This window comes from Trachypithecus francoisi, unplaced genomic scaffold (assembly GCF_009764315.1).
Source record: "Trachypithecus francoisi isolate TF-2019V2 unplaced genomic scaffold, Tfra_2.0 Lachesis_group15, whole genome shotgun sequence".
In the NCBI taxonomy this organism is placed as follows: Eukaryota; Metazoa; Chordata; class Mammalia; order Primates; family Cercopithecidae; genus Trachypithecus; species Trachypithecus francoisi.
In genome coordinates, this window is record NW_022681460.1 from 59,053,932 (window position 1) to 59,126,020 (window position 72,089).

At 37.6% G+C, this 72,089-nt stretch overlaps 1 long non-coding RNA gene across 1 annotated transcript; it reads left to right on the forward strand.

The window, feature by feature from the left end:
- Nucleotides 1-14,942: 14,942 nt before the first annotated feature.
- Nucleotides 14,943-28,469, forward strand: LOC117097247. The gene is made up of 3 exons (XR_004442876.1): nt 14,943-14,953; nt 15,593-15,596; nt 28,361-28,469. It is a non-coding gene; the product is annotated as an uncharacterized LOC117097247 (long non-coding RNA).
- The last annotated feature ends 43,620 nt before the right edge of the window (nt 28,470-72,089 follow it).

Genomic DNA, 72,089 nt, shown 5'->3' on the forward strand with positions numbered 1-72,089 from the left:
TCTATGTAGTTTATAGTTTTAATCTTTATATATGTAGATCTATGAGCTGCTTTAATTTTTACATAAGGTGTAAGGTTTAAAGTGAAGACCTACTGTTTTGCCTGCCAACTGCATACCAATTTTAATGTCAGACTTTTCAACTTAATTTATTGAAAAGACAATCATTCTCCATTGAAAAATCTTTGCACCTTTGTCAAAAATTAGCCATATTGGTGTGAGTCTATATCTAGACTATCCATTCTATTTCATTGATCTATGCGTCTATTTCTTTGCTAATATCCCACTTTCTTCTTTACTTAGCTTTATAGTAAAACTTTTTTATTTTTAATATTTATGGGTACATAGTAGGTATAGATATTTATGGGGTACACGAAATACTTTGATACAGGCATACAACATGTAATGATAACAACAGGGAAAATGGGATATCCATCACTTAAAGTATTTCTTGTTTCTTTGTGTTATAAACACTCCAATTATACTGTTTTAGTTATTTTTAAATGTATAATAAATTATTGTTTACTGTAGTCACTCTGTTGTGTTATCAAATACTAATCTTATTTATTCTATCTAAGTATATTTTTGTACCCATTAACTATCTGCACTTCCCTACTTCCTCCCTACTACTCTTCCCAGCTTGTGGTTACATTATTCTACTCTCTATCTCCATGAATTCTGTTACTTTAGTTTCCACAAATGAGTGAGAACATGCTAAGTTTTTCTGGCTTATTTCACTTAACATAACGTCCTCTGTTCCATCCATGTTGTTGCAAATGTTAGGATCTCATTCTTTTTTATGACTGAATAGTACTCTACTGTGTATATGTACCACATTTCCTTTATCCATTCATCTGTTGATGGACACTTGCTTCCAAATCTTGGCTATTGTGAACAGTGCTATAATAAACATGTGAGTGCAAATATCTCTTTGATATACTGATCTCCTTTCTTTTGGGTGTATAACTAGTGGTTGGATTGCTGGATCACATGGTAGCTCTATCTTTAGTTTTTTGAGGAACCTCCATACTGTTCTCCATAGTCGTTGTACTAATTTACATTCACACCAACAGTGGGTGAGGGTTTCCTTTTCTCCACATCCTCACCAAAATTTGTTATTGCCTGTCTTTTGGATATAAGCCATTTTAACTGGAATGAGATGATATCTCATTATACTGTTGGCTTGCATTTCTCTGATGAACAGTGATGTTGAGTACCTTTTCATATACCTGTTTGCAATTTGTATGTCTTCTTTTGAGAAATGTCTATTCCAATCATTTGCCCATTTTAAAAATCAGATTATTAGATTTTTTTCCTATTGTTTGAGCTCCTTATATATTTTAATTATTAATTGTTTGTCAGATGGATAGTTTGGAAATATTTTCTCCCATTTTGTGGTTTGTCTCTTCACTTTGTTGGTCATTGCCCTTGCTGTACAGAGGTTTCTTAACTTGATGTGATCCCATTTGTTCATTTTAGTTTTGGTTGTCTGTGCTTGTAGGGTATTATTTTAAAACTATCTGGAAAGACCAATGTCCTGGAGAACTTCTCTAATGTTTTCTTTTAATAGTTTCATAGTTTGAGGTCTTACATATAAGTCTCTAATGCATTTTGATTTGACTTTTATATGTAGAGAGAAATAGGGTTCTAGTTTTATTCTTCTGTATATGGATATTCAATTTTCCCAGCACCATTTATTGAAGAGACTGCCTTTTCCTTCATCTATGTTCTTGGCACCTTTATTGAAAATGATTTCATGGTAGATGTATGGATTTTTTTCTGGATTCTTTATTCTGTTCCATTGATCTATGTGGCTGTTTTTATGCCAGTGCCATGTTGTTTTGTTTATTAGAGCTCTATAGTATAATTTGAAGTCAGGTAATGTGATTTCTCCGGTTTTATTATTTTTACTCAGGATGAATTTTGCTATTCTGGGTATTTTGTGGTTCCATATAAATTTTATGATTATGTTTCCTATTTCTTTTAAGAATGTTATTGATATTTTAACAGGGATTGCATTGAATCCGTAGATTGTTTTGAATAGTGTGAACATTTTAACAATATTGATTTTTCCAATCCATGAACATGGAATATTTTTCTATTTTTTTGTGTGTCCTCTTCAATTTCTTGTATCAATGTTTTATAGTTTTGATTGCAGAGATCTTTAACTTGTTTGGTTAATTCCTGTTAATTTTATTTGTAGCTATTGTAAATAGAATTACTTTCTTGACTTCTCTTTCAGACTGTTTGCTGTCCACATTTAGAAATGTTACTGATTTTTGTATGTTGATTTTGTATCCTGCAATTTTACTAAATTTATTAGTTCTAATAGTTTTTTTGGTGTAGTCTAGGTTTTTCCAAATATAAGATCATATAATCTGCAAATAAGGATAGTTTGACTTCTTTCTTTCCAATTTGGATGCCCTTTATCTCTTTCTCTTGTCTGATTGCTCTACCTGGGACTTCCAGTATTGTGTTAAATAACAGTTGTGAAAGTAGGCATCTTGTTCTTTTCCAGATCTTAGAGGAAAGGCTTTCCGTTCCACCCCCTACCCCATTCAGTATGATACTAGCTGTAGGTCTGTCACATATGGTTTTTACTGTGTTAAAGTATGTTCCCTCTATTCCCAGTTTCTTTGAGGGCTTTTATCATGAAGCAATGTTGAATTTTATCAAATGCTTTTCAGCACCAATTGAAATGATCATATGGGTTTTGTCCTTCATTCTGTTGATATGATTTATCACAAATTAATTTGCATATGTTGAACTATCCTTGCATCCCTGTGATAAATCCCATTTGGTCATGATAAATGCTCTTTTAAAAATGTTGTTGAATTTTTTTTCTGTTGGGATGATCTGTCTAATGCTGAAAGTGGGGTGTTAACGTCTCTTGCTATTATTGTATTGGGATCTATCACTTCTCTTTACCTCTTATAATATTTGCTTTATATATCTAGGTGCTCCACTGTAGGGTGCATGTGTATTTACAAGTATGCCCTCTTGCTGAATTGACCACTTTAACATTATATAATGATTTTTTTGTCCCCTTTTATAGTTTTTGCCTTGAAATCTATTTTGTCAGATATAAGTATAGCTATTCTTGTTCTTGTTTTGGTTTCTGTTTGCATGGAATGTATTTTCCATCCCTTTATTTTCAGTCTATGTGTGTCTTTATAGATGAAGTGTATTTCTTGTAGGCAGCAGATCCTTGGTCATGTTTTTATAATCCATTCCACTACTCTGTGTCTTTTGATTGGATATTTTAGTCTATTTACATTCAATGTTATTATTGATAAGAACTTACTACTGCCATTTTAAAATTTGTTTTCTTGTTATTTTGTGATCTTCTCTTCCTTCTTTCCTTCTGTTCTGTCTTCCTTTTAGACAAGGTGATTTTCTCTAGTGGTATGTTTTAATTTCTTGTTTTTTATTTTTTCTGTATCTCTTGTAGGTTTTTTAATTTGCAGTTACCATGGGGCTTTCAAATAACATCTTTTAACCTATTATTTTACACTGATGAAAACTTAACACCAATTTCAAAAACCAACAAATTAACAAGCAAAGAGAAAACTAATAAAAACTACACTTTTAACTTTATACTCTCTGCTTTTTACCTTTTATTGTTTCTATTTATATCTCATTATATTGTCTATGTCTTGAAAAGTTGTAGTTATTATTTTTGATAGGTTCATCTTTTAGTCTTCCTACTCAAGATGTGAATAGTTAACACACCACAATGATGGTGTTATAATGTTCTGTGTTTGTCTGTGTACTTATTATTACCATTGAGTTTGTACCTTTAGATGATTTCTTATTTCTTATTAACATCATTTTCTTTCAGATTGAAGAAATACTTTCAGCATTTCTTATGGGACAGATCTGTTGTTGATGAAATCCCTCAGCTTTTGTTTATCTGGAAAAGTCTTTATTTCTATAGTAAATCTTAAAAGAGTAATCTGTTTCCAACTTCATTCACTTCTTTCAAAATTTCTTTGGCCACTCTAGTTCCTTCACTTTACACATGAACACATGAATTTATAATCATCTTTTCTATATTGCAAAAAAAAAGAAAAAAATCCTACTGGGATTTCGATTAAAAATGCATCAAATCTATAGCTCAATCTGTGAAGGATGAACATCTTTAATATGTTGAGTCTTCTAGTACATGCAAAAAGTATGTTGTTTCATTTATTTAGATATTTTCTGATTTATTTCATCAGCATTGTTTTCAGCATAGCAATCCTGTACATGTATTCTTAGATGTATACATCTTAGTATTCCATTTGTTTTGGAGCTATAGTAAAGTGTTGGCTTCCAGTTGTACATTGCTAGTTTATAGAAATACCGTCGATTTTTGTGTTGACCTTGCAGCCTGTGCCCTTGCTAAATTAACTTAGTTCTAGGACTTCTTATGCAGAAATTCCCATTTCTAGAGAGACAATCGTGTCTATGTATTGGGGCAGTTTTATTTATTGTTCTTCAGTCTGTGCCATTTCTTTCTTTTTCTTGCCTTATTGTACTAGCCAAGATTTAAGGTGCAATGTTGACTGGAAGCTGTGAGCATGTACATCCTTTCCTCATTCCTGACTTTAGTAGGAAAATACAGTAAGTCATCAGTAAGCATGATGTCAGCTGTGGATTTTTGGTAAATACTCATTAGCAGGCTGAAGAAATTCCCTTCTATTTCTGGTTTCTTGAGTCTTTTTTTGTTTTTGTTTTTTTAAATAATGAATGGATGTTGAATTTTCTCAAATGTTTTTTCCACGTCAGTTCATATATTCATAAGACTTTACTTCCTTGGCTACTAGTATAGTAAATAATATTGATTGATTTTCAAATATTGAACCACTCCTGCATTCCTGTGATGAACCCCAGTTAGTTGTGAGGTACAGTTTTTAAAAATATGACTACATTAACTTTGCTAAAATTTTGTTAATAATTTTTAAATCTTTGTCTATGAAGGATATTGGTTTGTAGATTTTTTTGTAGTGCCTGTGCCTGATTTGGTAACAGGATAGTGCTGTCATCATGAAATGTATTATTGAATATTTCTTCCTCTTCTATTTTCTTAAAAATAGTGCAGAATTGGTTTATTTATTTGTTAAATATTTATTAAATATTGTTAAGTAAGAATTAATCAGCAACATCATTTAGAAGTTCCTTTTTTGGAACTTTTAAAAATTGTTAATTAAATTTCTTTAAAAGTTGGAAGAGTAAAACTATCCAGTTTATCTCTTTAAACTTAGGTGAGTTTTTGGAAGTTGTTGATTTTCAAGGTATTGGGTCTGTTTCACCCAAATTTGTGATTTTCTGTAACTAGATTTGTGTATGGTATTCTCCTATTTTTTTTAACGGTTGCAGAGTATAGTAGTATTTTTCTTTTGTTTCTGATATTTGTAATTTCTGTCTTCTCTGTTTTACTCTTTATTGGTATTGCTAGGACTTATGGATTTTGTTGACCTTTTAAAAAAGAAACAACTTTTAATTTTATGAATTTTCCTCATTAGTTTTGTGTTTCCATTTCATTATTTTCTGTCTTAATCTGTATTCCTTCCTCCTTCTGACTTGCTTTGGATTTATTTGCTACTATTTTTCCACATTCTTAAGGTGAAGAATTTAGATTATTTATTTGACTTATTTTTTCTTTTCTTTTTTTTTTTTTTTTTTTTTTTTTTTTTTTTTTTTGAGACGGAGTCTCGCTCTGTCACCCGGACTGGAGTGCAGTGGCCGGATCTCGGCTCACTGCAAGCTCCGCCTCCCGGGTTTACGCCATTCTCCTGCCTCAGCCTCCCGAGTAGCTGGGACTACAGGCGCCCGCCACCTCGCCCGGCTAGTTTTTGTATTTTTAGTAGAGACGGGGTTTCACTGTGTTAGCCAGGATGGTCTAGATCTCCTGACCTCGTGATCCTCCCGTCTCGGCCTCCCAAAGTGCTGGGATTACAGGCTTGAGCCACCGCGCCCGGCCTATTTTTTCTTTTCTAACACAAGCATTTAATGCTGTGACTTTCCTCTAAGTACTGCTTTGGCCCTATCATAAATTTTGACATGTTTTATTTTCATTTTCTTTCAATTCGAAACATCTTCTAGTTTCCTCTAAGCCTGCTTATTCCCCTACGATTATTTACAAGAGCATTTTAAATTGCAAATGTTTAGAGACTTTCCTATTATCTTTCTGCTATTGATTCTACTTTACTTTTATTATGGTTATATAACCTACTTTTATTATTTAATTTAGTTATTTCACATGTGTTTAAAATGTCATCCCAACTTCCAACCTACGTCCCTCAGGATAAGATCTGTCTTGGTGAATATTTCAAATGCATTTGAAAAAAAAAAGTACATTCTGCTGCTATTGGGCAGAATATCGCTTTTTTGTTTGTTTGTTTGTTTGTTTTTTCTTTTTTGACAGAGTCTCGCTCTGTCACCAGGCTGAAGTGCAGTGGCACCATCTCAGCTCACTGCAACCTTCGCCTCTCGGGTTCAAGTGATTTTCCTGCCACAGCCTCCCAAGTAGCTGGGACTACAGGTGTACATGTGCAGCCACTACACCCAGCTAATTTTTGTATTTTTAGTAGAAACGGGGTTTCACCATGTTGGCCAGCATGGTCTCGATCTCCTGACCTCATGATCTGCCTGCCTCAGCCTCCCAAAGTGCTGAGATTACAGGCGTGAGCCACGGCGCCTGGCCGGAATATTCTATAAAGGTTAATTAGATTCCATTGGTAAATGGTGATGTTCACTTATTCCATATGCTTGCTGATTTTCTGTCTCCTGCTCCTACAGATTACTGTAAGAGTGGTGCTGAAGTCCCTAACTACAACTGTAGATTTGTCCATTTCTTTTAATTCTGTCAGTTTTTGTTTCATGTGACTTGTCATCTGTTTTTAGGTATGTACACATGGAGGAATGTTATATCATTCTGGTAAATGGATACTTTTATCATTATGTAACATCTTTCTCTGTCTCTATTATTTTTCTTTGCTCTGAAGCCTACTTTGTCTGATGTTAATGTAACCACTCACATTTTCTTTTGATTAGATTTTGTATGGTATATCTTTTTCTGTCCTTTTACTTTTTGCTTACCAATATCCTCAAGTTTCCAATGAGTTTATTGTAGGCAACATGTAGCTGGGTCATTGATTTTATCCATTCTGAGAATCTATAGTTTAAACAGCATTTTTAGACTATTCACACTTAATGTAAATGCTTACACTTAATTATATATTAATAATATTTATTATATTATAATTATATAATATATATTATAATTATCTAAACATATTATTTAGTTATTATATTAATTATATTATTTAATTGATGTTTGTTCTTTTGTTTATCCCCCTCCCCTTTTCTGTCTTCTTTATTTTCAACAGTTTTTAGTATATCATCTTAATTTATCTATTGCATTTATTACCATATCATTTTGTCTAGATGTTTTAGTCGTTGTTCTCAGGTTTACAATATATATACTTAAATTTCCACTTTGAATCAATATTTTTCTGGCTTTGCTGGAGTATTCTGACTCAGGATATTTCATGAGGCTGCAGTCATCCCACGACTTGGCTGTGGTCAAAAGACCTGCTTCCGAACTATTTCATGTGGTTGTTGGCAGGCCTCAGTTCATTACAGGCTACTAGAGGGCCTCAGTTTCTTATAATGTAGGACTATCAATAAGGCTGCTCTCAATATATTAGCTGGCTTTCCACAGGGGTGAACGCATGTGTGTGTGTGTGTGTGTGTGTGTGTGTGTCAGAGAGAGAGAGAGAGAGAGAAAGAAATACCCAGGTAGAAGTTGCAGTCTTTTGCAGTCTTTTTATAATCTATTCTCAGAAGTGTTACACCATTACTTCAGCCAGACATTTGTCACACAGATCAATTCTGGCAAGGTTTGAGGAGGTCTACAGGAATCATTTGCTGCCTTGGGGGCTACCACATCACTATCATTGCTAGGTCCATAACTCAATGTTCTCTAGACTGATATGAACATTTCCATTCCAGTTTAAGTCAGTTTAGTTATCACCAGATTATTACTTGTGGCTGTAATCCTCATGATGCTAGGGGAGAGCGTGTAGCATAATTTTAAAACTTAGCATTTACCTAAGACTTCTCAATAGTTGGGAGAAGTCCAACATATATCTTTGAAGCTTGTAGAACAGTGAAAAGTAAAAAAAGAGCTAAGAAAGTTACAAAAATTGTGGTATATTTTAAGTGTCTATAGTTAATGTTTTAACAAAGATACACAAATATGCTGACTACATTGATGGCCTCCTTCAAAGATACTGACAATTCTAAATATAAAGATTTTCATGAATGTAAAACCCTAAAAAACACAGCCATATGATCTTTCCCTTCTAATAACCTATGACCAGTTATTGGGAGGCCACTTTATTTTTTCAAAATCTACCAGTAAGGCTCACAAATTCACAAAGTTGCCAATACTTCCTGCTTTGGTGTTCTGATAATGTCTGAGATTTAAGAGCTAGCTGCTTAGCAACACCGCTTTTCTAGTAAGCACGAAAACCAAGTGTGCTTATCTGACCCCTTGATCACTAATTATATTTGACTTGGAGCTCAGTGTAGAATTTTGACTTTTGGCAAATGACCAGTCACTTGGTGGCATTTATTGAGTTCAGTCCATTCTACTGAAACCGAAGATAAAGAGGAAGAGAAAAGGCCATTGTGAAGTCTTAGGGTCACAGTTGGTGCCACTCATGATGCCATAGCCATAAGTTCTGTTCCCTGCTCCCATTTAATTTACACTTGGTATATTAGTTGCTTTAGAATGATGTTTATGAGCGACATTTCTCAGGCTGCAATTCCTAAATAATTGACATTTTCTGGAAAATGGTTATTTATATGATGTACTCGGTGAGTCATTGATCCTATTTTCCCCTTAGCTTTGGAAACACAGAAGCTCAGAACCCAATTGCAGCCTCACTGTAGAAAGTGCACGAGACCTGTGTCCTCCCTTCTTCTTAACCACATGATTCCTCTTATTTTCTTTCCTCCTGTTTTCTTCTGTTCCTTATTTAGTCACCTAATTTCCAGTAGTTATTTTTTAAACCCCTTAAAATTATATATAGTTAAAAAAATGTTAGAATAGAAGACAAGGAGGAAGAAAAGGAAGCCTTGTAAGAAAGTCTTTTAATAGCAAGCATGTATTTTGAATAATTAGAGTTATCTAAACTGCAAAGCACTTCACTGTGAGCTAACGGGGCAACGCTTACTGCAGTGGAGGCCATGTGGTCAATTTTCAGATGAGTTTTAAATGAGGTTCATACTTTGAGTAGAGAATATGTGTCCATATGTCCATCAATTAAGGCTGAGACTCACTTTTAAGGGGCTTAAAAAGATATTAAATTAATTCCACTTCTTTTTCTAATGATTTCCTGTGGTGAGAAATACTATCCATAAGTGATATTTAATTTTCTGTAATTAAGTTTATCTGATCCTAGTGCTGGGTACTTTCTTATACCTCTGTGTATGATAATGATGTCTATAAAAAGCACTAAAAGAGCCTAATATAACTTTGGAATTGCAAATCCATCCCCCCCCAAAAAAAACCCTAAAAATAAAACATCTAGTGTAGTTTTGAGCACCTTTTAATAGTTTATTTAATTAAAAATTGGTGATATGGTAAGTTGCTATTAACCTGAATGTCCCTCCTCCATTACTATGTTAAGTAATATAGAGTTTATAGAATTATATGTCATGGCTAAGACCTCTTCATGGTTGTTGATGCCATTTGGTTTTGTGTATAAAGAGCAGTTGTCTTTTCTAAATACCAATCTGCTTATCAGAGTGGTCCTTGTATCGGTCTTCTCTTTCCTCTCCTGGGATCAATAATGAACAGCTTTGGAGGAATGTCTTTGAAATGAAATATTGGGCTCCTGAAGCCAGTGCATAATTGTTGTGTGAAACAGACATTTAGAGACCGCTCATGGAGGCTGGTGTTCCTATTCAGTGACACACATGCTGAGGTTTCTCCTTCCTAGGTTTTTGAAAAGAAGGCAAGCCTATGGTAGTCAGAAATTGTAGTGTCTTTTTTTAAAAAATGCCAACTACAGCTTCTGTTTCTATTTGATAGACTTCCATTATAAACGGATAGTTTATAATAGAATATAAAGGGCTCTCGTCACTGAAGACTTCTCACTTATGTCTGCTATTTGACATGTCACCAGCAATTAAGGACAGATCCAAGACATCACGGAGTAAACATACCTCAAAATTCACAGAGGGAAGGAAATGCAAAATGATGTCAGGACAGAAACAGATCCAGGAGGAATAGCACCATGATGCAGCAGATCTTTGATTTGAACATCTACTTAACAATAATATAGATAACACGTGAGACATGTTTTCAAAACTGGATACAGGTTGTGAACTGTTTTGATGCCAGAGGTTATTTTTGTTGTTGTTAAATAGTGCATGTATTCATAGTGGAAGTCAATAACTCACAAATATTTGTAGTAGATTTTAATAGATCCCAAAATGAAGGTAAGATTTTCTCATACAGAAAGATTCTTTCTTCTCTAGCAAATCACTTCTAGACTCTAATGGAACAGAAGAGAAGTTCTATGTCCAGTTTTTCTTTCCTTTTTTGAAATGGAGTTTCACTCTTGTTGCCTGGGTTGGAATACAATGGCATGATCTCAGCTCATTGCAACCTCCGCCTCCTGGGTTCAAGCAATTCTCCTGCCTCAGCCTCCCAAGTAGCTGGGATTACAGGCATGCATCACCACGGCCAGCTAACTTTGTATTGTTTTAGTATAGGGTTTCACCATATTAGTCAGGCTGGTCTTGAACACCTCACCTCAAATGATCCACCTGCCTCAGCCTCCCAACATGCTGGGAGGGATTACAGATATGAGCCACTGCACCTGGCCCTATTACCATTTTCTCTACATAAGAAACTACAAAGAACACTTGAAATTATTTAGTATATATGCTCAGAATTTCTGGCAGATTCACTGAAGGTCATAAAAAACAACTGAATAAACACTTCTTTTTTTTTGACAGAGTCTCATTCTGTTGCCCAGGTTGGAGTGCAGTGGAGCAATCTCAGCTCACTGCAACCTCTGCCTTCTGGGTTCAAACGATCCTCATGCCTCACCCTTCCAAGTACCTGGGACTACAGTTGCATGCCACCACGCTCAGCTAATTTTTGGTAGAGACAGGGTTTCACTGTGTTGGCCAGGCTGGTCTCAAACTCCTGGCCTCAAGGGATCCACCCACTTTGACTCCCTAAAGTGCTGGAATTACAGGCTTGAGCCACCACACCTGGCCTCAGTGATCACTCTTGATCTACACATTCCTGGTACCCTTGACAGAGGTGTGTTGAGGGTACAGATAATAACTGAAGAATTTAATAGGTATGAAATTAGAAGATGTGTTCATAAACATTTTGGTCAGACTTGCATGGTTAGGTTCTTCGCATCCCCCTATGAATGTGTCATGAAGGAGCTCAGCTGCTACAACAGAGGACTTGCAGCTTCTGAGTTCAGTTTTGTCTGTAATCTTCTGGCAAAGGGATGTCACTACTGATAAAAATGCACAACTGCATAATTATACTCATGAGCTTCTTCTGCTAAGGGAAGCAGCGTTTGACAGCAAACGTAATTTGACCATGTGACTAAAGCTACACTACTATTTAGGTTAGGATTAAAAACTATAAGAAGACATACAAGGACAACTCTGTATATAAATATCAGGAGTGGAAAGAGAAAATTGCACGCTGTGTTATAATGTCATGGACTTTTTGCTTTTCTTATTTCCACAGATTTGATTATTAATAATAAATTACACATCTAAAGGAATTTATAGCTCCCCATACAGTACCTAATTTGATATTCATAATTTTGTAAAAGTAGGTATTATTATTGCAATTTTACAGATGACGTGAAACAGAGTAATTTAAGAGACTTACAATGATAAAACTGTAGAACTGGAAAGGAACTTAAGCTCATTGTCTGGTTTGCAAAAATTTTTTTCTTTCTGTTTCTTTCTCTCTCTTTTGTTTTGGTCAAGAAACATTTTTTTTCCAACCAGAATGTTCATGTAGAAACTCATTTTATAAAACAGGTTAAAATGTTATATTATTTACTTTTAAGTTCAAATGTATAACATTTTTTACTTATAAAATCAATGTGAGAACAATGAAACTGCTTGGACAAATCCAACATTTAAACTTGGCTATGAATGTCAGTAGGCATAATATATTTTCCATAAAATCCTTCTTTACTTCCTTTATTTAGAAGTAAATTGCTTTTACTTTTTATTTCCTGTTTATTTCTGTAGGTTTTGGTTATGTGATATTAAAGGTACTTGCAATTGGCACCAATTAGAACTTGTAGATGGCAACTGATTTTTTTTATTTTACATAGATTGTGATTTCAGATTATTATTAAATTAAAATTATCCCCAAATGCAAAATATAAGTAATTGAAAAATTTACAATCTCTAATTACTTTAGTCTTATTATAAATATAATAATCAGATGGAAAATATCTCAGACTTATAATACAATTTATCACCTTGCATAATTTGGTATTGTTCCAACACAGTAAGTTACCTATTGCTACCTATAACACAAGTAACTATAATGTTGTGATAAAGATATGAAATAAATAGATGCTACTCCAGCCTCTCTTGGCAATTCAATATATGTGCTGAGACAACCAGTAAAAAACAATGAGTTGAGCGCATATCTTTATATATGCTTGCCTCTGGCATTCCACTAAAATAATAAGTAGAGAATTTTTTTTTTTTAAAGTATATACCCTCAAAGACATGGAGAATGGTTGAAGAGAAAGGAGCCGGCCGGGCACGGTGGCTCACGCCTGTAATCCCAGCACTGTGGGAGGCCGAGGTGGGCAGATCACAAGGTCAGGAGATCGAGATCAAGACCATCCTGGCTAACACAGTGAAACCCCGTGTCTACTAAAAAATACAGAAAATTAGCCGGGCATGCTGGCGGGCGCCTGTAGTCCCAGCTACTCGGGAGACGGAGGCGGGAGAATGGCTTGAACCTGGGAGGCAGAGCTTGCAGTGAGCTGTGATCGCGCCACTGCACTCCAGCCTGGGCGACAGAGTGAGACTCCATCTGAGAAAAAAAAAAAAAAAAAAAAGGACGGGAGCCACTAGATATTACCAAATTTTGAGAAGACAGAAAGCTGACTGAGGATAGGTAATTGACATAGCAGAACAAGAAACATGAACCTTAGATATCTGCAGGGAAAATTTGCAAGGCTGTTCACCCCACAAAGAGAGACTCAAGTGTGGGGTGAACCAGGTGAACTGGAAAGTGGTGAGTTTCAAGGCTCAATACAGAGGCATTGACTGGATGTCTGTGTAAGGAAGGATTAGATAACCAGATACCCTCTCATCCTCCACATAGCCAGTGACAAACGTGCTCTGTGTGGGTTGGGATTTTCATACTGATAGCAAGGATCCCTTTTTGGAGAAACTGAATTGTCCCAAGAGTAAACTCCACAGAAATGGACATTTACATGCCTACATGAAAATGCCAATTTATTATTTTTCACTAGATCTAGAGTGCAGCTCTCTCATATGACAAGCTCTTTCCATGCAAATAGGCTCTTCCAGTCATTTTCTTAGTGACTTATTTTTCAATCTGAAAGGCAGCCAAGATCACCATAGATTATCGGAAAGGTTCCAATATGAAAGACAGAGTCAAAATAAATAAACACTATCATGTACTCAAGAAAAAGGGACAATACAGGGAGCAGAAGAAAACTTCAACTTAAGCTCACTGATGTTATATTAGAGAAAAAGAGACTATTAGTCCATTTCATGAGAAATAAGACTGTTAAAAGGAATATTCAGAAAAATATTCATAGTGATTTGACAAATATATAAAATGTTCTAGTAGGTATATAGAAATCTAAGCATATAAAAACCAAAGCAATTGTTACTCCAGAGTAAGAAGTAGTCAGAGGAAGCAGAAAATGAAGGTTAAGAAAAAAGAGTATGAACAAAGAAATGAGGCTAAAAGGACCAGGGGAAAGAGAGCAAGTAGTAATACTTATACAAGAATGAAAAGTAGTACACTACATGGCTCAATAGTAAGCAGTGTTTCAAGGTCAAAAAAAATCAAATCTTTAACAATATTTCTTTCTTTTCTTTTTTTTTTGAGACAGAGTCTCACTCTGTCACCCAGGCTGGAGTGCAGCGGCACCATCTCAGCTCACTGCAAGCTCTGCCTCCCAAGTTCACGCCATTCTCCTGCCTCAGCCTCCCGAGTGTCTGGGACTACAGGCACCCACCACCACGCCTGGCTAATTTTTTGTATTTTTAATAGAAACAGGGTTTCACCATGAATAGCCAGGATGGTCTCTATCTCCTGACCTCGTGATCCGCCCGCCTCGGCCTCCCAAAGTGCTGGGATTATAGGCGTGAGCCACCACGCCCGGCATCTTTAACAATATTTCAATGAAATATGATGATGTAACTTTTTAGAGGAAAAAGTTAGGTAACTGGAGAGAGGATATTTCCCCTCTTCTCTTAAAATAAGTAGTCAGTAAGCAACATCTAAAGTAATGAAATAACAAATGATATTAGAAACATCCTTCCAGGAAATGAGATTGAGAAAGGGTGAAGCAGGGAATAATTTACATTTGTTGTAAGATTTGAATACAATTTGTTTTCTTTCTTTCTTTTTAAACTATAGGCATGTATTGCTTCGATACACACATAAACAAGTAAATAAACTTCCAGAGGTAAGGGTCAGACTGGAACTGTTAAAAGGATGCTAAAAATATTCTATTTTCTGTGACACTTACGTGACTTGTAAATATTATAAAACAAAGTATTTAAAAAGAAAATGTTTGGAAAGTATAGAAGACAGAGTTGTTGAAACCCACGAACTAAGTCTTATACAACTTGAATCTTTGTGTTTATTCTAATACATCCTTTCTTTATCTTACTTCCCAGTCTTGTGGTCCTTTAGCTGCTTACATGGTGGGATGGAGGATTCCAAAATGTGTCATGGCTCACTGCCATTGTGCTTACAGACTTAAGTATACCATGAAGGCTCTACATTAAAGCCACCTCTTAAAGCAATGCCATGTCCTAGAATGTCATCTGCAGGGAAGCAGTTTGCACTTGACAGAAATCAAGGTCTTCTAAGTAAGTATCAGCTCTGTGGACCCAAACCTAAAATGTGACAGGTAGCCTCTAGTTCAAGGGCAACTAGAGTGTGAAAGAGTCAGTCAGTTAGTAGATGTTATGCTATTATCACTGTTGAATTCATCCAGTCAGCAAGTAGAAAATCAAAACTCTGAGAGAACAAGGCGAATAATTTCTGAGCATTGATATGAGGGAAGGTCTTGTCCAATATAGTAGGAAACTGGATAAATCACAGGAAGAATGAATGAACTGGGTATTTGATAGGAATAGGGTTACTAAAAAGCAAAGAAAAAAGGAGAAAGGGAACTCAAACATTAGGTAGAAGCAGTTAGAACTCAAGATAATCCTCAACTAGTTTCTAAGTTTTACTAAGACTTTTTCTCAAGATCTGTTTTAAAACCAACTTTTTGTATGAATCCAGATTTTAACATTAGACAAGCAAGTTAAGTGTAGTATTTCAAGGCCAAAAATGTGCCCAGGCCAGCCTGTGTGTCAAATGTCAGATACACACTCCCCAAGGGGCAAACTGCTGCTCCAGGGCTATCCTCTGAAGCATTATCCATCATTATGGGTTTTCTGAACTTGCAGTAAATTGTGTCATTTCTAACAGCAAATTGAACATTTTGCTGGAGAGGAGGAGATGTTAACATTGATAATGAGCTATAATGTTCTAAGAGAATGCACTAAACATTTTGTTGAGAGGACAATTTGTTAGTAGATAATATAAAATAATAGAAGGGATTAAAGTGAGGCCAAAAGTTATAAATTACTAAAATCTATTCTTGATCATACAAGAAGTAGCACAAAGAGAACAAACACACAAATTGTCAGATATTCCACACTTTTCGCATGTGAACTGAACAGATATGCATTTTCAGATCCCAAATGGATACCATCATCAAGAGTACTGGACCTGAAATCAGGTGTCGTTCCTTTCATGCACCTCGACATGATCTTAGGCCTGTTGTTTACTTTAGACATATGTATTCTTATCTGTAAATGTGCTTGTCCTTGGGAGCAGAGAAAGGAAAACTAAACTAGATTATGGAAGATAATCTGTAGTCAGTAGTTAGCGAAGAAGACTCAACAAATATGGTTTTATACTATATCTTGACCTTCAAAATTTTTAAAATCAAAGATTAGTATTTTATTAAAGTTACTGCAGCTTGTGAGTTTGACCTCTTGGAACCTCTCATTTTGACAACCATTTCCTACTGGTCCTCATTCTGGAGGCAAAGTCATATGATATAAGCTTCATTGCTTTCACCAGAAGTGAAAGTTTCAGCTCTGAGAGAAAGCCATTACAAAGGCTTTGATTTATTAAATGTCCTCATTCTATAGGCCAGATGACTAAACTTTGATTTATTACTTCTTTTTTTCTTTTTCTTTTTTTTCTTTCTTTTTTCTTTTCTTTTCTTTCTTTCTTTTTTTTTTTTTTTTTGAGGCAGAGTCTCTCTGTCTTGCAGGTAGTGATGAGATCTTGGCTCACTGCAACCTCTGCCTCCTGGGTCAAGCGATTCTCCAGCCTCAGCCTCCTGAGGAACTGGGATTACAAGTGCCTGCCACCATGCCCCGCTAATTGTGTGTTTTTAGTAGAGATGGGGTTTCACCATATTGGCAGACTGGCCTCGAACTCCTGACCTCAAGTGATTCACCCTTCTCAGCCTCCCAAAGTGCTGGGATTACAAGGTGTGGGCCACCACGCCAATTGTCCCTTTGTAAATGCTGTATAATTTTGAATACGTAAGAGTAAGTCTTGTGTCCCTATCTTATTTATCCCTGGAAGAACAAATATAGCAGAGGGTATTACAGCTTCCAAGGACCCAAACATCTGTTCATCAACTAAACCAAACGTTCAGTGGTAAAATTCAAAAGCCAGATCCTCTATGTGAATCAGATTTAGTGTCACTGGATAATATTGAGACTCTCAAATTTAAAAAGGAAACAAATTGTTCAACAGCACTGACTGGGTGCTTCCTCAAGTGGTTATCCGCACCACCCAGTGGAGTGGCTACACAGCTCCTGTTTCCTATCGCGGTTTCTCATTTCATTGCATTCCAAGGTTGTTTAGGGCCAGGGATTTCTGTCAGCTAACAAAGCCCAAGAAAGTTAATGCCAAGTGCAACATGTGGACACAGCTTTTGATGGTATAAATTTTACCTTTAATGCTAACGGACTTATCCATGCTTTTAACAAGCTAGAGAGAAGTTACGGAAGAACTCATGTACATCTGTCATTACTATCATATTTAATCAAATCTAAGAAATCAGCGTATATCAGAAATGCTAAGATGTGAAAAAAAAGTCCTTGAAAATTGCTGAAATACGACATTTGAAAACAACTAAGGTCCATGCCGTATTCAACATGGCTCACCTGTGGTCTTTAGCCAAAATAAAAATAAACACGAATATGTGGCCGTTGGGTTGCAAGATCCTTGAGATTCAGGACTCCTATGAATGACTTTAGCGATGGCTCAAGCAGATATCATTTTAAGATTTTTCTGCTGTGACAAACCTCATTTCAGTTTTAAAATGCCTTGTGATTACACAGTACTATTTGCATGGTGCCCCTTTTAGCTTTTAGGTCACTTACATTTTATCAATCAGTCCTACAGTGTTATTTATTTATCTATCACTTAATAACCATGCAGCAGAGAATAATTTCTCTGGCCTAGCATGGTAATTTGTACTATAATTTCACCCCCGCTGCTGTAAACTTAAATTCAGACACAGCTATGATTGCTAAAAGTAAGATTTCTAGGTCACTTTTCAGCCTCTGTGGTTCCTGTCTTTCATCATTTCATCCCACTCCATCTTCTTCAGTCGAAGTACGGTTCGTCAAACACATGAGCAAAGAAATATGCCAGTTGCTTCTTTCAAATGTGGTACATACTTAATAGAGCAGGTAACATTCAAGTACTTATGTGAACTGGGGTTTTTTGTTTGTTTGTTTTGTTTTGTTTTGGCCATCCTGTATATCCTGAAGTTAAATTCAGAGAAATGTGAAAGGGGATATTTTTTAAATCGCAGTCAGATTACTTCCTAGAAACTTCTGCATTAGGAAAAATCAAATGGATAAAGAGAAAGAATCAATACTACTAACTGGGAAAACTAAGTGCATCCCCGAAACAAGTAGACATTGTCTGTGGCAGGATTTCTCCAACATGACATATTTTAATGGCACAGTCTTGTGAAAAAGGACATTTTTTTTCCTTTTGTTTTCTATTTTTACACAGGAAATAGTCTTTGAATTGTGCCAAATTAAGCAGAGTATGAATAGTGTTTGGGTAAGTGGTTAGAATCTTCTCAAAGCTCGTTGTGGTTCACATTTGAGAGTATGAGCAGAATTCCTCAGCAAGATGGGAGACGTGATTTCTGAAACATCAAAGGTTTGTCCTTTATTTTTCTAGACTCATGAGTTTCCAGTTGTTATTTAAAAGGGAACTCTGAATTCCATTTCTCTCAAATCATTCAATATTTTAAGTAAGAATCTCTGTCATCTCTTTCTCCTTATTGTGGGTTTTTCTCTTTTAGGCCAAGTCACTGTTTCTATAAATGTAGACTTTTAAACAGGTTGAAACAGATTTACTGTTAGTCACTGTTATTACCCAAAGAGGCAGAAATCTCATTTGCAAAATAATTGAAAACAAAGGACATTTTCTTCTTAAAAATCACAAAGACAATATTTATTTATTTATTTATTTTGAGATAGAATCTCCCTCTGTCACCTGGGCTGAAGTCAGGTGACATCATCTCAGCTCACTGAAACCTCTGCCTCCCCAAGTTCAAGCGATTCTCCTGCCTCAGCCACCCCCACGAGTAGCTGGGATTGCAGGTGCCTGCCACCACGCCCATATATATATATATATATTTGTATTTTTAGTAGACATGGGTTTTCACCATGTTGGCCAGGCTGGTCTCGAACTCCTGGCCTCAAGTGATCTGCCTGCCTCAGCCTCCCGAAGTGCTGGGATTACAGGTGTGAACCACCATGCCCAGCCCACAAGGGCAATTTTTATGAACACCTTTACTGTGAGCACACATGAAACGGAGTTAATCGAGTTTATCGAATACTTTTGACACCAAACGCAGAAACAATAAAACCCTGCAGTGTTGCCGTTTTATAAGTTGCAGATATTAGGTATCTTGATAGCTACCTCCTGGCTTAGCCACGGCCCACACCAGAAAAGCCTCTCCAGCAGATTGAGAAGTTCTGAATTTGAAACTCAACTTCAACAACTTGCTGATTGTGACTTGAACAGTCCACTCACTTTTTTTTTTTTTTTTTTTGAGACGGAGTCTCGCTCTGTCGCCCAGGCTGGAGTGCAGTGGCCGGATCTCAGCTCACTGCAAGCTCCACCTCCGGGGTTTACACCATTCTCCTGCCTCAGCCTCCCGAGTAGCTGGGACTACAGGCGCCCGCCACCTCGCTCGGCTAGTTTTTTGTAATTTTTTTTAGTAGAGACGGGGTTTCACCATGTTAGCCAGGATGGTCTCGGCCTCCTGACCTCGTGATCCGCCCGTCTCGGCCTCCCAAAGTGCTGGGATTACAGGCTTGAGCCACCGCGCCCGGCCTCCACTCACATTTTGTACCGTCTCTGCTTTGTCATCCGGAAGACGGCAGAAATATACCCGTCTCTTGAATATATCATGAGTAAATTTTTTAATGCATAAAACCTCCATGCTTCTGCATGTAGTCAGCATACAGTAAATAATGTTTCCTTCTCTCTAGGTAAGAAGCACTGCTTCATAAATTATAAAGCTTTATGTGGATGCGAGAGATTGTTATTAATATTGTGTTGCGGCCGGGCATGGTGGCTCAAGCCTGTAATCCCAGCACTTTGGGAGGCCGATCACAAGGCAGGAGATGAGATCATCCTGGCTAACACGGTGAAACCCCGTCTCTACTAAAAAATACAAAAAACTAGCCGGGCGAGGTGGCGGCGCCTGTAGTCCCAGCTACTTGGGAGGCTGAGGCAGGAGAATGGCGTGAATCCGGGAGGCGGAGCTTGCAGTGAGCCGAGATCGCGCCACTGCACTCCAGCCTGGGCGACAGAGCAAGACTCCATCTCAAAAAAAAAAAATATATATATATATATATATATATATATATATTGTGTTGCTTCCAGATTCCAACTTTTACAAAAGAGTTTTAGAAGAGAAAAGAAATTTAGTCATTGTCTCACAATACCTGGCATAAATAAGTACACAAGAAAAGTCATCCTTCTCATCACTTTCCAAACTTTTCATCATTTATTAGCACAGATACGGCATGTCAAACAAAGAATTTTTCTACCTCAAAGTGATTTTTTTCTCTTTGTTTTGTCTTTCTTATCTAACATCAAAAGTATCCTTTTGAAAATTCATAAACATGGTAGAAAAGAAATACCAAATCCAAAGCTCCTCTCTTTCTTGGGCAAAAATGAAGACTGTATGCATTTGGAAAACAAAGGAAAGGATGGGAAATGTGTTCTGATTCATCCAGTGCAGTCTTTAGCCCTGTGTGTGCATGTCCCAAAGTGTTCATATATCTCTATTTTTGCAAATACTGGCCACGTTTTCATTTTCCATACTTATAGGAATTAGACAGGACAAGGTACACAGTGATTATTACCCTGTGCAAGTTAGTGTAGAGTATCTGTTCCTTCTAAACAACATTCTTGGCTCTATCATCACTATTCACATCACAAATCCAGGATTTACAATGCATTTTAATCCTCCACTGAATCATTTTAAATTAATTATTTGCACATTCAGTTACAGAAACCACGAAGTTACCTGGGTAGAATTCCAGTTTGTATCTCTTTTTATTTTATGTATTGTTGAATCTCATTATTATAAATACGCACTTCAAAACAGATAGTTTAACATATTTTATTGGCTTGCTCAATGGCTTTTTATTAGTAGTGATAGTATGTTGGAAGAGAACACATGTTTTTCTTTACATCATATCTATCCTTTCCGTGTAATTCCCTTATGACTTTGAACACCTGTTTTTGATACTGAATTGGGTCTCATTTTCATCATATATAGAGAATTTCAGATTTTAAAATTGACTTAAACTTAGAAAGTTAGACCAGTCTTTTTCTTAAATATGACTCAATAATTCATAAATGTGGTAAAAGAATAGATTTTGCTAGTCTATATAAAGCATATAAATACTTATTCTAAGACCATATACTTTCAAGTAGAAAAAAAGAGGAAATTCAGTGCCAAGGTACACTTTTCATGTGCAAATTATTTTGTGCTGCATGATTTTAATAATACCGTGTGTAATGTCACAACCTTTACCACAGTGAAATTTCCACAAATCCCAAGCATGACAAAGGTTGTGATAGTTTAGGATCATATGGGACTAAGCATGATAAGAAATCAAAATGTGTTATCACATATTTGAACATACACATATTAGAACATCAACAGGGTATGCCAGCTATATGTCAGCTATGGAACTAAGGAGTCTAATTTATCACATTGAAGTTCTATTCTATTTGAAGATACCTAGAGAAACTGTAGAAATGTTTAAAGTGAATTTTCTCTATGAAAGAGTCTTCATAAATCTCACAGATTTTGCAGTATTTAAAATATGAACTAGAAAACCCATGAAAATATATAAAGCCTTTAGGTATAATAATCATATCCCTTGACGGATGTATTTTAGTACATGGTATCACAAACTTTCCAGAAAGTAAAATATGAGATGTAATAAATGTTTTTATTGTATCTGAGATGTGTCCTTTTTTTGTTTTTCATTAATAAATATATGAGCCATGAAGCATGATATTAAAACAAAAACTCATGAACCTACCACCTAACCTAGAAATATACTAGAACCAATGCCAGTATATTGTTCAACTTGTTTCTGAATTTGATAAAAAAAATACTGCATGTATTCTCAGCATCTTCTTCCACTCAACATTACGCTTCTAAAATATCTTGAGGTCAATTAATACATCTGTAGATCACTAATATTTATACATGTATAATATTTTATTAAATGACTACATCACAATCTATCCATTTTTTCATTAATGGGCATTTAATGTTTCTAGATATTTTTTCTTATCACATGCTGCTATTAACAGTGTCGTAATTTCTTCTGGGGGTAGGCGTGCAAGAATTGCTCTAGGGTATTTATCCAGGAGGGGATCTGCTAAAATGCAGAGTATTTTAGCTTGGATTCCACAAAATCCAGGTCCTGAGACAAATAATTATGTGCATGGGAGGTTTTTTTTGGAAGGTTATTGCAGGAAGCAAAGTGAGGGAGTGGGGAAACACAGCAAGGAAGGAAGAAATGCCAATAAATGGTATATTCATGTGTGATTACTGCTGTGGGCAGCTGGAACCAATTCCACTGGAAACATTCAAGGGACTGTTAAACCTATCTCAGAATTGTCCCTCTCAGGAGAAAGCTGGGCTGTTTATCCACCACTTCTTACCACTCAATGTGTAGGGTGGCTCTGCGGGTATTTCATGCTCTGGCACTGTCAGTCCAAGTAAATCCTGGCAGATGCTTAAGAAGCTGTCAGCGTGTATGGAGCCTGTTCATCTCACCTGCAGTCAGCAACAGGGTTGGCCAAGAGGATGGGGTAGGGCCCTGACGTTTCTACTACATGAAGCTGATACCTGTTTAAAGTTGCAAGGCAATGATAAATTGTCTTCTTAAGTGGTTGGCTTTGTTTAAATTTTCATCAATAGAGGGTACAAGGTCCTTTGCCCAGTATCGTCATTATATTGTGAACGTTTTAAACTTTTACCTATCTATTACATGGTGTTCTAAAACATTTATTGTATTTCTCCAATTGCTAATGAGACAGAAAGCATATTTATATAAACTTGTTAAACGTTTGCATTTTCCCTCCTCCTAAGGTCCATCTATTTTTAACAATTTTTTCAATTTTTAGAACTTATATATTTTGGACACTAAATTTGACAGATATTTGCGTGTCAAAAAGTTCTTAATTTTAACAAAGTTGAATTTATCAATTTTTTATGGATACTGCCTTTCAAATTAAGAAATCTCTACCATGGGAATATAAAGATATGTTTCTATACTATACTTAAAACTTTGAATATTTTGCTCTTCACATATAGATATATATTTTTTCTGGAATTTAGTTTCATTCATGTTGCAAATAAGGATCCAATTTTGTTTGTTTACTTAGGAATAAGCACCATTTATGAGACGATCCATCTTTAGACACTTATCTCCAATGCCACTTCTGTATTGTGTTATCACCTTATACCCATATATGTGACTCTTACTTAGGAATAAGCACTATTTATGAGATGATCCATCTTTAGCCACTTATCTCCAATGCCACTTCTGTATTATGTTATCACCTCATACCCACATATGTGACTCTGTTTTTCCTACATAAATATCTCATTGTTTTCATCATCACTGCCTTGTATATAGTTTTGATATCTGCTAAGCCAAATTCCCTTATCTTTTTCTTCCCAAGAGTAGTTTTTACTATTATTGGTCCTTTTGCCCTTCCCCATGTATGTTAGAATCTGCTTTTGAAGCATGAAAACCTTTGTTGGGATTTTCACTGCAATTACATTGAATCTAGATATCAATTGAGGGCAACGGACACATTAACAAAACTGAGTCCCGCTGTGTGAACAAAGATGCTCTCTCTTTTTTTATTGACTGTCTTTAAATAAAGTTTTATATATGCTACACTTTATTTTTCTTCTAGGTAACCTATATCAGCTTAAGAAGATTTCTTTCTATCCTACTTTGATAGATGTCTTTTATCATGAATGGAAGTTAAATTGTACCTCATGTTCTTTACGCAGCTAAAGTAATAATCATATGGTTTTTCTCTTTTATTCATTAATGTGGTGAATTACATTAATACATTTTCCAATTTGATACAACTATTAAGCTCTTGCGATGAACATAACTTGTTCATGATATTCTGCTTTTCTTGGCAATGTTTATACAGTGAATTAAACAGTCAGTGTCTGTATTCATAAAGTTACGTTCCAGTGTGGGGTAGGGAGAGAAAATGATAAACAGATAAATAGCTAGATGTATTCTGTAATATCAGGCACTGATATTCAGGGAAAGACATATGTATTAACCATTCCCCTTGCCACAAAACCAAAAAGATATCTGCTAATCAACTGAAATTGCAAAAACAGATCTTCCACATGTATCTGAACACGACATTGTGCAAGAAATCATTGCATATGACATACTGATCCCAGGGACCAACACGAATATGGATAGGCCTGAAAACTGAGAAACAACACTGCAGAAGTACATCAGTTAAAGAAATGAGTAGAAAGGGTTGCACATGTATGTACCATAAAATGGTAGCCAAACTGAATTAGAATTCCTTAAGTTGCTTTTTGGCTTCATGCTTCTTAAAGGTGTTCTTTGGGTATTTTTCTTTATAGTTTGCAGTATGGGTATAACCATTATTAAAGGGAATTTGTTGCATTAATTTCCTGATATTACTATAAAATAAAAAAATCTAGAGGGTGGCGATGCAGTCTTTTTTAGAGTACCCAATAACAGGACATTAGTATTCATCCATATTTATAAACAACGTTATCCTCCTAACATTAGCTATGAAATAAGTACACCCCAGGCTCCTCTGGCTGTGGTAGATAACTTTCTGCGCTGTGACCTGGGATTCTGGGATTGCATACAGAGTGAAAGAAAGAGCAAAAGTCCACAGTAGAATACAGCCAAGCAGTCCCACTGAAGATCACATAACACTCGCATAGCAGAATGGAGAATTTCCAGCCAGCAGTTGTAAACGTGGGAGGAAATAAGGAACAACTACAGTGTATCTAGCTGATAAATGAATACAAGAATTATGGGGACCAAAAATTAATTCCATTCACACCTGCCTGTCTCATCAAGGGAAGTGAATTGCAGAGTGACTCAAAGGAGGGGCTCCTGCCTCAGAAAGCATTAAGATGACTCCAGAGACCTACACAGAGGCTCTGTGAAAGGTGTTGCCGAAGGCTGGTTTGGAGGTATGTTGAAACTTCTAACATAGAGAGGTTGCTCTGGGAGAAGGCACAAAGGTGCAGCATTGAGTGCCCTATTGTGTTAGTCAGGGTTCTCTGGTGAAACAGAACCAAGGTATAGATAGATAGAGAGAGATGACAGATAGATGATAGATAGATAGATAGATAGATAGATAATAGATGATAGATTAGATAGATGATAGATAGGATAAATGATACATAGGTACATAGAAATGCAGATAGATGAGATAGATAGATAGATAGATACATACATACATACATACATACACACATATGATAGGTGATAGGTAGTTAGAAGAAAGATAGATAAATGATAAAGAGAGAGATAGATCATGGATAGCTAGCTAGCTAGCTAGATAGATAGATAGATAGAAATGATAGATAAGTTTATTATGGGCATTTACTCATGCAATTATGGAGTCCGAGAAGTCATCATATGGCTGCCCTCGAGACAGAGAACCAGGAAAGCTGTCGGTGTAATTCAGCCTGAGAACCAGGAGCTCCCATGCCCAAGGGCAGGAGAAGATGAATGCCTCAGTTTAAACAGAGAGAAGGAAAAAATTCACTCTTCCTCTGCCTTTTTGTTATATTAGGGCCCTCAATGGATTGGATTGGATGGTGCCCAACCACAGTGATGAGGGTAGATCTTCTTTACCAGCTACTGATTCAAACACTAATCTCTTCTGGAAGCGCCCTCACAGACACCCCTACAAATCATGTTTTACCAGCTATCTGGGCATCCCTTAGCTCAATAAAGTGGACATATAAAGTTAACCGTAAATCCTATCACTAGCCCATGAGCCTGAGCTCCAAGTGCCTCTCAGAGAGACACTATGATTTGGACAACTGTGGATACTTCTGGTGGCTGGGGATTAGAAGGAGTCCACTGAGGACTGGAGCAAGAAGGGTGGCAATATAGCAAGAAGGAGAATCAGGGGCTGGGACAGAGAGGAGGCCAGAAAAGGATGGATGGAATAGAGAAGCAGGCAGAGATGTAGTCTCTGAAAATGCTGTTGTCCATGAAAATCCTGACATTTCATCAGTCACTATGCCATATTATTATATACTTTGAAGTTTATTAGCCTTTTCGGAATGTTACAATCCTAACTTTTTGGGTTATGTTGGGAATATGAGGTGAAGCAATTCCTATCAAGTATTTACCATAATGCTTAGCCAAAAAATAATCATTCAAAAATTGTTTAATAAATGGCAGCTCACATTTATCTCAGATGCTGGAAGAAGGAAGATAAGTATTCCTCACAGGTGCATAACAAGATGGACAGGAGTAAATGAAAGGGGTAGGAGATGGCACGGTGCCTTGGGAAGGGGTTTTTGAGTCTGGATTCCAAGGGTAAGCGATGTGGAACATCAAGCCAAACAAAGCATTCATCTGCACACTTTACCTTCCCCTAGCTCTTGATTTATTAGCAGCAGATGAGACCTTAGAGAAATAAGGTACATTTATGCTTGGAAAAATGGTCAAAGTTTACCTAGTCCAATTCTAACTCATTGGTGACGCCCACATGCAATGCTGTTTTCCATCTTCAGCTTAGGTGTCCCTCATGAAAGGGAGTTTATAAACTTAGTACAGTCACCTCCTATTGATGCCCATCTTTAATGATTAGAAAGTTCTTCCTTAGCTGAGCTGAATTCACTTCCCTGTTACTTAGCTCAGCTACCCTGGGGCAACACAAAACAAATATCTTTCTGCTTCTACACATATGCCACTATCATACTAGTCTCTTCTCCCCTAGTGCCAAGAATCATGAAGAACTGGCTTACAATACAAAGGAAAAAAGAAAACCTTGGGGGATACTCTTATTACTAGAACTGTTTAAATGGATTTACAGGGGGCATTTAATGAGAGCAGAAATTGAAATTGCACTTGACTGAATTTCAGGGCAGCAGATTTTTATTTAGCAGCCAGAAGGGGTGCAAGATACGTTAAAGAATAACGAAAAAATGTAAACCTGCCTGTAGGGAGCTTAAAATCTGATTAATTCAGCCATGCTAATGATACAGCAAGAAAAGCTGGGTGAGCAAAGAACACTGCTCAGATGCCACCGGGAAAAATATAAAAGACTATCAAAAACTCTACATTTGTTACAGCTAAAAGGTAAATGTTTAAATTAAAATGATTTATTATTTCATTATAAATGCAATGTATGGCCATTGTAGAAATAAATGATAAATTTAGCAAAAAGGAAAAAAAGTACAAAAGTATTATATAACTCCACTACCCAGATATAACTGGATATAATTTGTCATCTATATGCTATGGAAATCTTTTATTTAGCTCTAGATGAATTTCTGTATGGCATTATACCATACATGCTATCTCATAAACTGCCTCTTTAGGACACTCATCGTGAGTATTTTTAAAAATAAATATTCATGTGTAATGTCTTTAATAGCTAGTTAGTATTTCATTCAAAGACTATGTCATCCTTTGTTTACCAAATTGCCCATGGTTAGACCTTTTGGTTATTTCCAAATTTCACTACTATAAACAGAATTCTTACAGCTAAATCTTTACATATTCTTAATTCTTTCCTTAAAATACTTTTCCGGGTGTGTAATTTCTGGGTCTAAGCATGTGCGTATTTCTAAGCCTTTTGATAAGTAATGTCACACTGAATTCCAGGAAGATTGTTCTGTAACGGTAAAAGTGATAATTTCTCCATCATTTACTGATGATGTATTGTTATTTCGTTAACATCTGCCAATTTAACAGTTGACAAATCATATGTCATCATTTCTTTGATTACTAAAATAAAAATGGTCTTTGAAAATAATGTTTGCAGTCACTTTCCTCCTGTGTGAAATGCTTATTTTTATACAAGGTATTAATATGTTTCATTCAGCAAATACTTCTTGAACATCTACTATGTGCCACACACTGTTTGAAGTGTTGGAAATATATTAATGAACAAAACAAACAAAAATCTCTTCTCTCTTGGAGCTTATGTTCTAGTATGAGTCTATATTCTAACAGTTTTTAATTTAATTTAATTTCAAGTTCTGGGATACATGTACAGGATGTGCAGGTTTGTTACGTAAGTAAATGTGTGCCATGGTGGTTTGCTGAACCTATCAACCCATCACCTAGGTATTAAGCCCAGCAGGCATTAGCTGTTTTCCCTGATGCTTTCCCCCCTCCACCTTCCAACAGGCCCTGGTGAGTGTGTTGTTCCACCACTGAGTCCATGTGTTCTCGTTGTTCAGCTCCCACTTATAAGTGAGAGCATGCAGTTCTGGTTTTCGGTTCCTGAGTTAATTTGCCAAGGATAATGACTTTTTGCTCCATCCGTGGCCCCTGCAAAGGACATGATCTCATTCCTTTTTGTGGCTGCATAGTATGCCACAGTGTACATGGATCACATTTTCTTTACTCAGCCTATCATTGATGGGCATTTCAGTTGATTCTATGTCTTTGCTATTGTATAAATACTGCAGTGAATATCCAGGAGCATGTATCTTTGTAATTATTCTAACAATTTTAACACAGGTTACTGATACTTTCATCATATTGTGCAACTTTGTTGTCCTCCGTTTGCCATTTGGAAGCAATGTATATCTTTAGGAGAGGAATAAGTGGGATCAGAGTGTGACAGAGTGTTAAAGGTGGACTAGGCCTTGTAAACCATAGAGCGCAACCCCTTCATTTCATAGATGAAGCTCCAGAGGAGACCTATAGAGAAAAAAGTACTTGTTCAGGCTCATACTGAGTTAGTGACCCAGAAGGATTCCACATCCAAGGGCCGTATTTCATTTGGAAAATGGGGGGGAAGTGCTGTTTCATGAACTGTATTTATTTTGCTTCTTGATTCCTGCATTATACAAATAACAGTGAACATTCGCAGGGTCTTTCTATGTGCTAAGCACTCTAGGTGCATAAGTTCCTCCAACTTCCCCCGTAAGACAGACCCAAGCACGAAACAAACAGCTGGGCAAAACGGGGCTTGGAGTGCTTAAGTACAATGGCAAATAATCATTTTCAAAGACTTTTTACATCTTAGTAATCAAAGAACTCCAGTTAAAACAGTGACATATGATTTGTCACCTGTTAAATTGGCATCTGTTTAAAAAATGACAGTACTCACATCATAACTAGTAATTGACAAAGCTTTTACTCAAGTCTGGGTCTGTCAGTCTCCAAAGGCCACCACTGTTCTACCCCCATCCCTAGTGTACTGTTGGGCATCTGTCAATGTGAGAAGTGTGTAGAAAAAGGAGAGAGTTAAAGACAAGGAAAAGCAAGGCAGCCCCAATCTGGAATGCTGCAGGGGGTGGCTGCTGGTGCGGCATGGCCAGTGCTGGTGAGGAGGAGGTGTGGACATTGAGGGGATGACGCTGAGGCCTGGTGAGGGAAATAAGGAGGGGACTCTTTGGTTGACCTTGTCCTGCCCATTTCATTCTGTTCCTCCTCTGTTCACCTTTCCACTTTCCAGTGACCCCAATTATTTCTCCGTCCTCTACAAAAACTGTCCTTCTGATTCCTCTGCCATATTAAAGTGCAAATGATGTGACAACAAAGTGAAGAGTGATTCGACCAACCAGCAGGTGCCATTTTCCTTCTTAAACAAGTCAGGGTCTCATACGCAAGGGATATTGCACTAACTGCAGTTCCAGAATCCACTTCCTTTCATGATAAGAGACTTGTCTCTTCCTTGTTTGTCTCCTCCATCTCCTTCTCCTTCTCTCTTCCTCCTCCTCCTCCTTCCTCTTCCTTTCTCTGGTTTTAGAGTGGAGCCTGTAACTGAGACCCAGTATCGCACCACTTAGCAGACTTACTTTCAGGACTAGTCCTTTTGCCAGAATTTTGACATTACATCAAAGTTCATGTCCAAATGTGGACAAGGCTAAGGCCAGGAGAGGAGTCTCTGGGCATTGGAGACTCCAGGGATTCATTTGTTCCTCCTCAACGAATGGATGAGTCCTTCTTTCAGCCATTCCCACCAATGTCTTCTCATGCCAGGCCCAGAGAACAGGAGCACCATCAGCTGTCTTAGCCACCCAGCCTTTGACCTATGCAGGTGTCTCCTCAAATGGTAGAACCCAGAGCAGGTGGGAGGTGGTCAGTGATATGCAGGCAGAGTGGCCCATCCCAGCTGTGTGTCAGCTGAAGTCCACAGTTGGAATGTTTCCACGGTGAGACCCAGACATCACAAAGGCCTCAGCGCAGAGATACGGGGCTGCACTTAACATTGACTTTGTTTGTAGCTGAAGGAAGGAATGAACTGTAAGGTAACAGAAATGCAGAGTGGGAGACAGCAAGCAAACAGATTTGTTAGATTTTACCCCAGTCTTATAGGAGGCTATTATTTATTTAACCTAATTACTGGTTTTATTTTTATTATCGTGCATAAAGAACTTTCTGAGCCTATGAAAACCTAAAGCTGATTAATGTTTTAGTATATATTCATCACTATCAACAAGCATTTATTAAGTGCTTAACTACCTGTGATGCTTTTCTCAGATCTTGCATGTGAAGTTAAACTGATAACAATTCAGTCACTCAAAAAGAAAAGGTTTTGGAATGAACTAATACAAAGGGCATTCAAACTGCTGAGTACAGACAGAAGTGAGGGCAAATGATCGCAAGCACGGATGTAACGTGCATGCAGTGAGGCAGGTGGGAGCCACCTGAGGCGAAAATGCTCAGAAGCACATGATTTTGCCTGGGAAGGCAGCAGTTTTATGTCTGAGGCAGCTTTTGCTTATGGAGTTCAACCATTTTGTTCCTTGAGAGACAGTTTTATATACTTTTAAGGGTCATCATGAAAAAAACCTTACAGAAAAAAAATTGCCTGTTTGTTCTTGAAGGACAGTATTCCAGAGGGTAATTATCGTAGAAATTATTCTCCCTACTCAAACACCTTGCAGCAGTCCTCTACCCACTCTCTTAGTTGTTGGGTAACTTTCTCAATGCATCCTAAGAACCAGGACAAATCACAGCCAATGGCTGGGCTGTCTGAGGCCATAATCGTTAGTGTAGCTCATGGGATAGGAAGACCGAAAGAAAGGTGTGACCAGAGAGAAGTCCACCACAGGAACTGACATGAAAGCAGCGGTATGATTCCTAGAACAGGAGGGAGACTGAGACAGGTCCCTGCTGGTCAGGTAGCTAATGAAAAAAATGGTCCTGAGATTCAAAATCAAGAGAAAAGCAACTGGTATGAGCCAGAAGTCTCCATGAGCACAGGGAAAATGAGTCCAGTGAAACTGAACACAGTGCAATTATAAGGACAGGTATGTGGGACAAGCCACCCACAGGAAAAAAGTTTCCAGCACAAATACTCAAGAATGTTGAGGGCTCAGAGGAACAAAAGAGCTGTAGGGGAAGTCTGAGCTTCTTAGAGAGTATTTACGTGCTCCTGATCAGAATGGTGGTAGAAATATGAGGGGTAAAGACTTTCTGATAAAGTCTCAAATGAAAATGCAGAACAAGGAATCGGAAACTAGAGTAAAAACCATCCTTGTTATGGAGTGGCAGAGAACTGGGCTGAATTGTGTCCATGCCTGAGATCTTTGTGAAAGGCAGAATTTAGGAGTGATCAATTAGACTATCTGGCAGAAGAAATATCTGTAGGAACCGCATGGCTTCTTTTAACTGCATACAATAAAATGAGAGAAAATAAAAATAATTTAAACACAGTATTTATAATTAAAGGGGAATCACAATGTAAAAATGTGGAACATCCCTAACCTGATCATGTGAAGATAAAAACCCATGTTCAGGAGAGAATATCAAGGGGGTAGCCAAGCATCCATTTGATAAGGAGATGAGTACGGATAGAAGGGAGGCAGGTACTATCCATTGAGACAATGAGAGAATGACAGCAAAGGCATTTTGGAGAACTTAGAGTCTGCTCCCCTTGCCAGAGCCCCAGGAAGGCAGAATGGTTTTGTAGGAAAGGCCTGGGGTACCCTCCACAGGCTTGCTGCCTGGGGCTCCCGGCATTCTCATGCAGTGCTCCTTGGCCACCCCAGCTGTGGCTCAAGTGGCCCTAGATACAGCTCAAGTTGCTGCTCTGGAGGGCACAAGTAGTAAACCTTGAAAACGTCCGTGTCGAATTTAGTTTGCAGTCATGCAGAATGCAAGAGCTGTGGAGGCACGGCTACCTCCACCTAGACTTCAAAAGATGGCACAGACAACCTAGGGACCCTGGCAGAAATGTGGCATATGGGTGGAGCCGCTGCAGACAATCCACACTAGGGCAATGCCCAGCAAAGCCATGGGAGTGGGGCCATCCCCAAGACCCCAGAACTGTAAAGTCACCAGTGTGCAATGCCAGCCTGAGAGATGCAGGCATGAGACTCCGATCTGTGGTGGCTGCTGAGTGGGCTGAGCAAAATCATAAAGGTGGGGCTACTTGAGGACGTAGGTGCCCAGTGCCGAGTGCCCAGAAGGTGGCACATAGACACTAAAAGATTATTCTGGAGTCTCAAGATGTGATGTTGTTTGCCCTGTTGGTTTTTGGACTTACTTGGGACCAGTTACTTCTTCCTTCTTGCCCATTTCTCCCTTTTGGAATGGGAATTCCAATCCTATGCCTGTCCCACCATCTTATTTTGAAAGCACATGATGCGTTTGATTCCACAGGCTTACAGCTGAAGCAGTATTTATCTCCAGATGAATGCCTTGAGGCTTATCCATATCTGATTTAGATGAGACTTTGGATTTTTTTTTTTTAAGTTGATTAAGGAAGGAGTTAAGACTTTGAGGCCATTGGGATAGAATGGTTATATTTTGTATGGAGAAGAGCACATGTTTTGGGTGCCAGGATTGAATATGTCTTGCAAAAAGCATATCTTGAAATTTAATTGCCATTTTAACAGTATTAACAGATGAAAACTTTAAGAGGTAACTAGGCCATGAAGTCTCGCCTTTCGTGAATGAATTGATGCCATTAACTCAGAGATGCGTTTATTATTGCAGGAATGAGTTCTTTATAAAAGGACAAGTTCAGTCCTCTTTTAACTCTCTCTCCTACCCTCTCTCACCCTTCTGCCTTCTCCCATAGGATCACACAGCAAGAAGGCCTTGTACAATGCCAGCCCCTTGATCTTGGATGTCCCAGCCTTTAGAACTATGAGTCAGTAAACTTCTCTTCATTATAGATTACCCAGTCTTGGGTATTCTGTTATAGTAGCACAAAGTGGTCTAAGAAGATGATAACATTATATAACATATAACATAAAAACATAATACAGTGTTTAAACTTGTTTAGGCAGTAAGCTTATTAAAAAACATGTTGCTTATTTTGACACCATTATCGCAACAAAGAAAACGACTAATTTGGTAATGTCATCCAAGGAAAGGAGAAAGACCAGGAACAAGGCAGAGACCTTGCTGCTAAACTGAGTGTACTTAACAATTCTCTCATGGAGTGGTGCCTATTATCAAATAGAGCCATACCCGAATACACATAATGTAATAATAGATGTAAGTTTACTGGGTGGAAAACCCCAAAATATTTTTCCTGTAATATTACCTTTGTTCTCAATTTTTGTCTACAGGTCCCAAGTTCTTTAGAACTCCATTCAGCCGGGCGTGGTGGCTCACTTTGGGAGGCCAAGGAGGGTGGATCTTCTGAGGTCAGAAGTTCAAGACCAGCCTGACCAACATGGAGAAACCCCATCTCTACTAAAAATACAAAATTAGTCTGACGTGGTGACACATGCCTGTAATTCCAGTTACTCAGTAAGGCAGAGGCAGGAGAATTGCCTGAATCCGGGAGGCGAAGGCTGCAGTGAGCCAAGATCGTGCCATCACACTCCAGCCTGGGCAACAAGTGTGAAACCCCATCTCAAAAAAAAAAAAAAAAAAACTCCATTCAAAAGTAAAGTAGAAACACTGTTTTGATGCACCAAAAGAGCAACTGCTACAACTTTGGTACCAAGGCCTGGAGACTTTGCTGAGTCTGCTAGTCCTGGAGTTTCACAGCCAGTATCCAAACAGGGAATATTTCTGATTTATGTGTTGCTAGGTAACTCATAATTATACAAGCAAGGAAGAAAGTTCAATATAATATAACTCGCATTGATTTTTTTGGCTATGCTGTAAGAGCGTGATATTAATATATAGGAAAGAAATGTCCAATATTCCCCAAACATTTTGTTCCAATAAATACTTCTTAATATTTTGAAATCACCTGGTTGTTCTTATAGATCTTAGAGTATTTGAAGCACGTTTTTATTATGAATCATGATTTAGGCTCCTGATAGACAGTTTTGTGAGCATACTGACTTCTCTATAAATATTGCCAGCTCATTCAAACTAAGTGGAGCAAGTGAATAGATTTGTGGTCTTTTCCGTACAGACTTAGAAACTTCCTAGTTTTGTTTTGGTCTAATTATAGGTTTTGACTTTTTCAGGGTACATAATCAAAGTCTGACCCCTAAACAAATCTAATAAAGCTATGTTTTAAAGGCCAAAGAAATAAACAGATTAAGTGTCATGGAGTTAGTGCAAATCCATGTATCTTTGCAGGCCAGGGGTGTTTTCTACCAGGTGAGGGCTGAAGGCAATGAGGCGGCACAGACATAATACAAGTGTGATGCAGAGAGGATTTGAATAACAGCTAGAGTAGTGGAAACATGTTGTCAATAAAGGTCTCAGGTAAAGAAACAAAAAAAAGAGAGAGAGAGAGAGAGAGAGAAGAAATCGTAGTAACCACCTTGCAGTGACCAAAAAAAAAAAAACAATAATCATAATTGTCGGCATTATTCTGAGAATAAAGCAGTACTACGATGCTAAAACGATGGTCTTCCTAAATTGCCATATGAATGACTGCACGTTAGAAGAGCATGTATTTTGGATCACGTTGTGAAACTTAGCTGTCTTGGGACACCAGGCGTGAAGGCAATGGGGCACATTGGTTATGAGTTCTGGGTTCGGCCAGGGTGTGAATTCCAACTCCAACTCTCATTGACCTTGAGGATGTTATTTCAGTGCTTTGTGGTTTAGTTTTCTCATCTGTATCTCACTGGGCTATCAGAAAGATTATATATAATTGTGTATAAAGCTTGGCATCTGGCCCATTAAATGCTAAAAAAATAAAATAAAATAAAATAAACAAACCCAACAGTGTTATAATTAAAGAAACAGAGTGTTCAGCCTAACAAGACACACTTTACTTATGTCCTTTCCTTCCTCATAAGTAAGAGTAATTCACCTCCTTCAGGCCAGTTGCAGGTTGCTTTGAGGCCTTGTATTTCAGAGGAGTAGTAGCTGTTTTATTACCACATCTCTTATTTTCAGTCTTTCATTCCCCTTTAGTAAGTTTAGCTAGATCTTGCTTTCTTTTTCTTTCACATAATTGAAGTCAGCTACCAGAAATCATTGTGCCCATCACCCAGATACTGTTTTGGTCAATTGCTTGCCATCTTCTTCTCTGTTTTGATATTAAGCACCTGGTCAAGAATCACATCTCCCAGGGCTTGTCAGTATTACTGACACTTTCCTGCAGGCACCACTGGAAATGGGCCAACATAGTGTTGTTTTAGGCCATCATTTATCTAGCATTTGCCCTCAAAGATACAAACCTAAAGTTTAATCTTATGATATTAACCATGATAGATTGCAATCTCAATAATTTTTATTCTAGCAATTAGATCTGCTATTCTTTGGACAGAATGACTTTCTTTTGGACCATCTTTTGGGCAGTCTTTTGGATGATAAGTAAGAAAGTGGTCAAGAAAATAAAAAACATATACTCAAAACTCTGTGGGGGAAGAAAACACACTAGGAAGAACTCTGTCCTCGACGGCAGTAAAGAAAGTAAAGCTACATATTTCTAACACAAATCTTCTGAATCCTCTCTTGTTTTACATAATTCATAGACCTGCTCTTTAGCATAGAATTTGTGGCCATGTACAAAGGTCACAGCTAGAAGAGTGCAAAATGTGTACATCTGAGGGCAGCAATTCTTTTTCCCCATTACTTATTTATCAAACAGGTTGATGTCAGATAGAAAGCTCTGGGTGTTGTTTTGCCTTTCTTTTTCCCGTGCAAATAATCATCTCTGTGTCCTACCTTGTTAACCTTTTCTGTTTATTTCTATTTCCTTGCAACTCCTTATTATAGTTGCCAGTTAATCACAAATATATTAAAAGATTTCTTTTTAATCTCGCAGTCTTCATTGCTTTGTGGTATCTATGTGAACAGTTGTGCCCTCGTTAAGAGAGTGTCCAATTACATGCACGGCAGGGAAAAGCAAGAGAGCAGCAGTTGACTATGTTTTTGTCTAAGGTATCAAATGTGAAAGCAAATTAGGTATCTAAAAATAAAAACCAAAATTAAGACTAATAAAATGGAGCTTTGACTTTTCTCATCACAGACTCATTTATACTTAATGACACAGAATGAGTGCATAGGTAATTGTTATAATCTCCCTTGAAATGGATTTTTTTAAATGGCTGATCTATTCTTCTTTTCAGGACAGGTAAATGGATGCCAAGACAACAGAGAAATAAGAACCTTTTTGTGTGGTTACATATTAATTTGTTTGCAATATTGGCTTGCAAATAGAAGGCCAGAGAGAGGTGAGTTAGCCAATGTTACTTAGACATGTAAGCATATAAATTCAATCAATCATATGTTATTTTGCTCACTGAGCTCAACATGCCAGATCAAATACATGAAACATCGGAAAAACACCACCAGGAATTCCTTTCCAAAAACTCAACCCATTTTGCTTTAAACAAACATAAAAAACACTACTTCTGTAATACAATTTATAGAACTCCTCTCTCTTTAGATGTTTTACGTTTCCTCTTTCTGTTTACCGACATTCTAGGTTTCAGACATACACTTTATTAATATCTCCTACCAATGAGTACTTCCTACCTTTTCCCTCCCCTAATTACACCTGTTCCTTTTTTACCCTTGCACCCTCTGGGCTGGAGGAGTTTCACCAGCTGGGTAGGAACTTAGCTCTTAAGGGATAATAGCGCCACCTGAAAGCTGGCACGGGAAATGATCTTATCCATTATCTTCCCCACCATATTCTTCCTAAAAATTATTTTTGTTCACATTTGCTAGCATGTTTTCTAAGCCCTTTCTAATTTACAGTTGTTGTCCTTCCCACTCCTAACTCAGAACCAGGGATACATTTTAATAATCACAAGAAATAACACAATTGTACTCATGGAGTATTTATTTTCCTTGGGAAAACTCTTAGTTGTTTAAATTGTTCCCTTTTGAGTAATCATAATATGACTTTATTCCTCTTATTAAGTGCTACATCTTCTTGCACTTTACATATATTAATTTAACTCATTTTGGTGAAATGAATTAAATGAGCAACTTATTTAATTCACGTAATCTTCTCTTAAAATTATATATAGAGGCCTGTATTCAATTTCAATTTATTTCAAACTGTTGGGGGAAACCAAAGATAGGTAAAATAATTTACAAAAGTATAAACCAAAAATAAAATTCTAAACCCCCCACCTAGTTGAATGGTCCCCTTTTCTTGGAGTAGGGAATTTCAAAGAAACCTAAAATAAAACTGATTCAGGCCATGATGGGAAGGGCTGTGAGTGGGACGTGCTTCATTACACTCATACCTTTGGAATTCAGGTACAACTGACCAGTATTAATATTAAAACAGAGATATTAAGAATAACAAAACAGACTCTTCGTAGCAATAAGATACCAAATTCCAACCTGGCTCTAGTACAGGATCACATGACAGATAGAAGCCCTGAAAACAAATCAAAATGTTTTACCCCAAAACATATTTACTTGACATATTTTTTAATGGCCCTGCAAAGCTGTCTCTTGTGGAGGAAATTTACATTCTGTAGAGAATCCCCTTCCCTTTCCAGATCTTTTTCTGTTCCTGATGAGATTAGTTGAGAGACTAGAGCACCTTTTCAAGGTCTGAATAGAAAACATTTGCCATATATTGTTATTAAAGGTAGTCACATGTGAGACTTCATCTCCGTAATAAGAACCTTGTCCTCTACAACCCCTTATCTTAATCCAGACACTCCTTTCTACCGATTCCAGGTCTTTACATAATAACTTAACTCTCATCCAATTGCCAATCAAAAAATCTTGGAATCTACCTATGACCTGTAAGCCTGCCACCACTTCCAGTTGTTCCATCTGTCTAGACCAAACCAAAGGATACCTCACATGTATTGATTGATGTCTTTTGTCTCCTTAAAATGTATAAAACCAAGCTGCAAACCAACCACCTTGGCCACATGTTCTCATGATATCTTGAGACTGTGCCTCAGGCACAGTTATGGTTACTTGTATTTATCTCAGAATAAACCTCTTTAAATATTTCACACAGTTTGACCTTTTGTCGACAAAAGAAAACTAAATCATGCAACAATTCATACACAGCCACATATATACACACACAGAGAGAGAAATGGCTACCATAGTGACACAATTTGAAAGACAACTGTCTTCTGATGCCTAGTCTTACATTAAGTAGGTTAACTTGCTGCTGCTTCTCATGAGTGAATCAGTTCTAATTTGTCCTTTTGTATTCCTCAGATCCAGCACCACAGGGATTCAAATCTCCATTGACAAGTGGAGAACATATATGTGGAATCAGCACAGGAAACTGGCAAGAGCATTGGTTCCACTGCAGAAATTACACACAAGAGGAGTTGTTTCTCTGTGCTTTTATACATCAAACTAGAGCCAGTTCTTCCTCATTCACATTGAAGCGCCAGGTTCGGCCTGAGTAATGTTGCCATGTGGGCCTAAAAACTTCTGCAAAAATTCGATGGAAGTAAAAATCACACAAGATCTCATCACACTCCTCCATGTGATATCAATATTTTTAAAGAAAACATTTATATACATTTTATTTATAAACCACTATTCTAAGAGTTATAAGTCTATAAAGCTTCCATTTGGGCAAAAATGTAATCTCCCAAGAAATAGCAGTTCTCTAAGCTAAAAATAAGAGAGAATATTTTTGAAAAGAGAGGGGTCTCAGGTTCCTTGTGAGGGAACTCAAAATATTTCACCCCAAAATATGGCAATCTGAGTCTTTTAAGTTAAAACCTCATAGAGATCAATAAGCACTAGAGGAGAGTTTTCCCCTATCAACATAAAGACAGGACTGACTCACCCAGGAGAACAATTGTTCTTGTTCCCCTCCCTGGTATCTCATTATTCACATTATTCATCTCATTATTTGGTCAGGAAAGAAGACCAAAAATGTAAGCACACTTGAACAGACGCTTTTTCAGGATAATGACTGTCTCGAATGATTATTTAAATTCCAAAGAGAACTATTTACAAGTTAATTTCTGTTCCAGTTATTTGCCCTAGTAATCATTTATTGCACATCAGTAGAATTCCTCTTCCCACCCTCCCATAACCTGTCCTGCCAGGATTCAAAGCCTTCATTCTTTCTGTAACCTCAAGATGGTATATCAATTTCTGTACCTCACTGGGAAGTTGGGTCTTCATTTTGAAGGCTCCCATATATACACATTAAATAAATTTGTGTGTCTTTTCTCCTATTAGTCGATCTTCCTCTTGTCAGTGATTTTCAGTGAACCTTGACCCCCACATTTGCCTTCAGTAGCACGTTTGTTTAAAGGTGGATCAACCCAACCCACTCATTATTATTTTTTCACAGTGTGGGGATTTGTCAAGACTAGGGGAAAAGCAGATACATGGGGGAGTCAGGAACATCTCTGGTGTAGAGGAATTTTTTTTTATTAATTACTATTGACAGCTGTGATATCCAAAATAATCCGTTGGCAGAAAGTATCCTCAGAACAATCCATATGCTTTCTGTAGGAACAGGAGGAAAAGGAAGTTGTCATGTCAGGATATGTGCCTTGATTCCAGCAACAGGAGACACTGACTTGAAGGAAGAAGTGATGGAATCTGCGTTAGAGGAGTAGAAGCTTCTTTTTTCACATGAAGGCCAACCCTTAGGAGAAGCATCTTACAGGGATTCCTCTCTGACCAACGCTCTACTGGGAAAAGTGAGTAGTAATTTAATGAATATTCAGTTTTGTTCTTGGGACTTCATCCTTCTTATAATGTGGATAATCAGTTCATCTAGTTCTGACATTTAGATTTCTCCTTTCAGTTCTTTTTTTCTCTAGAATCTACTCCCCGTGAAGAGCACAGTAGGATCTGGTGAGCTGTTCACTGGTGGCCTCCAGCCTCACCGCCTGCTGACTCTTTAAACATCTGGCATCTTCTAAAGATGATTTTAAAACACCAGATCTCTTTTAACATGGCTAAACCTTTAAAGAACTATATATTTTCCTTCCATTTAGTCAAACTTGTATAGCAAGCTATATAGCAAGCTTTTTCCTCCTTACTCTCTCCATACAGTAGACTTTAACTGAATGAAACTTCTGTTCCAGAAAAGAAAGAGCTCAATACAATTTCCATGTTTTTCAGTGCCATCATTAATCAAGAAAATGCACAGATACTAGGAGTGGTACTCATGATTTCAGGCCATGTAGCCACAACTTGTGTAGATTTTTTGAAGAACACTGAGCATAATTCTGAGGTAGTCCACAGTCCCTGATTGCGCTGAAGTCCACCACAAAGCTGCCTTGGGTTAGGTTCCTGTTGCCCTCTGCACTGCCTCAGACCACAAAGATCCTTCAGGAAACAAACCTGCACATTCATGTTTTCCTTATGTTTGTTTTTCAGAATTGACACATAATAATCGTACATGTTAATGGGGTACAATATGATGACTATGCTAATTAATTTGTTTATTACACAATAAACTTGTATGCTTTGCTTTGTGAAGTATCTATCCAAGTCTTTTCCCGATTTTTCCCCTTGACTTTTAAATTTTTTTTTATGATTTCAGCCTTATAAAAAAGTTGCAAGAATAATACATGGAATTCCCATAGGACCTTTGCCCAGATTCAATAATTGTGTATCTGTTGACCCATTTTCCTCTTCCTTTGCTCCTTCCTCTCTTCTTCTTCCCCTTCCTTCACCTTCTGGTTCTCTCCTTTTGAAATAAAAAATATCAGGACCTTTTACCACCACCCCCTATACTTTACTTCCTAAGGAAAATGAGATCTCTTCAATAAGGAAAGTATAATTATCAAAATCAGGAAATATGATTTAATGCTAACACAATACATTTTCTTTCTTTTTTTTTTTTTTTTTTGAGGCGGAGTCTCACTCTGTCGCCTAGGCTGGAGTGCAGTGGCCGGATCTCAGCTCACTGCAAGCTCCGCCTCCCGGGTTTATGCCATTCTCCTGCCTCAGCCTCCCGAGTAGCTGGGACTACAGGCGCCCGCCACGTCGCCCGGCTAGTTTTTGTATTTTTAGTAGAGACGGGGTTTCACCGTGTTCGCCAGGATGGTCTCGATCTCCTGACCTCGTGATCCGCCCGTCTCGGCCTCCCAAAGTGCTGGGATTACAGGCTTGAGCCACCGCGCCCGGCCCACAATACATTTTCTAATCCACAGTGCATTTTTAAATTTGTCAATCTTCCCAATAGTATCTTTTGTAGAGAGACATGAATATACATACACATACATATTTATACAATAGATATTATGTATACACATTTCCCAGTCCAGGATCTAACTGAAGAGCATGCATTACATCTACAGTTCCTCAGCCTCTGTCATGACCTTAATGTTTTGAAGTATATCATACAGATATTGTATAGAATATATTTCAATCTAGGTTTATTTCATATTTCCTCACTATTACATTATGATTATATCTTTTTCTCAGGACTGCTACTGAAATGTTGTGTTCTTCTTATTGAATAATATCAGGAGCCATGTGATGTCAATTTGTCCCCACATTGTTGACAATAACTTTTATTGCCTGGTTCAAGTGGTAACTGACAAGTGTCTCCTCTATAAAGGTACTCTTTTCCCTTGTTAAGTAAACTATTTATGGGAGATACTTTGAGACTGTGTAAATATCCCATACTTCATAAACTTCTCACCTAACACTTTTAGCACTAATTGATCCCGTCACCACTTTGATACCGCATACTTTCTGTATTAGTCCATTCCCACACTGCTATGAAGAAATACCCAAGACTGAGTAATTTATAAAAGAAAGAATTTTAACTGATTCAGTTCTACATTGTTGGTGAGGCCTTAGGAAACTTACAATCATGGCAGAAGGCAAAGGAGAAGCAGGCACCTTCTTCACAGGGCAGCAAAATGAAGTGAGTGCAAGCAGGGGAAATGCCACACACTTATAAAACCATCAGATCTCATGAGACTCACTCACTATGACGAGAACAGCATGGGCGAAACTGCCCCCATGATCCAATTACCTCCACCTGATCCTGCCCTTGACATGTGAGGATTATGAGGATTATAATCCTCATAATATGGGGAAACAGCCAAACCATATCACTTTCCTTTGTGGAATATCTTTCCACATATAGATAGATACTTCACAAAGGAAAGCTATGACTTATGAATATCTGAACCCATTACCCTTTTGATATTCATAAGTCAGCATTCTAAGGAAGTTTCCCTGTGCCCTGCTTGTTTGCTTATTTGTTCACTTATTATTTGTCAGAATGGATATATACTTTTTTGCCAATGGATTATAATCAATTGTTATCATTATTCACCTAGATTCTTAATTTGTCCTAGGGTAAAAGAGAGCCCCTTTTAACTGGTTACTAGGTGCATTCGGTGTAATTTTCATCATTCTTTAAGCCTTTCTTAACTTTGTGGCACAAAAGAAGCTCCAAAAATATTATGTGCTTTCCCTGCTCCATGCCTGGAGTTACCCTTTCATTCAAGAAGCTCTGGTACCATCTAGAAGAGAAGGGTATTTTGAAACCAAGATCTCAGCACTAGGTGTACTCATTGCCATGTGTGACTCATGAAATTTATATATACACACACACACACACACACCCCTATATTTATCTCTACAAAACTATGAGTTCGTAATGATACCTCCAATTCCAGTTCAACACTACTGGACACATTCTATATTTTCATGCAATAATTCTATACTCCAGTGAGAAACCTGCCTCTCATTATTATTATTTTTTTTTATTTTTTGAGATGGAGTCTCTAGGTCTGTCACCAGGCTGGAGTGCAATGGTGCGATCTCAGCTCACTGCAACCTCTGCCTCCCGGGTTCAAGCAATTCCCCTGCCTCAGCCTCCCAAGTAGTTGGGACGACAGGCACACACCACCACACCCAGCTAATTTTTTGTATTTTAGTAGAGACAGGGTTTCACCATGTTGACCAGGATGTTCTCAATCAATCTCCTGACCTTGTGATCCGCCTTCCTTGGCCTCCCAAAGTGCTGGGATTACAGGAGTGAGCCACTGCTCCTGGCCATTATTTTTAATATATGCACTCATTTGTTCAAGTCTAGAAAATACAAAAAAAAAGTAGTTTCAGAATTGCTAACCCATGATGCAACAAAAAGTAAAGCTACTAACAAGAGATCAATTTTTCAGTTTGACAGTTTTTAACATAGCTTTTGCATATGTATAATTCAATTTATTTTTCTATATAAACATACCTCTGTAAACAATACAGGAAATATTCATCTCATAAAATTAACGCATGCTTCCCAGTTAATTCTTTTCATGCAGAAGTAACCACCTATCTGATTTGTTTTCACTAAGGATTCATTTTGCCTAATTTGAACTACTACAAATGGAAAAACACAGAATATTATCTTTTGTGTCTGATTTCTTTTGCTCAGCATATTTTTGAGAATCATTCATGTTATTGTGTGTATCAATAGTTTGTCCCTTTTATTAATAATTAGCATTCCATTCTGTGAATATACCACAAATTACTTAGCCATCCTTCCATTGACAGACTTTGGGCCTTTCGACTACTGTGAATAAAGTAGCTATAAATATTCTTCTGAGAAAAATACCAAAGTAGAATGCTGAGTCCTAGATATGTGCATTTTTCTCTTTGTAGGAAATTATCAAAATGTTTTTCAAAATGGTTGTACCTTTGTACTCTCCTACCATCCATGTAAGAGGGTTACAATTCCATATCATTGCCAACATTTCATATTTCCAGTCTTTTCAATTCTGGTAATTCTAATGAGTTTGTAGTGGTATCTTGTGGTTTCAATTTGCATTTCTCTGAGGGGCAATTTTGATCACATTTTCATGTACTTATTGATCATTTGTGTATCTTTTTTTGAGGTGATTGTTTAAAGCTTTTGCTCATTTTAAGGATGTTTTTGGCTTTTTAATTAAAGTTAAAATTAAAATTAATTTAAAAAATTGAAGATATTGAAGTTTGATATTTTCTGGATATAAAATAGATGCTTTGCAAATTTAGTTGTGGTCATATATTTAGTTGTAGTCTTGCCTGTTCATTTTCCTTAACAATTTCTTGTGATGAGCAAAGGTTTTAAGTGTGATGAACTCTAATTTATTGTGTTTTTCTTTTAGGTTTATTGCTTTTTTCTATGCTTGCTATGAAGTTATCATCTACTCAAGTTTGAAAACAAATACTCGAATGTGTTTTTTTAAAAGCATTTACATACCTGATTTTATCTAAAATTACTTTTTGTGTATGGAATGAGATAATAATTGAGGTCTATTTGTTTCCACACTGATTCCTTGTTTGTCCAGCACCATTTGTTGAACAGATTGTCCTTTCTCCATTAATTTACCTTTGCATCTTGGTAAAGAATTAATGGCTCCTGTATATGAGCAAAAATTAACAGATCCTCTATGTTTATTTCTGAACCCTATTTTGATCCAATAATCAATTGGTTATCAATTCACCAAAATCACACTGTCTAAATTACAATAATTGTACAGCAAGTCTTGAAATGGGGTAGAATAAACTGTACAATTTTGTTATTCTTTCTCAGCATAGTTTTGACTATTTTTGATTGTTTCTGCATATAAATTTTAGAATCAACTTTTCAATTTCTACCAAAACCTGGTAAAAGTATAACAGGCATTTTACTTCAATTAGCAAAGAATTCACATCTTATTGAGTCTTCCAATCCATGAACATGGAATAACTCGTCATCAATTTACATCTTTTAAAATTTCAGCATTAATTGTAGATTTAGTATAACAGTATTGCATACACACATATTGAATATTTTAAAATTATTTTATATTTTTCACTCTATTGTAAATGATATTTTAAATTTCATTTTGCAATGCTCATTAACTCCTTTGTAGAAATACATTGGAATTTGCCTTTAGGTTTTGTATCCTGTGACCTTGTTAAATTCATATATTTATTAGGATTTTCTTCTCACAAAACCAGCCTGTGAACAAAGATAGTTTTGCTTTTCCTTTTTGATATATGTGCCTTTTATTTATTTTGTTTCTGCTTCACTGCACAGGTTAGAGTCAACAGTTTAATGTTGGATATATCATAATTGGTGGAAATGTACATTCTTGCGTTGTTCCTACTCCTGGGGAAAGCTTTCATTGTTTGACCATTTTGTTAATGTCAGGCTGTAGGCTTTTCACATTTTTAAAATTAAATTGAGGAAGTCACCTTCTATTCTGGTTTGCTGAGGGGTGTTTTTGGCAAGAAAATATCAGATTACTGAGAATTTAATCATGATTTCCACATGTTCTGAAACTATATGAATGTAGCAAATGCCATTTAATGCATTGCATTTAGATACATGTAACCTCTTCCTGTATAATATGGAAATGTGCATATTTTGTAAGCCCTCACAGATTTAAGATTAGAGTAACATTTTAATTCATTTCCAGATAAACTTTCTCAAATTCAAAAAACAAAAGAAAAGAAATCAAAATAGAGAGGTTTTTTTTAATCATGAAGGGGTATTAAATATTATCAAATAATTCTTTGTCATCTGAGATGATATTATGAATTTTTAAAAATTCTGATAATGTAGCAAATTATATTAATTGATTTTTAAATGTTAAATTAACCTTGCTGTCCTTGGATGAATACTAATTTATCATAATATATTATTATTTTTATTAGAACTGTATTTGATTACTCATGTTTTGTTAAGGACTTTTATATTCATTTTTATGATGGATATTGGTCTTGTACTATGTTTATCCTGTTTTATTATCAGGTTTATGCTTATCTCACCCTTTATTTTCTGAGTGAGTTTGTGTACGATTGTGATTATTTCTTCCTTAAATGTTTGGCTTGGAATATTCTATGTAGGAAAGTTTTTAATTATGAACTCAACATTTTAACAAATATAGGTGTGTTCAAAGTTTCTCTTTCTTCTTGTGTCAGTTTTGGTAATTTGTGACTCTCAAAGTATTTACCAATTTTTACCAAGTTATTAATTTATTGGTATAAAGTTGTTCACATTCCCCTAAATATTTTTTAATCTCTGTGGGCTCTGTAGAGACATACCTGTTCATTCTGATATTGGAATCTGTTGTTCTCCCTTTCTCTCTACCAACTCTTTCTTTCTTTTGACCTCTCTCTTCCCTTTCTCCTCTCCTTCTCTCTCTTTCTTGACCAGTTTTGCTATGGGCTTATCATTTGAAAAATTATTTTCCAAGCACTAACTTTTGTTTTTGTTGCTTTTCTCTATTATTTGTCCATTTTTTATTTCACTGATTTTTGCTAAAAGCAAAATCTTAATTATGCCATTCCTCTGCTTACTTTGTTTCTAGTTTGTATTCCTTTTTCTAATTTATCATGTTGATAACTTAGATTGTTGACTTTAAGGTTTTATTCTTTTGGAATGTAAGTCTTTAAAGCTATCAAGGCCCAACTAATCATTGCTTTAGCTGTATCCCAAAAATTTCACTATAATTCAGTATAAAATATTTTCTAAATAATATTGGGATATATTCTTAGTGTCATGTGTTATTTAAAATGTGTTTCTTAATCTCCAAATATCTAGGATTTTCCTGATATATTTTTGTGATTGATTTCTAATTAAATTCTGATTGAAATAGAAAACTTATTGAGGAACACTGAAATCCTTTGGTGTTATCATTTGTATTAATTTAGTGAATATTCTATTTGCATTATACCTGGAAAGAATGTGCCTTCTGTAGTTCTTGGGTACAGAGTTCAAAATATGTAAATTATGTTAATTGGTTTATAGTGTTGTTCAAGCCTTTTACATTATTTCTAAATGTTGTCCATTTGTTCTGTCATTGCCTGGAAGAGGAGTATTAACTTCAACTGTAATTGTTTGTTCATTCCTACCTTTTTAATCTCAGTTTTTCTTCCTTTTTGAATCTCTGTTGTTAAGTGCATGTTTTAAGATTGTGATGTCATTATGATAAATTTATTATTTTATTATTTAAAAAATTCTTCCTTATCACTGAACTTTATGGAATATTTATCTGTTTTTTAAATTCCTGAGCATCATGAAATATCTATTTCTGTCATCTATGAAATATTTATGTTTCTCTATAACATTTTTTGATGTATAATTTATCTGATATTAACATAGGCACTTTAACATTTTTATTATTGGTGCTCTTTTTCTATTCATTTACTTTTTTTTTTTTTTTGAGACAGAGTCTTGCTCTATCACCCAGGCTGGAGTGCAGTGGTGCAATCTCAGCTCACAGCAAGCTCCACCTCCCAGGTTCACGCCATTCTCCTGCCTCAGCCTCCCGAGTCGCTGGGACTACAGGCACCCACCACCACGTCTGGCTAATTTTTTGTATTTTTAGTAGAGACGGGTTTTCACTGTGTTAGCCAGGATGGTCTCGATCTCCTGACCTTGTGATCCACCCACCTTGGCCTCCCAAAGTGCTGGGATTACAGGCATGAGCCACCACACCCAGCCTCTATTCATTTACTTTAAACCATCTTAGTATTAAACCACTCCTCTTACAAATAGCATACAGCTGGATTTTGATTTTTTTTTAATCCATGCTGTCTGTGCCTTTATATCAGTTTATTTATTACATTTACATATAATGTAATTATTGACAGGTTTAAGTCTACCATCTTGCTGTTTGTTTTCAACTTATCCCCTCTGTCTTTAGTTCTTTTGTTACTCCTTTCCTACCTTCTTTGGGATAATTCATTTATTTTTATTATTTCATTTAATCTCTTATTGACTTTTTAGTTACATATTTTTTCTTTTTTTCAAATTTATTTTAATGTTCCTTTAGAAATTACATTATATATTTTTAACTTATCATGTTCTATTTTCAAATAATATCATATTCTTTCATAAACTATATAAGAGAGTTCCTTTATTCCTGTGTAAAAACCTTGCAATTGTGTAATTTTATTGACCCCTCTGTTCCCTGGTATGCTCCTATTGTCATATATATTAATGTTTTACTTCTACATTTGGGGAAAATCCTAAATTCATTGTTATTGTCTCTATATTAACAATCAATCACCTTTTAAAGATATGATCAAAATGTAAATAATTATTTTATATTTATCACAATATTTGCCTTTTCTTTTTATTTAATCTTGTAGTTCTCGACTTCTATTTAGTATCATTTTCTTTCTGTCTAAAATTTTTTTTGCATTTTACATAGTGCAGATCTACTTGTGACATTCACTCAACTTTTGTCTCTCTGAAAGTATCTTTATTTCATTCTCAGATCTTGAAAAAGAGTATTGCTTCATACAGAATTCACAATGACTATTTTTTCCTACCCCTTACACATTGTCTTCAGGCCTCACTTGTGTGTTATATACTACTGGCCATTTTTCTGGTTGCTGTTCCCCTATATGCACATTATGCCTTCTTCTCAGACTGCCTTTAAGTTTTTCTCTTTAGCTTTGGTTTTAAAAATTTGATTATGATGTGCTTTGGTGCTATTTTCTTTGTGTATTTCCCGCTAAAGATTAATTGACTTTCTTAGATTATGGGGTTTTGAGGTTTCCTTTGAATTTGGACAAACTTTTGTCATTATTTCTTCAAATAATTTTTCCACTCTAATTGCACTTTCTTGTCTTTTAGAATTTTAGTTTCATACAAGTTAGACCACTTTATAATATACTACAGGCTACTGGATTTCAGTCTATTATGTAAAGCCTTTTTTCTCTCTCTCTGAATAATTTGTATCATTTCAAATTTGTAAAACTTGTATAATTGATAATTTGTAAAACGTCTATTTGTATAATTTCTATTGCCCTGTTGTTACAGTTATCAATGTATTGCTTCCCAGATTTAAATTTACCTCTTAATACCCACTTTGTAAAAATGGATGGAAGTATTGTAAGCATTTCTCACTTAGGATAATATTAAGCTTCTCAGTAGATGGTGCCTAAAGAGCACTCAGAATTAAGGGGCTGTATTAGTCCGTTTTCATGCTGCTGATGAAGACATATGCGAGTTGGGAAGAAAAAGAGGTTTAACTGGACTTGCAGTTCCACGTGGCTGGGGAGGTTTCAGAATCATGGTGGGAGGCAAAAGGCTCTTCTTACATGGTAGCACCAAGAAAATATGAGGAAGAAGCAAAAGGAGAAACCCCTGATAAACCCATCAGATTTCATAAGACTTATTCACGATCACGAGAATAACATGGGAAAAACTGGCCCCCATGATTCAATTACCTCCCGTTGGGTCCCTCCCACAAGACGTGGGAATTCTGACAGATACAAATCAAGTTGAGATTTGGGTGGGGACATAGCCAAACCATGTCAGGGCCTTCTCTTGTTGGTTTGATTGCTGTACAATTGGTCAGTGGTGCAAATGTTGTGCTCTGCCCTAGCCATGTACCCAAAACATGCAATCTGTCAGTAATTTTGCAATCCCAGCTCAGCATGGTTATCACCTTCCCATAGCCTTTCCACTACGCTCCAAACTTTCAACTGCATCACAGCCTGACTCCTTCTGTGTGCCTTCCCCTGTAGCCTTCCCCGACTTCAGAAATTTATTTTCTGTGAACTTCTCAATGCAGATACTGCATACTAAAGGCCATCCAACTGCAGAAGCATCCCAATTTCCTATGTGCACTAGCTCACTGCTACAGTTCACTTATCCTCTAGAGGTGTATTTCCCATAGCTCTCCAGATGAAGACGCCAGATTTACTGTAAGCACCTTCTCACCAGCTGTGGGTTACCTGCATCCTAGATGGTTGCTTCCCGGTTGCTTGGTGACTGTGGACCAATTTTGGCCTATGAACCCCAGAAAACTGATCTGCTATCCAGATCAGGCTGCACCTCTACCTTTTCCAACAACGTCTAAACCTAAGCTTCTGGGAAAGCTCTACCTTTCAAATTTGTCCTTTTTTTCTCTACCTTCCCTCAGTCCTATGGTGACCCTTTAGAATTATTTTACACTTTATAGTCTTCTATTGATTTTTATCTTTTCACTAGACTGACTGATACACCTGTTTTCAAGTTCATTAATCTTTCTTCACTGGGATTCAATCTGGTGTTAAATCCACCCAGTACAATTTTTATTTCACATTTTTTATTTTTTTTTTTTTTGGACGTACGTTGGGGTTTTTGTTTTTTTTTTTTTTTTTTGTATACTTTAAGTTCTAGGGTACATGTGCATAACGTGCATGTTTGCTACATATGTATACTTGTGCCATGTTGGTGTGCTGCACCCATTAACTCGTCACCACCCATCAATTCGTCATTTATATCAGGTATAACTCCCAGTGCAATCCCTCCCCCTTCTCCCCCCTGTGATAGGCCCTGATGTGTGATGTTCCCCTTCCCGAGTCCAAGTGATCTCATTGTTCAGTTCCCACCTATGAGTGAGAACATGCGGTGTTTGGTTTTCTGTTCTTGTGATAGTTTGCTAAGAATGATGGTTTCCAGCTGCATCCATGTCCCTACAAAGGACACAAACTCATCCTTTTTTATGGCTGCATAATATTCCATGGTGTATATGTGCCACATTTTCTTAATCCAGCCTGTCACAGATGGACATTTGGGTTGATTCCAAGTCTTTGCTATTGTGAATAGTGCCGCAATAAACATACGTGTGCATGTGTCTTTATGGCAGCATGATTTATAATCCTTTGGGTATATACCCAGTAGTGGGATGGCTGGGTCATATGGTACATCTAGTTCTAGATCCTTGAGGAATTGCCATACTGTTTTCCATAATGGTTGAACTAGTTTACAATCCCACCAACAGTGTAAAAGTGTTCCTATTTCTCCACATCCTCTCCAACACCTGTTGTTTCCTGACTTTTTAATGATTGCCATTCTAACTGGTGTGAGATGGTATCTCATTGTGGTTTTGATGTGCATTTCTCTGATGGCCAGTGATGATGAGCATTTTTTCATGTGTCTGTTGGCTGTATGAATGTCTTCTTTTGAGAAATGTCTGTTCATATCCTATGCCCACTTTTTGATGGGGTTGTTTGTTTTTTTCTTGTAAATTTGTTTGAGATCTTTGTAGGTTCTGGATATTAGCCCTTTGTCAGATGAATAGGTTGCAAAAATTTTCTCCCATTCTGTAGGTTGCCTGTTCACTGTGATGGTAGTTTCTTTTGCTGTGCAGAAGCTCTTTAGTTTAATGAGATCCCATTTGTCAATTTTGGCTTTTGTTGCCGTTGCTTTTGGTGTTTTAGACATGAAGTCCTTGCCCATGCGTATGTCCTGAATGGTAGTACCTACGTTTTCTTCTAGGGTTTTTATGGTATTAGGTCTAACATTTAAGTCTCTAATCCATCTTGAATTAATCTTCATATAAGGAGTAAGGAAAGGATCCAGTTTCAGCTTTCTACTTATGGCTAGCCAATTTTCCCAGCACCATTTATTAAATAGGGAATCCTTTCCCCATTTCTTGTTTCTCTCAGGTTTGTCAAAGATCAGATGGCTGTAGATGTGTGGTATTATTTCTGAGGACTCTGTTCTGTTCCATTGGTCTATATCTCTGTTGTGGTACCAGTACCATGCTGTTTTGGTTACTGTAGCCTTGTAGTATAGTTTGAAGTCAGGTAGCATGACGCCTCCAGCTTTGTGCTTTTGACTTAGGATTGTCTTGGCAATGCGGGCTCTTTTTTGGTTCCATATGAACTTTAAAGTCATTTTTTCCAATTCTGTGAAGAAACTCATTGGTAGCTTGATGGGGATGGCATTGAATCTATAAATAACCTTGGGCAGTATGGCCATTTTCATGATATTGATTCTTCCTATCCATGAGCATGGTATGTTCTTCCATTTGTTAGTGTCCTCTTTTATTTCACTGAGCAGTGGTTTGTAGTTCTCCTTGAAGAGGTCCTTTATATCCCTTGTCAGTTGGATTCCTAGGTATTTTATTCTCTTGGAAGCAATTGTGAATGGAAGTTCATTTATGATTTGGCTCTCTGTTTGTCTGTTACTGGTGTATAAGAATGCTTGTGATTTTTGCACATTAATTTTGTATCCTGAGACTGCTGAAGTTGCTTATCAGCTTAAGGAGATTTTGGGCTGAGACAATGGGGTTTTCTAAATATACAATCATGTCATCGGCAAACAGGGACAATTTGACTTCTTCTTTTCCTGACTGGATACCCTTGATTTCTTTCTCTTGCCTGATTGCCCTAGCCAGAACTTCCAACACTATGTTGACTAGGAGTGGTGAGAGAGGGCATCCCTGTCTTGTGCCAGATTTCAAAGGGAATTTTTCCAGTCTTTGCCCATTCAGTATGATATTGGCTATGGGTTTGTCACAAATAGCTCTTATTATTTTGAGGTACGTTCCATCAATACCGAATTTATTGAGTGTTTTTAGCATGAAGGGCTGTTGAATTTTGTCAAAAGTCTTTTCTGCATCTATTGAGATAATCATGTGGTTCTTGTCTTTGGTTCTGTTTCTATGCTGGATTATGTTTATTGATTTGCGAATGTTGAACCAGCCTTGCATCCCAGGGATGAAGCCCACTTGATCATGGTGGATAAGCTTTTTGATGTGCTGCTGAATCCGGTTTGCCAGTATTTTATTGAGGATTTTTGCATCGATGTTCATCAGGGATATTGGTCTAAAATTTTCTTTTTTCGTTGTGTTTCTGCCAGGCTTTGGTATCAGGAAGATGTTGGCCTCATAAAATGAGTTAGGGAGGATTCCCTCTTTTTCTATTGATTGGAATAGTTTCAGAAGGAATGGTACCAGCTCCTCCTTGTACCTCTGGTAGAATTCAGCTATGAATCCACCTGGTCCTGGACTTTTTTTGGTTGGTAGGCTATTAATTATTGCCTCAATTTCAGAGCCTGCTATTGGTCTATTCAGGGATTCAACTTCTTCCTGGTTTAGTCTTGGAAGAGTGTAAGTGTCCAGGAAATTATCCATTTCTTCTAGATTTTCTAGTTGATTGGCATAGAGGTGTTGTAGTATTCTCTGATGGTAGTTTGTATTTCTGTGGGGTCGGTGGTGATATCCACTTTATCATTTTTTGTTGCATCTATTTGATTCTTCTCTCTTTTCTTCTTTATTAGTCTTGCTAGCGGTCTGTCAATTTTGTTGATCTTTTCAAAAAATCAACTCCTAGATTCATTGATTTTTTGGAGGGTTTTTTGTGTCTCTATCTCCTTCAGTTCTGCTCTGATCTTAGTTATTTCTTGCCTTCTGCTAGCTTTTGAATGTGTTTGCTCTTTCTTCTCCAGTTCTTTTAATTGTGATGTTAGAGTGTCAATTTTAGATCTTTCCAGCTTTCTCTTGTGGGCATTTAGTGCTATACATTTCCCTCTACACACTGCTTTAAATGTGTCCCAGAGATTCTGGTATGTTGTATCTTTGTTCTCATTGGTTTCAAAGAACATCTTTATTTCTGCCTTCATTTCGTTATGTACCCAGTAGTCATTCAGGAGCAGGTTGTTCAGTTTCCATGTAGTTAAGTGGTTTTGATTGAGTTTCTTAGTCCTGAGTTCTAGTTTGATTGCACTGTGGTCTGAGAGACAGTTTCTTGTACTTTCTGTTCTTTTACATTTGCTAAGGAGTGCTTTACTTCCAATTATGTGGTCAATTTTGGAATAAGTGCAATGTGGTGCTGAGAAGAATGTATATTCTGTTGATTTGGGGTGGAGAGTTCTATAGATGTCTATTAGGTCCGCTTGGTGCACAGATGAGTTCAATTCCTGGATATCCTTGTTAACTTTCTGTCTCGTTGATCTGTCTAATATTGACAGTGGAGTGTTGAAGTCTCCCATTATTATTGTATGGGAGTCTAAGTCTCTTTGCAAGTCTCTAAGGACTTGCTTTATGAATCTGGGTGCTCCTGTATTGGGTGCATATATATTTAGGATAGTTAACTCTTCCTGTTGAATTGATCCCTTTACCATTATGTAATGGCCTTCTTTGTCTCTTTTGATCTTTGATGGTTTAAAGTCTATTTTATCAGAGACTAGAATTGCAACCCCTGCTTTTTTTTTGTTCTCCATTTGCTTGGTAGATCTTCCTCCATCCCTTTATTTTGAGCCTATGTATGTCTCTGCATGTGAGATGGGTCTCCTGAATACAGCGGACTGATGGGTCTTGACTCTTGATCCAGTTTGCCAGTCTGTGTCTTTTAATTGGAGCATTTAGTCCATTGACATTTAAGGTTAATATTGTTATGTGTGAACTTGATCCTGCCATTATGATATTAACTGGTTATTTTGCTCATTAGTTGATGCAGTTTCTTCCTAGCCTCAATGGTCTTTACATATTGGCATGTTTTTGCAATGCCTGGTACTGGTTGTTCCTTTCCATGTTTAGGCCTTCCTTCAGGGTCTCTTGTAAGGCAAGCCTGGTGGTGACAAAATCTCTAAGCATTTGCTTATCTGTAAAGGATTTCATTTCTCCTTCACTTATGAAACTTAGTTTGGCTGGATATGAAATTCTGGGTTGAAAATTCTTTTCTTTAAGAATGTTGAATATTGGCCCCCACTCTCTTCTGGCTTGCAAGGTTTCTGCTGAGAGATCTGCTCTTAGTCTAATGGGGTTCCGTTTGTGGGTAACCTGAACTTTCTCTCTGGCTGCTCTTAACATTTTTTCCTTCATTTCAACTTTGGTGAATGTGGCAATTATGTGTCTTGGAGTTGCTCTTCTCGAGGAGTATCTTTGTGGTGTTCTCTGTATTTCCTGAATTTGAATGTTGGCCTGCCCTACTAGGTTGGGGAAGTTCTCCTGGATGATATCCTGAAGAGTGTTTTCCAACTTGGTTCCATTTTCCCCCTCACTTTCAGGCACCCCAATCAGACGTAGATTTGGTCGTTTTACATAATCCCATACTTCTTGCAGGCTTTGTTCATTTCTTTTTCTTCCTTTTTCTTTTGGTTTCTCTTCTCGCTTCATTTCATTCATTTGATCCTCAATCGCTGATACTCTTTCTTCCAGTTGATTGAGTCGGTTACTGAAGCTTGTGCATTTGTCATGTATTTCTCGTGTCATGGTTTTCATCTCTGTCATTTCGTTTATGACCTTCTCTGCATTAATTATTCTAGCTATCAATTCTTCCACTCTTTTTTCAAGATTTTTAGTTTCTTTGCGCTGGGTACGTAATTCCTCCTTTAGCTCTAGAAGTTTGATGGACTGAAGCCTTCTTCTCTCATCTCGTCAAAGTCATTCTCTGACCAGCTTTGATCCATTGCTGGCGATGAGCTGCACTCCTTTGCAGGAGGAGATGCACTCTTATTTTTTGAATTTCCAGCTTTTCTGCCCTGCTTCTTCCCCATCTTTGTGGTTTTATCTGCCTCTGGTCTTTGATGATGGTGACGTACTGATGGGGTTTTGGTATAGGTGTTCTTCCTGTCTGATAGTTTTCCTTCTAATAGTCAGGACCCTCAGCTGTAGGTCTGTTGGAGATTGCTTGAGGTCCACTCCTGACCCTGTTTGCCTGGGTATCAGCAGCAGAGTTTGCAGACGATAAAATATTGCTGAACAGCGAGTGTACCTGTCTGATTCTTACTTTGGAAGCTTCTTCTCAGGGGTGTACTCCACCCTGTGAGGTGTGGGGTGTCAGACTGCCCCTAGTGGTGGATGTCTCCCAGTTAGGCTACTCAGGGGTCAGGGACCCACTTGAGCAGGCAGTCTGTCCGTTCTCAGATCTCAACCTCCGTGTTGGCAGATCCACTGCTCTCTTCAAAGTTGTCGCACAGAGTCATTTGCATCTGGGCAGGTTTCTGCTGCTTTTTTTGTTGTTGTTTAGCTGTGCCCTGTCCCCAGAGGTGGAGTCTACAGAGACAGGCAGGTTTCCTTGAGCTGCTGTGTCCTTGAACTGTGTCCACCCAGTTCGAGCTTCCCTGTGGCTTTGTTTACCTACTTATTCCTCAGCAATGGCGGGCGCCCCTCCCCCAGCCTTGCTGCTGCTTTGCGGTTAGATCGCAGACTGCTGTGCTAGCAATGAGGGAGGCTCCGTGGCCGTGGGACCCTCCCGGCCAGGGGTGGGTATAATCTCCTGGTGTGCCCGTTTGCTTAAAGTGCAGTATTGGGGTGGGAGTTTACCGATTTTCCAGGTGTTGTGTGTCTCAATTCCCCTGGCTAGGAAAAGGGATTCCCTTCCCCCTTGCGCTTCCCAGGTAAGGCAATGCCTCACCCTGCTTCAGCTCTCGCTGATCAGGCTGCAGCAGCTGACCAGCACCGATTGTCCAGCACTCCCTAGTGAGATGACCCCAGTACCCCGGTTGAAAATGCAGAAATCACCGGTCTTCTGTGTCGCTCGTGCTGGGAGTTGGAGACTGGAGCTGTTCCTATTCGGCCATCTTGCTCCGCCTCCCATATTTTGTATTTTGAAATGCTAAAATTTAAATTGTCATGAGTTTTATTTCTTGCTTCGGATTTCCTCCCTATTTGTTTACTTCATATTTTCCTTTACTTCTTTATTTCTGCTTCTTTATAAACAACTAGAAATTTTAAGAATGTGGAATATGTGGAATATTGTTGGTGCTATATATTTAAAGTGCATTATATTGTTTTTCTTTAAAGAATGTAGTCTTTTTATGGCATGCTTTATTCTCTTGAAATTTACTTGGGGCCTTTAGTATACTGTATGTAGGGCTAACATAGTCCTACTCTTAAGTTATAACTTTTTGTTGATCTCATTCTCCACTCTGGCTACTCTTTTGGAAGCATTTGTCTGTCAGCATTATCCAAACTTTTTATGTTTTTTTTTTCAGTTCATAGCTCCAAACTCTTGTTCCCTACTAGACATCAGCATTCCAGAACATGCTCAACTTAGTATTTGGCCAAAGACTCAAAAAATTTCATGACATTTTCTTGGGTTCCTTTCTCCACAATATCCTTCTCTCTAGGAACTTGCCTTCAATAGCCACCTCATCTACCCAATACCATGCTCTACTTCCTCTGTCCAGAGAGACCATTGTTCTCAATTTGGGTTCAATTTCTTGTGCTGGGTTTAAAAAGAACCCTCAGAAGAAAATCTGTAGTCGATGTTGAGCACATCTTTTGCATTTTCATTTTTTCAAAGATCACAACCTGAGTGCCTGAAAATGATTGTTTCATACATGCTGTTCAGTTTTGTAGAATTTTGTAAATGTAGGTAAGTCCTATTCCAGTATTTAAATATAGCCAGAACTTGAAACTACTATCTTCTTTTAAAATGAATTTGTGTTTGTGTGTTTTAGATTTCATACTGCAAAATAAAATGTACATAGTAAAACATTTGGAAAAACAAACAGAAAAGAGGAAATCATTTGTAATTCCAACATTCATAGGTAACTACTGCTAACATTTTTATTTCTGTCATATATATGTATGTATATACAGAAATATATATAAGTAAAACTGGATTTGTATATTACGTAATACCTACTGTTTTTATAATCTCTTTTCCCACTCCAACCTTATTGTGAACACTTCCATGTCATAAAACAATTTTCCACAACCAATAAGACAACATAATTATTAGGCAACGAAATCTTTCCTGAAATGTGAACACCACCAATAGAATTATAAATGGCTCCATATCAGATAAAACTCTGAAGTTTTCCTCCAAATTTGAAAAGAAACAATTTCAAGTGAATCAGTCTATAATTTATATATACCTGTTTTGTTTTTCTTCCCGTTAGATCCAGTATTTCCTGTTAGCTTTGCACTCTAATTGCATTTGGAAATTAAGCTAAAAACATTGTAATTGAGTAATTTCTGATGTCAGACAGATAAAACTGTAAAGGCTTATGGTACACAGTTCTACACATCCAACAGCCTTATTGGGTTCATTGCCTAAGTTATGGTAGTTTCTTCCAAAATCATGAAAAAAAAACAATAGCAACTCTGCAACATAACTGAAGCTTTAAAGAGAGGAAGCTTTTCTCAATTCAGAAGCAATAAAAGGTCAGTCTGCTTCATGGCTGTCTGCTTTAAAAATGTTTTAGTGACTGGAAAATATCGGCTTTCTCTCTTTTTGTCTTCCTTTTTCTTGCATACATACGTATGTGGACTTAGATGCTAAAATCTCAGCAAATAGGTTTTTATCTAAATCCACATTTTTTCAGTGTTTATAGGAAAGTAGAAATGAAAGCGTTCTGATGCTTCACTGTGCAGAAGCCACCTCTGAGCTAATTTCACAGGCAAGACCACAGCTGCTGTTCACCCACCTTTGAATTGGCTCAATATATCCTGTCTATTTGGGTGGATGTTATTGACTTGCCTCATTTGTCTGTGCTAACAGGATCTTCTTGGAGAAAGAAATAGAAGAAGAGAAGTGGGGATGGAAAAAATAAGCAAAATAATAATAATAACTTGAAATTGCTACACAGATCCAGCAGGCTATTCCCCCATGGGGTCTCTGTTTTTATTCTATTATTTTGTTACCATGAATCTGTGTGGCTTTCCTGCTTCATAAGTTACTGATTACCTTAAAGAAGAAATTCGGTTTTGCTCATATGGACACACCCAATACCCCCATCACCCTATTCCCCCTTCAGTTGAAGTAATCTGACTTTTCTTCAAGAGCTTTCTACTCATTCCATTTTTATTAATGGTATTTTTGCTCCTGAGCACATTCTTTCATATAAGGACTGCATATTTCATCATTTAATTTTGCTTTGCACAAAGAAAATATTAAACCAAATTAATGACGATGACATAACGCATCATCCAAGTTTAAGGAAGTCTCCATTGACTCAGGCAAAAGACTCATATTTTTGCGGTGAAGATTAAATTTGTCAGAGATTACTGCCTGCTCGACCATAAATCAGACTATGACAGGCACAGGCTATCAAATCCATGACATCATACTATTTCCCATTGTAAGCTGTGACTGAAACCCAGTATTTTAAAACATATTCTATAGGCTCTGATTAATTCTTGACATAGAATCAGAATTTAATCAATCATTTTACTTATACTGTCTTTTTAAAAAATTTGATATGAATGATTTTTTATTTAATATATTACACATACACACGTGTTAACAAACACAAACACAATAATGACCACATTTGTGTCACCTAGATGTTAGCTAGAATCATCTGCCCTTTACCATATATATGATTATTGATTACAGCACATACAGAAGAGATTGATTACATGTTACCATTCATAAGTTATGAGAAAGGTCTGTGTACTTCCTAAGAACTCTGCAAACTCCTAGAAAAGTTAGGATTTGGTGGTCACCTCTGTTTTGGCAAGTTTCTTCTATTTTACCATTTTCCCACTCTACACATACAGTGCTGCACACCCAGAAGTCATTTGTGGACAGCTTGGTTCTTCCTTTCCCATTTCTCAGTATCAGAGGAAGTATCAGAGCTCTCCTTCCGACACCTTCCCTCCTCCACCTCCATTTAATCCCTCGGTGACCTTATCTAGTACATGTCCTTAAATATCATCCACGGCCTAATGCATTGGTTTTGTATGCTGCTGTCACAAATTGCCACAAACTTGGTGGCTTAAAGCAACAGAAATGTATTCCCTTACTGTTCTGGAACCCAGAAGTCCAACGTCAGTATCATTGGACTGAAATCAAGATGTCAGTAGGGCTGCCCTATCTAAGGAGGCACTAGGGAAAAAGCTGTTTGTTTTTCATTCAGCTTCTGGGGTCATCAGCATTCCTTAGCTTGTGGCTGCATCACTGCAAGCTCTGCCTCTGGGGTCACGTTGCCTTCTCCTCTGCCTCTTACAAGGACACTGGTGATGGACTTTAGTGTCTCCCAAAATAATCCCAGATAATCTCTTCATCTCAAGATCCTTAATTTATTCACATCTGCAGAAACACTTTTTTTCTTAGAAAGTAGTATTTACTGGCTCCAGGGTTTAAGACCTGCTAATTCAAGGGAGAAGGCATGTATCTTACTAGAGGTGATAACTCAGAAATACATACCTACATTCTCATGTCTCAACACTCAAATTAAACAAAGCCATAGTCCCGCTGGTCTCTTGTGACACTTCTCTGATCTCGTTCCCCACCATCCACCCACATGTTCACATGTCCAGGCAGGTTGGATTCTCTGCTGCTGTATTCTCAGGAACTTAAAATTTCCTTCCTTATTCAGGTCTGTGCTCGAATGTCACCCTCACTGAGAAGTTGCCCTAATGACCTCATCTCCCTCTATGTCTCCCCGCCGTCTCTGTCTTTTCCTCCTCTTCTTCTCCCTCATCCCTTCACTTTTCCCATTATTATTCCCCATTCCTTATGTGCCTCCTCTTCGTACAAAATCACTTCCATCTCTAAGAAGAAACAACACACAAAATATGCAAAAGAGGCATGTGACTGTGATCAGAACAATAAAATATAGTTATTTCTGTCTTATTAATAAACCAATCATCATATAACATTTCGTGCAGCCATAAAGGTAAAATATGTATTACAAAAACAAGTCACAGGTAATTATTATGAGAAGTAATATAGTTTTTCCCAGTCTCTTTTTTAAATATTTCTGCACTAAAAGAGTTAGCCCTAGACACAACTGAAGAAGATTAAAAAAAAAAAAAAAAAAAGTGTGTTTTAGGTACCTAGTCTCTCCCTTTTCTGAGTTCTTTCTTCATCTCTTCTCCCACACCTCAAGCCTCCTGCTAAGAAATCTTCTTAATTAAATACCCCTTTCTTTTAAAAATAAATACATAAACACAAGAAACTTACTGAAAATAGCAGTTCCAGCTGCATAATTTGTGGGGTCTGGTGCAAAATGCATATGTGGGGTTTCTTGTTAAAAGTCTCAAGAATTTCAAGATGGTGGCAGCGGAGCATTAAACCAACTGCTGAAACCTTCTAAGCAAGGCCCTATGGGACTGCAGGTCACAGGGCCACGAAGTCAAGCCTAGACAACAGGCTGTTTCATGAATATTCCTTAAGAACTATCTTTTTGTGTTCCTTTGTGTTTTTTAACTTTTCATTTTGAAATAATTATAGATTCACAAAAACTTAGAAAATTAGGGCAGAGAGGTCTCCCTCTAATCTTTACCTTGTTTGTTTTTTCACTACAATTTGTTTTTAGAGGCATAAGCCCAAGGAATAATTATTCTTCCTGTTGAGTTTCAGGCACCTGAAATCTGGTGAACTGATTCTAGTTCCCATGACACATTGGGCTCCAGAGGCCTTCCTTGACCAACACATAGTGAGTGGTGCTCTTTCCTTGTGCTTCTAGAATATCCTGATCTTACTTTTTCAAAGCATATGTCAGACAGCACCCCAATTGGCTGCAGGATTCTCTCTCATCACCCATAAATCACCTGTAAGAGGGGAGAGACCATGTCCTAAGACAATTCCAAGACTCTGGCAAGTGCTTGGCACATAACGGATGTTCAATAAACATGTGCAGCCACAAGCCAGCAAATAACCCAACTAGCTGGCTATTTTGAGAGGCCAAGTGATGACCAAATTTATAGCGTTTACTAAGATTCTTGTTTTATTGCAGCCCAGATTTGTAGGCATTCTTTATATGCAGTCTGTAAATGTTGGATTGAATTTGTGTTATTAGCTTGTAATTCACCAATGAAAAGTAGGATGATGCGGCAGCTGTTTAGGAATTTGGACGGTGCAGGAGGCTTTATTGTAAATATCAAGTTGGGCCTTAGTTGCAAAGCTTATATGGCCTCTTCTCTCAGAAGTTTGCAGTGATGATTTTTAGTACAGATGGAGGCAGATTTAATAATAATAAAAAAAGATTGGTGATTTTTTGAGGTTTATCAGTCATCCTAATGCCTGAGCAGGAAAGAAGATTGTGTCATATAAAGTAGGTTAACTTTCTCTAATTGTCAGAGACAGATAAATAAAGGTTCAGACGAGCTCTTTTTATTGTTTCTCAAGGTGAATTTATAACCCTTATCTACCTATCATCCAAAATAGACCCGTGTCATCTTACTTTTGAACAAGGCCCAGGAGATCAATAGCACCTGGAACAGGTATTCCCTGACTGACTGGGCACCACTAAAGCAAAGAGAAAAATCACAATCCCGTTGCTATAGGGAGGCACCGAGGTCTTTTGTCTCTAGGTCAGTGCTGTTTTGGATAATCATGCGGCTATCCTTATATTACTCCAAGCAGAGCAAATCTGGGTTGTAAAGAATTGATTGTTGCTTGGACATTTTAGAACTATTCATTTTTAAAACCCAGAGCAAGACCCTATAGTTACAAACTTAAGTGAATCAGACAATTGGATAAATGTACACACAAAGAACAAGACCCACTGAGAATGAAAACGGCTGCATTTTCTAACACTGTAATTTATAACTTGCATAGCTACGAAAGGGGCAGTGGATCCTAAATTATCCTTTTTAAGAAAAAATCATAGTGCATAAAGTCATCTCTTACACAGAGAAGCCAGTGAGTGGCTGATGTTATTTCTTCCCAGATAAAGAATGGTTTCTAAAGATTGCCTGTGACCTGCCACCCCTCATACTGATTTGGGTATTGTCAGTTGTTTGGTTAAGGGCTGTTGCCACTCCCAGTCACTTGTGGCTCTTCATTCTTGCTGCATGATCAGCATGATGCTGTTGTGGATACCGAGCCACCTATGGGTGATTGCTGGGCACCAGCACCGCCCGTCTGCTTGGGTTGCCTCCCAGTTAATGACAGTTACACCACACTTCTGAGACTGCCGCAAAGTGTCCTTGAAGGACTCTGTTTCCTCCTCATCTCCCAGTCACGGGGCTTAATCAGGTAGGTGGCCACCTCGCAGAGGCACACGACTCACCAATGGAATATTTTCTCATTTTGAATATTGGGTCATATATTTGCCTCCTGTTCTTTGTATAGTTTGGGGTTGGTGAGTACAGAGACTTTCTAGTTTACAATGGGGCTATTTCAAAAGTTAACTTGGAAATCTGTTGGAACTTGAACAAAATGTTATTTTAGAAACAAGGCAAAAAATACTGGTTAAGTCCTTAAGTCAGCATATCAAAAAATAAGGTAGTAGAACTATAATATGACAGGTATACAATAAAAAAATATGCTGACACAGATACAGATGTCTTTCTAGCTACATGTGATAAATTCTGAGTCTCAGCCTACGTAACCCTGTTAATGACAGCCAGAGGAGAGAGTCTGGGAAGGGTGGAGCTAAAATTCCAGTCCACAGGCCCATAGGCCCATAGGCCCATAGGCCCATGGAGGCTATAGGCAAAAATCTAGTGATTTTGAGACAATCAAAATCATTTGGGGAAATAAGATCCACAAGGTAGCACCCTGGCTGCTTGTTGAAATCCAGGCAGGAAATTCAAGTTGGCATCAACAGCACTAAGTCATGTTGCTAGAACGTACCCTCAATTCACTCTGATAGCACTATCTCTTTGGTCTTCTAAACCCATACCCCAGTCTACTCATGAGAACAGCATCAGACAGATCCAAATTGACGAACATTCTACAAAATAGCTGACCAGTACTCTCAAAACCTCGACAGGTCACCCAAAGAAAATAAAGCCTGAGAAACGTGTTTCTTGTAGACAAAATAAAGTGGGGTCTTTTTATTCTTTTTATATAATCAAACAATGTCTCTCTTTGTGTTGGTATGTTAAACTATTCACATTTCAAATAATTATTGATATGGATAAATTAATATCTATCATGTTTATAATTTTTCTGTTCATTTATTCTTTTTTCCTCTTTTTGTTGACTTTCTCTAATTTTCATCAGGCATTTTATGATTCCATTTTATCTCCTCTGTAGCATATCAATTACAGTTTTGAAAATTTTACTGAATAGTTGCCCTAGAGTTTATAATATGTATTTTTTAACTAATCCAAGTTGACTTCCAAACAACACTACACCACATTCTGTGCAAAGCAAGGACCTTATAATAGCATTCCCAATTGCTCCCCCATCTTTTGTGATACTTTGGTCATTCATTTCCGTTATACCCATGCTACAGTCATCCAATACATTGTTAACTATTATTACTTTAAACAAACAGTTATCTTTTAAATCAATTAAGTATAAGAAAAATCAAAAAAATTATTTTACCTTCATGTATTCCTTCTCCAACACTCTTCCTTTCTTTATAGTTCTTCCTGAATAACTAACTTCTTTTAACATTTCTGCTAAGCAGTTCTGCTGGCAATGCATTCTCTCAGTTTTCATTTGTCTAGCGAAGTCTTTTTTTCTCTGCCATTTTTGAAGAATATTTTCACTGGATATAGACTTCTAAATTGATGTTTTGTTTCTCTCAACAGTTTGATTATTTTACTCCACTTTCTTCATTCTTTGACAGTTTCTGACTAGAAGTCTGCTGTAATTCATATTTTTGTTCCACTATAGGTAAGGTATTTTTTCTTTCTGACAAAATTCTCTTTGCTGTTTGTTTTTTTTGCAGATTGAATATTATATACCTAGATGTAGGTTTGGTGGGGGTTGATTGGTTGTTTGCTTTTTAGGGAAGGCTATTTATCCTGCTTTGGGTTCTCTTAACTTCCCGAATCTGTGGTTTGGTGTCTGTCATTAATTTTGCAAATTTCTTGACCATTATTGTTTAAAATATTTTTCCCTGTTTTCTCTTTGTTTTCCTGCTAGATTCCAATTATTCATCTGATATAGCTTTTGAAATTGTCTTGCAGTTCTTGGATGCCTGTTCTGATTTTTTACTCTTTTCTTCTCTTTAAATTTCATGTTTGGAAATTGATATTAGCCTGTGTCAGACCCTGGGGTCTGGATCCAGCCCATGTTAAAGTCTGAGGGGAGTGTGTGGATGGGCAGAAAGAACACTTGGGAGACCAGAGGCAGGTGAATATGGTTTTATTCAGCAGCAGTTCTCTTACACAGCTTTCTCAAATTAGCTTTCTCATGAGAAGCTTTTCTTACACTGTCTACCTTTATCTCGGCTATTTGCTCTGGCTCTGTGGCTCCTGCCATCCCCATACCTACAGCTGCATGGCTGACTCTCCTCTGCCTCTAGGGCCAGCAGCTTAGCTGTTCCTCTCTCTGGGCATGAGCAAGCTGGGCTGTGTCCTACTTCCCTCCTGTCCATCTACAAAGTGGATAGCTTTGGCTCTCTTTCTCTGGGCACCAACATGCCTGCCATGTCAAGGCATGTTGAGCTGAGCCAAGCCAAGCCCCATGCACAGCGTCAGCAGGACAGTTAATCCTTTTACAGACAACAGTGACTCAAGTCCAAGGGATGCCCTTCTCATGTTATGGCCACATAGCTGTGATAACAGGTGGAGTTATACACCTGTGCTCTAAACTTGCTGAGTCATGCAGGCCTGGATATCCACCTCATCCTATTCCTTTACCAAAGCATATCCAAGTACCTTACACCTTGTCGTCAAGTTCACTGATTCTTCCACTGGGATGTCCACTGTTTATTCATTAAAATGCACCATTATAAGGGGGCGGAGCAAGATGGCCGAATAGGAACAGCTCCAGTCTCCAACTCCCAGCGCAAGTGACACAGAAGACCGGTGATTTCTGCATTTTCAACTGAGGTACTGGGGTCGTCTCACTGGGAAGTGCCGGACAATCAGTGCCGGTCAGCTGCTGAAGCCCGACCAGCAAGAGCTGAAGCAGGGTGAGGCATCGCCTCACCTGAGAAGCGCAAGGGGGAAGGGAATCTCTTTTCCTAGCCAGGGGAACTGAGACACACAACCCCTGGAAAATTGGGTAATTCCCACCCCAATACTGCATTTTAAGCAAACGGGCACACCAGGAGATTATACCCACCCCTGGCCAGGAGGGTCCCACGGCCACAGAGCCTCCCTCATTGCTAGCACAGCAGTCTGCGATCTAACTGCAAGGCAGCAACAAGGCTGGGGGAGGGGCGCCCGCCATTGCTGAAGAATAAGTAGGTAAACGAAGCCACAGGGAAGCTCGAACTGGGTGGACACAGTTCAAGGACACAGCAGCTCAAGGAAACCAGCCTGTCTCTGTAGACTCCACCTCTGGGGACAGGGCACAGCTAAACAACAACAGGGGAAGCAGCAGAGGCCTGTGCAGATGCGAATGACTCTGTCTGACAGCTTTGAAGAGAGCAGTGGATCTCCCAACACGGAGGTTGAGATCTGAGAACAGACAGACTGCCTGCTCAAGTGGGTCCCTGACCCCGGGGAGCCTAACTGGGAGACATCCACCACTAGGGGCAGTCTGACACCCCACACCTCACAGGGTGGAGTACACCCCTGAGAGGAAGCTTCCAAAGGAAGAATCAGACAGGTACACTCACTGTTCAGCAATATTCTATCTTCTGCAAACTCCGCTGCTGATACCCAGGCAAACAGGGTCAGGAGTGGACCTCAAGCAATCTCCAACAGACCTACAGCTGAGGGTCCTGACTATTAGAAGGAAAACTATCAAACAGGAAGAACACCTATACCAAAACCCCATCAGTACGTCACCATCATCAAAGACCAGAGGCAGATAAAACCACGAAGATGGGGAAGAAGCAGAGCAGAAAAGCTGGAAATTCAAAAAATAAGAGCATATCTCCCCCTACAAAGGAGCGCAGCTCATCGCCAGCAATGGATCAAAGCTGGTCAGAGAATGACTTTGACGAGATGAGAGAAGAAGGCTTCAGTCCATCAAACTTCTCAGAGCTAAAGGAGGAATTACGTACCTAGCGCAAAGAAACTAAAAATCTTGAAAAAAGAGTGGAAGAATTGATAGCTAGAATAATTAATGCAGAGAAGGTCATAAACGAAATGACAGAGATGAAAACCATGACATGAGAAATACGTGACAAATCCACAAGTTTCAGTAACTGACTTGATCAACTGGAAGAAAGGGTATCAGCGATTGAGGATCAAATGAATGAAATGAAGCGAGAAGAGAAACCAAAAGAAAAAAGAAGAAAAAGAAATGAACAAAGCCTGCAAGAAGTATGGGATTATGTAAAAAGACCAAATCTACGTCTGATTGGGGTGCCTGAAAGTGAGGGGGAAAATGGAACCAAATTGGAAAACACTCTTCAGGATATCATCCAGGAGAACTTCCCCAACCTAGTAGGGCAGGCCAACATTCAAATTCAGGAAATACAGAGAACACCACAAAGATACTCCTCAAGAAGAGCAACTCCAAGACACATAATTGCCAGATTCACCAAAGTTGAAATGAAGGAAAAAATCTTAAGGGCAGCCAGAGAGAAAGGTCGGGTTACCCACAAAAAGAAGCCCATCAGAATAACAGCAGACCTCTCGGCAGAAACTCTACAAGCCAGAAGAGAGTGGGGGCCAATATTCAACATTCTTAAAGAAAAGAATTTTAAACCCAGAATTTCATATCCAGCCAAACTAAGTTTCATAAGTGAAGGAGAAATAAAATCCTTTACACATAAGCAAATGCTTAGAGATTTTGTCACCACCAGGCTTGCCTTACAAGAGACCCTGAAGGAAGGCCTAAACATGGAAAGGAACAACCAGTGCCAGCCATTGCAAAAACATGCCAAAATGTAAAGACCATCAAGGCTAGGAAGAAACTGCATCAACTAATGAGCAAAATAACCAGTTAATATCATAATGGCAGGATCAAGTTCACACATAACAATATTAACCTTAAATGTCAATGGACTAAATGCTCCAATTAAAAGACACAGACTGGCAAACTGGATAAAGAGTCAAGACCCATCAGTCTGCTGTATTCAGGAGACCCATCTCACATGCAGAGACATACATAGGCTCAAAATAAAGGGATGGAGGAAGATCTACCAAGCAAATGGAGAACAAAAGAAAGCAGGAATTGCAATCCTAGTCTCTGATAAAATAGACTTTAAACCATCAAAGATCAAAAGAGAGAAAGAAGGCCATTACATAATGGTAAAGGGATCAATTCAACAGGAAGAGCTAACTATCCTAAATATATATGCACCCAATACAAGAGTACCCAAATTCATAAAGCAAGTCATTAGAGACTTACAAAGAGACTTAGACTCCCATACAATAATAATGGGAGACTTCAACACTCCACTGTCAATATTAGACAGATCAACGAGACAGAAAGTTAACAAGGATATCCAGGAATTGAACTCATCTCTGCATCAAGTGGACCTAATAGACATCTATAGAACTCTCCACCCCAAATCAACAGAATATACATTCTTCTCAGCACCACATCGCACTTATTCCAAAATTGACCACATAATTGGAAGTAAAGCACTCCTCAGCAAATGTAAAAGAACAGAAATTATAACAAACTGTCTCTCAGACCACAGTGCAATCAAACTAGAACTCAGGACTAAAAAACTCAACCAAAACCGCTCAACTACATGGAAACTGAACAACTTGCTCCTGAATGACTACTGGGTACATAACGAAATGAAGGCAGAAATAAAGATGTTCTTTGAAACCAATGAGAACAAAGATACAACATACCAGAATCTCTGGGACACATTTAAAGCAGTGTGTAGAGGGAAATGCATAGCACTAAATCCCACAAGAGAAAGCTGGAAAGATCTAAAATTGACACTCTAACATCACAATTAAAAGAACTGGAGAAGCAAGAGCAAACACATTCAAAAGCTAGCAGAAGGCAAGAAATAACTAAGATCAGAGCAGAACTGAAGGAGATAGAGACACAAAACACCCTCAAAAAATCAATGAATCCAGGAGTTGGTTTTCTGAAAAGATCAACAAAATTGACAGACCGCTAGCAAGACTAATAAAGAAGAAAAGAGAGAAGAATCAAATAGATGCAATAAAAAATGATAAAGTGGATATCACCACTGACCCCACAGAAATACAAACTACCATCAGAGAATATTATAAACACCTCTACGCAATATCAACTAGAAAATCTAGAAGAAATGGATAATTTCGTGGACACTTACACTCTTCCAAGACTAAACCAGGCAGAAGTTGAATCCCTGAATAGACCAATAGCAGGCTCTGAAATTGAGGCAATAATTAATAGCCTATCAACCAAAAGAAGTCCAGGACCAGATGCATTCATAGCTGAATTCTACCAGAGGTACAAGGAGGAGCTGGTACCATTCCTTCTGAAACTATTCCAATCAATAGAAAAAGAGGGAATCCTCCCTAACTCATTTGATGAGGCCAACATCATCCTGATACCAAAGCCTGGCAGAGACACAACAAAAAAAGAAAATTTTAGACCAATATCCCTGATGAACATCGATGCAAAAATCCTCAATAAAATACTGGCAAACCGGATTCAGCAGCACATCAAAAAGCTTATCCACCATGATCAAGTGGGCTTCATCCCTGGGATGCAAGGCTGGTTCAACATTCGCAAATCAATAAACGTAATCCAGCATAGAAACAGAACCAAAGACAAGAACCACATGATTCTCTCAATAGATGCAGAAAAGACTTTTGACAAAATTCAACAGCCCTTCTTGCTAAAAACGCTCAATAAATTCGGTATTGATGGAACGTACCTCAAAATAATAAGAGCTATTTATGACAAACCCACAGCCAATATCATACTGAATGGGCAAAAACTGGAAAAATTCCCTTTGAAAACTGGCACAAGACAGGGATGCCCTCTCTCACCACTCCTATTCAACATAGTGTTGGAAGTTCTGGCTAGGGCAATCAGGCAAGAGAAAGAAATCAAGGGTATCCAGTTAGGAAAAGAAGAAGTCAAATTGTCCCTGTTTGCCGATGACATGATTGTATATTTAGAAAACCCCATTGTCTCAGCCCAAAATCTCCTTAAGCTGATAAGCAACTTCAGCAAAGTCTCAGGATATAAAATTAATGTGCAAAAATCACAAGCATTCTTATATACCAGTAACAGACAAACAGAGAGCCAAATCAGGAATGAACTTCCATTCACAATTGCTTCAAAGAGAATAAAATACCTAGGAATCCAACTGACAAGGGATGTAAAGGAACTCTTCAAGGAGAACTACAAACCACTGCTCAGGGAAATCAAAGAGGACACAAACAAATGGAAGAACATACCATGCTCATGGACAGGAAGAATCAATATCGTGAAAATGGCCATACTGCCCACAGTTATTTATAGATTCAATGCCATCCCCATCAAGCTACCAATGAGTTTCTTCACAGAATTGGAAAAAACTGCTTTAAAGTTCATATGGAACCAAAAAAGAGCCCGCATTGCCAAAGACAATCCTAAGTCAAAAGAACAAAGCTGGAGGCATCATGCTACCTGACTTCAAACTATACTACAAGGCTACAGTAACCAAAACAGCATGGTACTGGTACCACAACAGAGATATAGACCAATGGAACAGAACAGAGTCCTCAGAAATAATACCACACATCTACAGCCATCTGATCTTTGACAAACCTGAGAGAAACAAGAAATGGGGAAAGGATTCCCTATTTAATAAATGGTGCTGGGAAAATTGGCTAGCCATAAGTAGAAAGCTGAAACTGGATCCTTTCCTTACTCCTTGTACGAAAATTAATTCAAGATGGATTAGAGACTTAAATGTTAGACCTAATACCATAAAAACCCTAGAGGAAAACCTAGGTAATGCCATTCAGGACATACGCATGGGCAAGGACTTCATGTCTAAAACACCAAAAGCAATGGCAACAAAAGCCAAAATTGACAATTGGGATCTAATTAAACTAAAGAGCTTCTGCACAGCAAAAGAAACTACCATCAGAGTGAACAGGCAACCTACAGAATGGGAGAAAATTTTTGCAATCTACTCATCTGACAAAGGGCTAATATCCAGAACCTACAAAGATCTCAAACAAATTTACAAGAAAAAAACAAACAACCGCATCAAAAAGTGGGCATAGGATATGAACAGACATTTCTCAAAAGAAGACATTCATACAGCCAACAGACACATGAAAAAATGCTCATCATCACTGGCCGTCAGAGAAATGCACATCAAAACCACAATGAGATACCATCTCACACCAGTTAGAACGGCAATCATTCAAAAGTCACCAAACAACAGGTGTTGGAGAGGATGTGGAGAAATAGGAACACTTTTACACTGTTGGTGGGATTGTAAACTAGTTCAACCATTATGGAAAACAGTATGGCAATTCCTCAAGGATCTAGAACTAGATGTACCATATGACCCAGCCATCCCACTACTGGGTATATACCCAAAGGATTATAAATCATGCTGCCATAAAGACACATGCACACGTATGTTTATTGCGGCACTATTCACAATAGCAAAGACTTGGAATCAACCCAAATGTCCATCTGTGAGAGGCTGGATTAAGAAAATGTGGCACATATACACCATGGAATATTATGCAGCCATAAAAAAGGGTGAGTTTGCATCCTTTGTAGGGACATGGATGCAGCTGGAAACCATCATTCTTAGCAAACTATCACAAGAACAGAAAACCAAACACCGCATGTTCTCACTCATAGGTGGGAACTGAACAATGAGATCACTTGGACTCGGGAAGGGGAACATCACACATCGAGGCCTATCATGGGGAGGGGTGAGGGGTGAGGGATTGCATTGGGAGTTATACCTGATATAAATGACGAATTGATGGGTGGTGACGAGTTAATGGGTGCAGCACACCAACATGGCACAAGTATACATATGTAACAAACCTGCACGTTATGCACATGTACCCTAGAACCTAAAATATAATAAAAAAAAAATAAATAAATAAAAATAAAAAAGTTGACAAATAAAAGAAAAAAGAAGAAAAAAAATGCACCATTATGTGCATTCTTTATTTCTGTTAGTTTTTTTTTTTTTTTTCAGAAGAAACTAACAGAAAGAATCATTCTGATTTCATTCTGATTCTTTGAGTTTCCATTTCTCGGCTTATATTATCTATCTGTTCTTGCATGCTGTTTACTTTTTC